Genomic DNA, 71802 nt, shown 5'->3' with positions numbered 1-71802 from the left:
ATGTCTCTTATAGCTTCTACATATTTAAAAATTTGAAAATTTAACTCAAAGTATAAATTGCACTCTTCTCTTTTTTTTACTAAACTCGTCAACAACCAACAAAGGATTGTCTCTTAACCTATTAGATAAATCTCTATTTATAGAGAGCAAGGCTAAATTTGTTAATCGATTTTCAGACATTGTTGTTCTTAAAAATGATTCGAGTCTATTAAGTGTACTAAAACTACGCTCTGAAATAGTATTAGCAACAGGTATGCATAATACAATTTGGAAATATTTTACGAGATCTGGGAATGCCTGCTCGTATGTCAATAAATATTTATAGCAATCGGAAACATTTTGAAAATTTTGAGGTTTAAGATATTCATTGGTTTCAAGCTGCGTTTGCAAACTTTCTGTGTTTATGTTTTCACCGCTTTTGGTACTAAATAACATTTTAGCAACGTTGACCTGATTTTTCAGAGACTCCATTTCAAAATTAAATCTTTTGTAGTTTTGACAATACGCAGTAATTTTTTCAACGTTCAAAAACTCGCTCGAATTTGGGTCTGATGCGCAAAGTTCTTCATAAATAGAACAATTTTCTAACAATCTTTTTTTCATTTCTAATACGAATCTATCTAAAATTTCAAAATAAGTTGCTTTAAGTTGGTCGCCAATAGTTTTGAACTCCGTTTCCCGACTTCCTATAGTACCCGTTATTATGGTACCTTTTAACCTTTAGTTTTGCATAATTTTTCTTTTCATGGGTACTTTGACGGAACTATTCTTTTCTGGTACTGGAATTGAGGCTGAGAGAGCTAATTGTTTCGCAACATCCCAAATTTGATCGAATCTTTCAGAATTTCGGTCTGTTTCTAACTTTTTTATTGTGGCACCGCAAATTGCTACGGCTTGAGTTATAACTACTTTTGGATTTTGCAAATATTCAGACAACACATTTGTTACGCCTAAAATCTCATCTAATGCTACGACCATTAATAAAATGCTGAAATTTTGAAGCTGGGAATGGTACCCTCTACATTCGGCTGCTTCCTCAGATTTGCCACTTTCAATTAAGTTTTCTAAAGCTAAAACTACAGCATTATATCTAGTTCTAAAAAAATGTATACATTTTTTTTACTGGACCATCTAGTGTCACAACTCTGGGGTAATTTTAATATTACATCGTATTCAAGCTCTTTTTGGGCCTTTTGAAAATACTCACTTCGAAGTGACGAATTACTTTGAAATGTATAAATTGCCCGTAACAAACCAAGTGTTTCACGAATTATTGGTACATTCTTACAGGTATCCACCAAAACTAAATTTAGGCGATGGGCGTAACAGTGCACATATGGACACATCCCACCCACAGCATCCTTAATCCTAATGTTCACTCCCGACTTACTTCCACTCATTACACTCGCTCCGTCATATGTTTGCGCTACACAGTTTGATATTTTTTACCCATTTGATAAAAGAATATTAATAATCGCGGAAGATAAAGATTCAGCGTCAAATTTATGTAAATCAACAAAAGACAAAAACCTTTCAAGAACCTCTCCCTTAGTGGTGGTAAATCGAACACAAACACTTAGTTGTTCTACACCGCCTTTGTCCCTAGTTTCTTCAGCAATTATTGCGTAAAAACCACCCGAATCATTAATATCCTGAATAATCATTCTTTGAACAAGTGCACCACTAGTGTTAATAAGCTCGTTTTGTATTGATCCGTGGGCATATTTTGCTACATTGGGCATGCTATCTACTTTTTTCTTTAAGTCAGGTGAAATGCGCTTTAACAATTCTAGGACTTCAATGAAATTTCCACGATTTTGCTGATCGTCGTTCTCTCGATGCCCTCTTAACGCGATATCCTGTTGAGCGCATGTTAAAACAATTTGCACATGGGCGGATAAAACTTCTCTGTTTCGAATAGTATCTAAACGGTGTGAAGTTATAGCTCCTCGTTTCTTAGACTGTAAAAAATGTATGTACTTCGTTTCCGCTAATTTATGGGTCGATTTCTCGGAAGTAAAATGTTCGTGAAATTTCTCATTAATATTTTTCCAATTTTTAAAACCAGTTGTGAAATATGTTTTTTACCACTGCTTGGAAAATGACGGCAGCAAAAACAGTATACCATGTCATTTTCTACAGAATATTCCAAAAAGGGATATTTTACATAATAAATACTATTGAAACTTCGTTTTTGACCCCTAATAATCGTTTGGGGAAATGATAAGAGCCTTGGTTGAGTGAGTGGAGAATCCATGTCGATACTAATGTCAGGAATAATTTGAGTTGCATTTAAATCAGATAGAGCAGGAGTTAAATGGTGCACGATACTGCTATTCTCATGGAGTTCTCGGGAATTCCTGGAAGCGACAAATGAAAGTGCAATGTCATTTGAATTGTTTGATTCACTTTCACTAGGAGCTCCTATTAAGATATTATCAATAACTGATTCTTCAATGCCTTCTACAACTTTATCGAAAACATTTTGACTCGTATGCAACATAGAATGTTTATTTATAACATAGTTCGATTTATTAGTTGAAAGATTACTTTCAACATGAACCCCGATAGCGTCCTTCAATGAGCTTATTTTATTGTCAGTACTATTTTGTTTTGGTTCGGATTCTAGCGATTTGTTTTCGTTGTGGGAAAGTTGATTTTTTAAAGATTCAGTAGTGGTTGGTAAGTCAAGTTTGTTCGCAATTGCATTTAATTGAGTTTGTTCTAAGACTGGAATTGAAGTTTTGAAGTACTTATTTAGAGCCCCTTTTTGAGAATTTAAAAATTCTTGACTGGCTTTTCGCTTTTTGCGACTTTGGCTTCCGGACGGAAATTTTCTCCCACTCATTTCTACAATTTTTTTTAATTTGTCAATACTTAAATTTACCGGATATAATTATCTAAAATGTATCTCTAAAATCCTTCTAATTCTCGAGGAATATTTATCTTAGTAAATAATAAGACTAAGTTTCTAAGATATTAGAAAAATAACTAATAATAGTAATTTGCCTTGACAAAGGCGGTTTGGAAAATATATATCTACTAATAGTTAGCTAGCCTTGAAAAAGGCTGTTTGGAATAATTAATTATTAATAGTTAATTAGCCTTTAAAAGGCTGTTGAAATAATTTGAAATAAAATCAAACTATCAACTAGTCATTTAGCTAAGTGTTTATATTTTAAACAAGCGCATTAGGGCTTCTTTAAACCTCGAGGAGGTAGAAGTCCGCTCTTGCTAAAATATTAGAACAGAAAAGACTAAACTACTTATAATTCGAGAAAGACTTTCAAAATATATATCTACTAATAGTTAGCTAGCCATGAAAAATGCTTTTTGGAAAAATTAACTATTAATAGTTAATTAGCCTTTAAAAGGCTGTTGAAATAATTTGAAATAAAATCAAACTATCAACATTGGGGTGGCGGAGTGGTTAGCACTTTCGCCTCGCAGCAAGAGGAGCCGGGTTCGATCCCAGCTTGTGGCACTGGGTGAAAACTCGAAACAACTCCTTCTGCGTTGAGTTTGCAAGTTCTCTCCCCACTGGTTTAAGGGGTTTTCCCCCGAGTTCTTCGGTTTCCCCTTCCTTAAAAACTTGTATAGGTTAACGGTAATAGTTAGTGTAGGGAGCTGTTGGCTCGATCTCGTGGCATGCAGGGCTTGCCACCACCCTCCTACGCATTGTAACCCGGCCACCTGAATTAAGGGCTTAAAAGTCGCATGATGACTTAGGCCTAGGGTGGTGCCTTGGGTATTAGCCTAGCTGATTATTATTTTTTATTATTATTACATGGGACCGAGCTGTCCACGAAGGTGACTTTCGACTATACGTTGAGGCGTTGAAAAATATTCAATGGCTTTTTCACTCTCTCGATCATTCAAATTATGCTAGGGTTGTGTCTCTTCACTTAAGAGACATGGTTTCGCTCCAAGATAAACACCCAAAAACGTTTGATGAGTTCTGCAAGGGAAAATTTACTTTCAATAAAACCACAAGACCGTTTTCAAGGATGCCGCTAGATGAAACGCACGAACAAAATAATGCTTTTATCAAAGGCGATGGAGGGGCCATAGGTCTTACTGAAAGACCTACGTCTCTCTTACGATGGATGGTAGCTGGACCAGAAATGTGTCGAATTGTTCATGAATTTCAAAATATAATTGACAAGCGAAGTTTTAAGAACCAGACATGTCACCACGAGGATACTCAAGCTTTCCAGAAGAAATTTTTGGAAGGAGTTCAATCACTCGTATCGATCTTGAATGATATGGGAAATCCTTTCGCCGATGTGGGTGAAGATTTACTGGTATTGGATACACGTCAAATTATGGACAATAAAACAGCAATTTCTTTAAAAAAAATTAAAACTGTTGGGGAACTCCAATCCAAAGAGCTATTTCTGAAGCGTCTTGTCCTTTGCAGCGTAGAAATTTCAGATGTTTTGAAGAAAAACAAATTTCCTCTTTTCGGCAGACCTCCGCTTAAAGAAAAATCAAATGATCAACTTCAAATATCAGCCGTGAAAAGTGACCGAAATTTATTTTCGAGGCTATATATTGCGTCTCAAGTACGGACTGGCGATCTTGACGTGTTTTTTCAGCACGAAAATCAAGCGTTTCCGCCGTCACTGTCCAACAACGGGAATATGAGATTCGGAAATAAAAGCGACTTAATTTATTGTTTAGAAGCATTGTTGTTGGACGAAGAGGAGATAAATTCATCTCACGAATCCGAAATGGTTGTTATTGATGGAGCGGCGATCGTAAACATGATAAAGCCAGGAACTGCCCAAACGTTTTTTGATTACGCAGTGGTTTTTTCTAAATACATAACAGCGCAGTTTACCAGTTCCGTTTGTCGTGTTGACGTAGTCTTTGACATATACATAGAGAATAGCCTTAAAGCGGGCACGAGAAAAAACCGTGGGAAAGGCATTAGAATTAGAGTCGACGGGCGCAAAGATTTGCCAAAAAACTGGCAAAACTTTCTAAGGGATAACGAAAACAAGAAAGAACTTTTTAATTTTTTGAGTAGTCACGCCGTCAAGTTTCAATATCCTGGAGTTTTGTATATTACGAACGGCGAAGATGTTCTTAGCTCCATCCAAGCTAATTTTGCCAGCCTTTCGCCTTGCTCCCACGAGGAAGCCGACACCAGGATGTTTCTACACGCGTTAGACGGAGCGCAACAAGGATGCAAATGCATTCTGAATAGGACGGTGGACACCGATGTCTTGGTTCTAGGTATTAGTCTTGGGAATAAAATTCCTTGCGAGCGTTTGATTATCGCGTTTGGCTCTGGAAAGGATTTCCGTTACATAGACGTCACAAGAATATCAAGAAAACTAGGCGCAGACAAATCTGAAGCCTTGCCGGCTTTCCACGCACTAACAGGATGCGACACCACTTCATGTTTTAATGGAAAAGGAAAGAAAACAGCTTGGACAACATGGAAGGCGTATCAAGAAGCTACTTCCGCATTTAAACAATTAGCGTTGTGTCCTCTTAGATCGGTTCTTAAGGACGTTTTACCTATACTACAGAGATTCGTAGTTTTAATGTACGATCGGTGTAGCTCTGATGAGACGGTAAACAAAGCTAGACAAAGTCTTTTCACCCAGAAAAACCGTGAAATAGAACTAATTCCGCCCAGTGAAGACGCGTTGTCACAACACTTATTACGTGTTGCTTACCAAGCTGGTCATGTCTGGGGACAAGCTCTAGTCAGGGAACCTATTTTACCGCAGCCATCAAGCTTTGGGTGGACCAAAGTCAACGTATCTAATGGCTGTACAGAATGGCAACCTCTGTGGATGACTCTAGCACCCGCCGGTGATGTCTGCAGAGAGATGATAAAATGCGGTTGCGTTAAAGGGTGCCGCGGTAATTGTAAATGCATGAAAGCTAATCTACCATGCACTGAACTATGTAAATGTGGAGGGTGTTAAAAATATTTTTTGTGCATTATATAACTGTTTAACTTGAAAAATATTATAAAACTAAATAAATAATTGTCAACCTTTTTAAATAAAAACAAACTAATTGAAAAAGAGCCACCATAATTACTGTTTACGAGTTCTTTTTTATTTAACTAAAATTTCCTAAAATAAAATACTTATAAGTAGTCTCAAATATATATAGAATTTTCATTGAAACGCGCATAATATAAAAATGTAATTTAAATATGCCGTTAAAATATTTTTTAAATATAATAATTCATATATAACCTCTATAAATATCGAAATCTTTACTGCGAATCTATACGTATAGCACCTTTATATGCAGACCCCCGTCTTTTTCACTAGCTCAAAAGGCGCGAAGGAGGCGTTTCGCAAGGGTTGTTCATAAAGTTACGATTGCAATATCCTAGTGACTTTGACAGCTTGTCAAAACTGTCACAACAGAGATAGCGAATGGCTCTAATCTTTTATTGATTTTATATACTACTAAGTATTTTTACACCAAATTTTATGCTTTAATCACAAAGTGCACGATTTCGAATAAATTCGCCCGTTATCCTCTAGACTACTCGGCGAACTGTCAATTATAGTGACGAGCGTGAAGTAAAGGAGGGCGTGAGATAAAAAATCCTTTTAGAAACGATTTCCAAATCTTGGTTAAAACTAGAATTTTCAAGTTCGGTGTTTAATCCTAATTTTACGTTATATACCAATTTTTACGTTACAACTGTTTTATTTATTTCATAAAGAGGTACATAATAGTAATTATAGGAAAAAGCTCAGCTACGCTGAGGAAACAGGAGATATATAGGTTCCCTGGGCATTTTACTGCACCTAAGAAGGGACAGGTATTAGAGAAGATAGTACAAATTGAAAACGCCCTAACTGGCATCGCACCTAATGACATCTAATAAAGTGGCATCGTACCAAGGGACATTGCCCTAAGTAGAATCGTACCTAGTGACATCGCACTAAATGCAGAGCCGTCTTAAGGCACGGGCATGAGCGGCACGTTCCCACGGCCTCAGACCCTAAGAGGGCCTCGCAGTGTTAATACTTTTTATAAAATTATACGACTTTAAAAACTCTTGCTAAAATCACGATTAAAATATTAAATTAGAAATAGATAAAAGGATAAATTGTAAATAAATGTATTTTGTTATAGTTATTTAATGCTCATTTCGTCAGAAGTCAATTACGTGCAGTCCAAGTTAGTTTAAGCCCACAGTTGCCCTTAGCATTCCAGAGGTGTTTCAGTCCGCCTCTACATTCCATAAGAAAGCTCTCCCACACTTCGAACTATATTCATCATTTGGTTCCGAAACCCGGGAACTGTGCCGTGCTAGTCAATACGATGTTCATTTGCAATTGCTGACGAGAAGATCTAGATAACAGTAACGGAGATGACCAAGAAACTTATCCGAAAACGTGGTGGTAACGAAGCTACTTAATTCCATAGATCATGAGTTGGAAAATCCTTCACCAGACGTTACCGTCCTGCAAGACCTTCTAAGCCGTTTAGCTCCTAGAGAAGAAGAGATTCTGAAACTAGACAATGAGATTGAAGCAAACCTGGACGATGACACGGAGTTCGAATAAGAGATCCAAGCCAACCAAATTTATTTAGACAGGATGCTCTCTGTCCAAGGTAAAGCCGAGCGTAAAATAATAGAGAAACAAGCAGTCCAATCCCACAGTCACGAGAGAAATCAAGGATTCGATAAAAATCAGAGAGAGACAAGTGACAGCGATTCTGTTTCATGCGACGATGGGAACGATGCAAAATCCACGACCAGTTCTAAATACAACAACAGTCACAGGCAAACTGTACGACTACCCATGCTTGAGATACGGAAGTTCAGAGGAGATCCTTCAGATTGGCCAAGATTCTATAGTCATTTTAAGACGCCGCCCTCGACAAAACATAAGTTGAATTATTTATTATCTTACCTGGAGGGAGACGCCGCTGCAGCCGTTGCTGGTATGCCCTTTAGCACAGAAACCTACGATACTGCGGTGGAACTATTAGAACAAAGATTTGGCGATAAGTCTTCAATTATCGATGCCCATATGATAACATTTTCCAAGCTAGTTCCCGTTAAAAGGTCCAGTGACGTTGTAGCCCTAAGAAAACTTTTCGATTCCTGCGAAGTACAAATACGTAGTCTTGGATCATTGGGGTTATCAAGTAGTCAAGATTCTGGTTTATTGGGACATATATAATATTAGGCCTAATACCTGAAGATTTAGCTCTGGCATATCACCGTCAAAATAAAGAAAATATCGTTCAAGTAGATAATCTTTTGAGTTTTCTACAAAAAGAAATATCTTGTAGAGAACGAACTTATGCCTCAAGATTCGACCAGGAATCCCATCATGCACGAGACGCTAACGCTATGCCCAAACGCCACGTACAATCAAAACTTTCAAGTACAGCAGCTCTGAATGCCAATGTCCAGAGCAAACCAGACAAGCCATGCCTTTTCTGTGATAAAAAAACCCACTGGTCAAGTTCCTGTAATAATCTTACCGTCAATGAGAGAAAGGATATTGTGACGAAAAAACGTTGCTGTTTCATTTGTCTGCAAAACAATCATCAGGCCAAGGACTGTAGAGCGAAGAGAAAATCGTGCAAAATTTGCTCGAAGCGTCATAACACTGCACTTTGCGACTCCAGTACACCGAAGGAAAACAAAGCCAAGCTCGAAGATGCACAGTACAGAAACGAAGTCGAGGATGTTACTATCGGAGTTGTCCGATCGTCAGATAATGGCATCCGAAGAAGGGGTGCCGTTCTGTAACAGACCACAGAAGCCATAGCGACCAATGACAAACAGGACAAAATTGCACGAGTACGATGTCTTCTCGATACGGGAAGTCAACAGTCTTTTATAAAACAAGATCTGTCCAGACGACTTCAGCTTCCAATTCTGCGAGAAGAGACCATCAACGTCCATCCATTCGGCAGTAAGAGACCAATTATGACAAAGCGAAACCGTGTACGTCTGGAGCTCCAGAACAGTCGAGATAGAGATCGCAAGGTCATAATTGAAGCCCTGGAAACGCCTGAAGTCTGTGGAGCCTTATTCATGGTCCCTGATAAAGAAATAATTCGTCAGATGGAAGATAAAGGTCTGGGCTTGGCTGATTTGCCCGTCGCATTCGAGAGACATTCTGCTTCAAAATTAGATGTTCGTATCGGTTCCGACTACTATACTGGGACCGTACTCAAGCAGGGCCGGATTTAAGGCGGGACAACCGGGGCAAAAGCCCGGGGCCTCCACAAGAAAGGGGCCCCCATGACTTGTAGGTAAATTTTCTAGGCAGTGGTTATTCAATTTTCTAACGAATACCAAATGATATACACAATTATATTTAAAACAAATTCTGACAACAAACATTTTGCCCATAATTAAAGAAGAACATACATAAATAATAAATCATAAATATAAATGCATCTGTATTAGTACATGTATAATCCAAGATTCCAAATACAAATTTTGCTTTCATGAGTCCGGCGGCTATTAACGTAGGAAAAACCGTAGATAGAAGTTCGTCTGACTCCGTCGAAGATTTAGCCGATCGTGTTTTTTTTGTAGACTAGATCATAGACGAAGAACGGGTAGGAACCTTGGTCTATGACAAGGTTGGTAAAATTTGGACTAGAAAAGGTTGCCTCGAAAAGGGGGCTTTGATTTACCCGTCGTCTGATTCTAGGTCTGTTACTCAGCCTTCTACTGTAGTACATGACGTCACTGGTTCGGAAAATGCTAGGCTTCTCAATGTTACAAGTGACGTCACCTGGTTCGGCCAATAGCATTTATTTTCGTACATGAGACCCCCTTGGGTCTATGACTAGATTAACCGTCATCTTAGAGCATGCACGATTTACGAACCTTGAACCGTCATTAACGGAAACCTTTTATACGGATAGTTTAATACTCTGTACTGTAGATCACTTCTTTAACGCTGACGTTTAAGTTTGAAAGTTCTTTTTTGTATTTTTTATTACTTAATTGATTTTACATGACATTGATAATAATTAAGCCTGATAATTGATAAATAATCCTGAATTGATGCTTTAAAATCGAAAGTGAAACTGAAACTTTATCGTTTCTCTCAAACGTTCTTCATTTTTTATGATGTAGTAGGGTGCACAACCACACAAGACGACAAAACATTTTGTTTAGGTAATACTAATATACCGTTATAAAGAATCCGTTTTAAATCTTACTGATTATACGTTTCTACCGTTCTACGTAAGCTATGATGGGAAAATAAAATTTTAAAACCTTTATAGTAGCGAAATCCTTAATTTATATTACTTCACATTTGGCCGTTAGCTTTCCAGAAGTTTGTACCGCGTACGTTTTATTCTGAACATTGACAGTGCGACCGCAACCGCTGAGATATATTTTTTAAATTAAAACAAAATGAAAATTATCTGAGAACCTCTACGTCAAAGGAGGGACTTACCAAATTACCAATTTTGAGAATAGAAAATTCCTTATTAGTCAAGGGGTTTCCTTTTTCAGTTGCATGTTTTCTTAACCTTTTTTTATAGTGCTAGTGGAATCATGCGTGATCGTCACAAAACTCCTCAAATATTTGCAAGTGGTTCCCAGAAGAGGAAACTTCAAGCGGAACGTGAAAAGAAAACCGAAGGAACTTTAGCTAAAACACACAAATTGACCAATTACTTTATTACGTCAACCAAACAAGACGTTCCGCAAGATCCTGCAAATGCAATAGGTGATCCAACAATAGATGCAGATTTGGTGGATATTATTTTAGATAATGATATTCCAGCTGATGCCTCAGGCGACACCCCAGTATCTTTCAAAACTTACAATCAGAATCAAGAGCAAGCAGAATTTTGTGGTTTCAAAAATGACATTGGTCTTTGGCCTGAGGGTATTACAAAAGAAATGATTAAATATTGGGCGCATAAAGGTTCTACAGAACTTCAAAATTGTGATGACATATCTTTGCAGAATTCAGTTCTACAAGATCATTCTAACTTTGTTCGTAATCGGAAATATTCAAAGAATATGTTCACACGCCGCAACCAAAATCAAGAGACCGTCAACCGATTTTGGCTTTGTTTCTCTCCAACTACGGGTAGAATATATTGTTACGCGTAAACTGATGTCCACTCAAAACATGAAATTAAGTGGAGAAGGGTTTTGTGACTGGAAGCATGCATCTGATCGTCTATCCGAGCACGGGATTTCAAAGACTCCCTTGGAATCGGTAATGAGTTTAGTGCAACGGAGTAAAGTCAAAGGACGCATCGATCAAGAGCTAGCGATACAAGAGGCACAACAATTACAATATTGGCGGAAAATACTCAGTATTATCGTGAGTACTATTAAATTCATTGCTGAACGCGGATTAGCCTTCCGAGGTGATAATGAAATTATAGGTTCACCGAGAAATGGAAATTTCCTCGGTATTCTGGAATTGCTAGCCGAGTATGGACCACTTCTAGCAACCCATTTAAAAGAGCATGCAAACAAAGGGAGAGGTCATGTCAATTACCTTTCATCTACGATTTGTGAAGAGCTGATCAGCTCTATGGGCGATAAAGTCCTCAATGAAATAATATCAAGAATTAAAAAATCCAAGTATTATTCGGTGTGTCAGTGGACTCCACGCCCGACGAATCTCATATCGATCAACTGATTATAGTTGTTCGAAATATTGAAGATTTGATACCAAAGGAAAGATTTCTGTCCTTTTTACCAAATTGCGGTCATACTGGTGAAGCCACAGCAAATGTTCTACTAAAATTTTTAAACGACCATCAAATTGACATTCTCGATTGTCGCAGCCAATCGTACGATAATGCTGCAAATATGAGTGGTAAATACCCTTTAAAGGGATGCAAGCTCTGATTTTGGATAAAAATTGTTTATCGGCGTTTGTACCATGTTGTGGTCATTCTCTTAATTTAGTTGGAAAGGCAGCTGCTAACTCTTGCGCATCGGCTGTTCAATTCTTTGATTTCGTTCAGAATTTATATACATTTTTCACAGCAAGTACAGAACGATACCGAATTTTAACTGAAAAATTATCAAAGAAAAAAAAACGGACATGTCTACGTATTGAAAAAACTTAGCGATACTCGCTGGTCTTGTCGAGCTGAAGCTACGAAAGCCATTGTCGACGGTTATTCCGAAATCAAAGAAGCTCTAACCAGCATATCTTCTGATAAGGAGCAGAAAGGCATCATGAGAAACGAAGCAACGCATCTTTTGGATAAGATGAGTGGTCTCGAAACCGCTCTATTTGCCATCTTTTGGAACGACATTTTGGAAAGATTTAATGCTACAAACAAGATGTTGCAGGACCCGAAAACGATACTTGAATCTGCAGTGCGTGCATTGGAATCATTAAAATTATTTGTTGATTCCAAAAGAGACGAGTTCGATAAATACGAATTAGCAGCTAAAGAAATATCAAATACTGACCAGTAAGTACAATCCCGCACCATAACAGTAATAGTGAGGTTGAATCCGCTCGATTATATGAAAGCGCAAGACGCTAACTTATCACCAATAGAAAAATTCAAAGTGTCAGGTTTTATACCAGTGATTGATCAGCTATGTGTTTCTCTTACTGAAAGATTGCATCCATACGATTCTGTACGTACGAGATTCGGATTTCTTAATCACTTAGAGGAGATGAACGCTGCAAATTTGCATGCTGCAGCGGAAAATTTGTAAAACAAAACCGCTATCAAAGTTATCTCTGATGTTAGCGTCAGAAATTCGGCGTCGTGGTCTAGTTCTCCTTAATTAAATTATTAGGCGTATTTAAAGTGATAACTGTTTATTACGGTTAAATAAGTAAGTATAAAGTACAAAAAGGTTTCATAGGTTAACGCGGCGGCCGGCGTGGCCGTTCGTTACGGGAGTCGGGCGAGAGAGAGGGAGAAAAGGGGGCGAGCCCTGGTGAAGGGGTCGAGATCCCAAAAAAAAGGGAAATTCATACCATGTCTACACATGCGCTATTGCCATCACGTGGTGAGGAAAGTTAAAGAGTAATATTTAAGGGGGTGCTAAACGTGGTTGCTTTCACTACTTAGCATTGAAAGTGATTTACTCCGAGAGCTGGATTTCACCGAAATCATCAATGATTTTTCGTCGAAAAAAGTTTGCAAGGTTCCATTTGTAATTTGTTAAAATTATAATTTGATTGGTTCTGCAATAAATTATTTAAACACTTAATTTTTTTTAACTTGGTTGAAAGATAATTAGGGGGCCTCCACTCCTATGTTTCCGAAGGGCCTCCACACCTTTAAATCCGGCCCAGTGGGACATTGTATCTGGAAAAATCAAAAGGCTTGAAGATTCTTTGGTCGCAATGGAGACAACGTTCGATTGGACAGTACAAGGACCCACTACCGTAGCATCAAATACCGCCGGAGTTAACAGCATTGCAGTCATGGCCGTTGGTAGCGGTATACGAGAAGACGACGATTTGTTATCAGAGCAGCTGCAACGTTTCTGGGAGCTGGATGCCATCGGCATATCTGACGTCGGATCGAGAAGCCTAGGAGAGAATGACGTTCGGAAGCAGTTTGAAGAAAGTATTAAATTCCGAAATAGTCGATATGAGACTTCGTTCCCTTGGAAACCTAACAAGCACGAGCTTCATGACAACTACCAAGTAGCACTTCGAAGGACTACAACTCTACTGAATCGCCTGAAGAGTAATTTGCCACTTCTCAAGGCGTATACAGAAATATTCAGAGACCAGTTTAACCAAGCTATCATCGAAAAGGTGGATCCAAAGCTCGAGAGACGAGGAGAAGCTCTTTATTATCTTCCACACCGAGCTGTTGTAAAGGAATCAGAATTGTCTACGACGCTTCGTCCCACGCTAACAACAAACCATCACTCAACGACTTTCTTGAAACTGGCCCAAATATCAAATCTGAGTTGATGGACTTATTACTGAGGTTCCGGGAAAGAAGGGTGGCGTTTACTGGTGATTTGGAAAAAGCATTTCTACAAATATCAATTTTTGAGGAAAACCGAGAGTCTCTACGATTCATTTGGGTGGACATTAATAACAACGATTCAATTAACACTGACAGTTTCTGTATTTATAGAATCACACGAGTGCCTTTCGGAGTCAAGTCGAGCACGTTTATATTGGCCGCCACATTAAGATACCACGTTCGAAAATACTAGGTACTATACCATTTAGGGCGATGTCACTAAGTACGATTCTACTTAGGGCAAAAATATAAAAATATATTCTTTAAAAATATTTTTTTTTTGCGAAAAGTGGTTATTTGATTCAAATATCCTTGTTACGAAAGAACATTTGTGGTATATAAAAATTTTATTCTTTGACAGATTTATCTATACGGATAATAATAGTTATCGGTTAACCGTATTAAATTGTTTATCCGAATAAAATAACTGAAACAAATAATGTGATAGACTTCGGATAATTATTCATCATTCAAATCGCCGAGCACTAGTGCTATCCGATGATAAAAATTTATCACTAATAAGTATTGTAGGTTTAGATATGGGAAACCTATTGTTATATAAAGATTATAAATTGAGAATGAATATTTGTTTAAATAATATTATAATTTAATCCTACTTATGGAATGAAACCTTTTCCGGCATTGTTTTACTTGTTGAAAATTGATTGCAATGCATAAAAGCACGAATATTATCAGATTTTCAGTAGAAAACCCTTTTACTACTACTTTTTTAATAAAAAAATCACAAAAACTTAGGTATTTAATTATAAAACATGTTAGCTAACATAACCGTACTACCCTTTTTTCAAATTATCCGCTGAAGTTTTGCATCTGATTGTAAACCCTATAAAAATTCTTAAGCGTTAGGTACTACGTGAATGACGTATTTTAAATGGACTTCACCCCACACCTCTCCCTTGAAAGTCCATTTAATAAAAACTTAAATCCAAAATTTTCTTTCAGTTCTTTCCATAAAAAGAGCAGCGATTAAATGGAAAGTTTCCATCCTTCGATACAATAAAATTTTTTATATTTGAGTTTTTGGGTTTCCATGTGTTAAACCAGTGTAATTTATCACTCAGCATTTTGATTATGGATTGATGTATCTGACACGGTTCTTTTGCGTAGCATTGTTTAAGGTCCTACTATGGACCGCGCCGTTTTAAATCCTTCAGTAGGCCTTCGGCAAAATCTCATTTTCCGTCTTTTTGGACCTTCATAGGCCTTTTATATGGAATCGTAGGCGCGAATTTATCCTAAAATTTTCGTAGGCCCCAGGCACTTTGAGTAATCTGTCTTATGGATAAGGCGGCCCTGACTATTGAAACAATCAAAAATATCATTCATGTGTAGTATTGACTCCACAGTGTAAGTACTACGCATGGTAAGATCCCCTAACACCAAAGAAAATGCTGCTTGCAAACAATTAGCAACGCTTTTGCTGAATACTTACGCTGCCAAACTAACTTTAATGTTGGAAAATGCTGGTAAAGCGATAGGCTTTCGATTCACTTTATGCGCAATTCGGAACTTTCCAATTTCTTGGTCTAAATTGAAAAAAATATCCAAGTCTTTCCATGAAAACACTGTGCCTTCCACCATAAATGGATATATTTTAAAATTATTTCGGACACTTTTCAATAGATGGGGAGGGTCAAAGTTTTGATTTGGCAGATTACAATAATTATTATCAGTCCGATTTCTTTGAGCAGGCAATGGTTCTGTTGTAAAATCAAATGTTCTTTTCCGATTTGAATTAATTACAACCACTGCAACTTAGCAATGATGAATTTTCACATTTGAATCACCATTTTCTGAAATTTCTAATGAAATGGTGCTTGAAACTATCATAATTAGTTAAACTGTAATTGTGCTCTATCAATATTTCTTACAACGTGGTTTCTTTTGCCTTGATATCTTCCAGCCCGATCTTACATGTTGCATCTCCATAAACTATATTTTTGGTTTATTATTATAAGAAATTTTAACTACCCCTGAAATCAATTTCTTTACCTTCGTTATCACTTTCTAGAGTTTGTTTGTCACGAGCATAAACAAATTGGCAAGCTTGCCAAAATATACCTCTGCTCGGAAGAATTTGCCCTTGGGCGTATTAACTACTGGACACGGCACTCAACAATATTTCGCCATATTCAAAGCATCCGCCTAAAACGTAGACGCGGTTCTATCCCAACCAGGATAATATTTTTTATTATAATTATAATAAATATTACCAATATTATTGCCTTAAACAAATTTCCAATGCCAATAGAACAAAAAACAAACTTTAGACTCAAAACGTTATAAAATTAACAAAGCAACAAAATGAGAAATAGAAAAATTATTAGAACGCTCACGAAACGTAAAATATACATGCGATAAACTATTATATACACAAAAAGCAACCCATTGTATTAAAGGTCTTAAACAATCAAATTTATATGGAAAACAAAAGTTAAAGCGAAAACCAAAACTACTCATACCCACAAAATTACTAAGCGCATATGCTCTATTGCTGGTCTTATTCGTCGCAACTTAAATTTTCGATCCCCACGTACCCCTTATTAAACAATTATATAACTCCCTGGCTTTACCACTTATCGATTACTGTTCCCCAATTTGGACTCCACACCTAGTGACTGATCTCTCTTCTTTGCAGAAAGCGCAAAATAAATTTTCAAAGTTAGTCACTTGTTTGAAAAAAAACCCTGCCCCTTCCAGGTTGAAAACCCTAAGATTTCAACCCATCTCCACTAGGCACAAATTCAATAATTTGTGCCTACTCCATAAGTTTTTCTATAACGGTCTCGATCTACATTTCTCTGACTTTTTCACCCTCAATTCTAAATCCACTACTCGAGGTCATACCCTAAAGCTGTCCAAACCTAGGGCCAGTGTAACAACCCGGCAAAACCATTTTTCCCACAGCGTCATTAATGACTGGAATAGCCTGCCGGATGATATGGTCACGCAAAAATCTTACCCGGTTTTTAAAAATTTGTTACGGACCTACCTAGCTGTCTCCCTATCTGTATTAGTGTATTTCGTAGTATTTTTATTTTTTCTTTGTATTCTAGTAATTTTAACGCTGTTCGCGTGCGATTTGTGGTATAACTTTAAAACTGGATTTAGTTATAAGGATGGGCATTGCGGATATTTTACCAGACTTAATTTTAATTTAACCAAGGCTTAGCTTGTTTTGGCCTAACTTTAACACTATTCGCGTGCGATTTGAGGTATAACTTTGAAACTGGATTTAGTTATAAGGATGGGCATTGCGGATATTTTACCAGACTTAATTTTAATTTAACCAAGGCTTAGCTTGCTTTGGTCTAATTTTAACGCTGTTCGCGTGCGATTTGAGGTATAACTTTGAAACTGGATTTAGTTATTAGGATGGGCATTGCGGATATTTTACCAAACTTAATTTTAATTTAACGAAGGCTTAGCATTTTTACGCAACCTTATCCTTTTGGATCCGATTGACTTAAATTCATTTTTAATCTATATTTCTGCTATACCTCTTCATTGTGTGCACGTTACAGCTCTGTCAGGTAAACAGGGGGCGCAACAGCCCCCCTTTTCCGATTTTGAGCGTTGATTTACGCAGAGTACGAAAGTTCCGAAAATATCCCGGGTAAAGCGTTATTAATAGATTAGTTCCTATTGGATTTGAGATACTGAACCCAAACTTAGAAAACAGATAAAGAAGCTTACGTCTGACGCTATGCTTAACTCTTTTGACAAACGCCAAGGCTTAGTGAAAAATGAATAATCTTCGTAGTTCCTATTGGATTTAAAATATGTTGCTTCAACTTCGAATATAGGTAAAGGTGGTTACGTTTGGCACTATCCCTAACCATATTAACACGCGCCAAGGCTTATAGATCCTATACCAATTTTCTTCGTAGTTTGGACTGGATTTGAGATACGGGGCTCAAACGTTTAATACAGTTAAGAAGCTGAAGTCTGACCCTATGTTTAACTCTTTTAACCGTGCCAAGGGTTAGTGAGCGTATGCGAATTTTCTTCGTAGTTCCTATTGGATTTGAGATACGGAGCTCAAACTTAGAATACAGATAAAGAAGCTTACGTCTGACGTTTTGCTTAAACCTTTTAACACGCGCCAAGGCTTAGAGAATAATTAATTAATTCATCCATGTGGAACTAATATTACGGCCTTGGCTGACTTGTTCTCTGTCGCACCTGTGCGATTTCGTGTTTCGTCTAGCCACGCGCGTAAATCCCCCTCAGCGGGACGAGAAGTGACGGCCGCGTAAGGCACCCGTTGCGTTTTTGTTTACGCCCTTACCCCCTGGTATTATAGTCACAAGTTTGAAATTTCAACAATTTCTCTATTAATTCGGCTATGGAAAATTTACCAATATGAAAAAGTAGGGCCCCCTTTTTTAATAAATTTGGGGGCCCCTCTAGTTTTCCACGTAGGCACGTGCCTACTCGTGCCTATTGCTGGCGGCGCCACTGGGTTTCCTTAAACCTTGGGGCATTTTGAAATGTTAACAAATGGCGGGCTTTCAAATTGATGATTTGGTAAAAGTGACTTCAGGAAGTTCAGTGAGCCTAGTGGAACAACAACTCAGTGTGATGTAGGTTGAGTCAATTCCTATAATAACACACTCAAAACTAGTAATAATTAACAGCTTTATTATGGCATTGTCTTGTACACACACAATTAGACTACTCCTATTTTGGATACAGTCGGACTCGTTAAGATATAGATGAGTATTAGACAAGAGAGGGTAGCAATCTCAATATACTACATTCACCTTTACTTTTAAAAAGTTTAACGGGTTTTACAGTATATTAAACGTGTAAAGTAAGGGTATATTACATTTCGTTAATCAATCTTTTGGGACGTAGTTCGTATCTTGAGAACGCTGGTGTATTTCTTGTCATGGGCATTGAACTCGTTGGAAGAACGACGTTTGGAGTGGTTTCATCGGATTTAGTTTTGGATGGCGAGCCATCTAATGGAGGAACGGTTTCCGGCGTCTTAGGTGGGATGAGCTTGAAGAATGAGGAATTGCGCGTGATATTCTTGCCATCTTGTTCCGCGGTAATAGTAGTACCTTTGATGTCTGTTACGGTGTAAGGGGTAGGGTCAAAGTATGGAGAAAGTTTGTGCGTTCGATTAGCTTTAACGAGAACGGTGTCTCCGATTTTTAGATTGCAGTCTTTCGCTCGATTGCGTTTGACACTGTATTGTTTCATCTTTGTTTTGGCGAATTCGTCTTGACGTTCTAGGTGTGTTGGTGATGCTTCTCGAGTTTCGTCGTTCGCTGGTATGGCTGGTAGCTTACTGCGTAAGGGTCGTCCGAACATTAGAGTTGAAGGAGCGACGTTGGTAGTGCAGTGTGGAGCGATACGATAATTTCTTAAGAAGGTTTGAAGGTCGTCTTTCCAGTCGTTATTGAAGATTTTGGCAGCTCTGATGATTTTACCGAGTGAAGCCATGAATCGCTCCGAATTCCCATTTGCTTGGGGCCATACAGGGGTCACTTTGTGATGTTTGATTCCAAGATTCTCTAGGTAGTTCGTGAACTTACTCGAGTTAAATGGAGGTCCGTTATCGGTTTTTACTTTGGGAAGCGGCGTCATGCGCAGAGGTGGTTTAACCGTATGCCGAGAGATAGACAAACATGGGATACATGACCTGATAGTTTGTTCAACTAGGTCATCCATCTTTGGGAACCACACTTTCGTGCGAAGTAGTTTCTTCGTCTTTACCATTCCTAAATGTCCTTCGTGTGCTATGGCGATTACTCGTGCTTGTAAGGTTTTCGGAACGTATAGGCGGTGACCCTTTAAAATAAATCCATCCACTACTGACAGTTTATGTTTAATTTTCTGGAAAGCTTTGATCACGTACCAATCAACTTTAGAGTTTGACAAATTCAGGTCCCATCGGTTGGTCATTAAATTTTTTATCGCCTGCTGAACTGTTGAATCAGTTCGTGATGAATCGACTATTCCTCTATATGAGATTGCCTTGGGAATGGCATGCTGGACGATTAGTGATACGTGGTGTTCTGTTGGTGGTGAAAGACACTTTAATTTCTTGGTGTTCAGTATCGGATGCCGGGAGAGGTAGTCCGCTGGATTTAGTTTGCCAGGTTGATATTCCAATGTCATGTCATATGGAGTGAGACGAAGATTCCAACGTTCTATTCGAGCTGACGTTTTAGCGCTTGGATTTCCGAGGAGAGTGAGTAAAGGTAAATGATCGGTTATGACTGTGAACGCAGAGCCATACACATAAAGATGGAAGTGTTCACACGCGTACACTACAGCTAGAGCTTCTCGCTCAGTTTGAGAGTAACGTGTCTCGACATCCGTGAGCGCTTTACTAGCGAAGGAAATTATGTAGAGCGTACCTTTATCGTCGGTTTGTGCTAGAATAGCGCCAAGTCCTGTTGCACTCGCATCTTCATATATGGTGGTTGTTTTGGCTTGGTCAAAATAAGATAAAATTGTTTATGTCGTTAGATGAAGTTGTAAGGTGTGGAGCAAGGTCTCTTGCTCTTCACTCCAAAACCACGGTGTACCTTTTTTGTAAGTAATCGAAGAGGTCTAGTTAGGTCGGAGAAGTGCGGTATAAACCGAGAGCAGTATGTAGCTAATCCAAGAATACTTCTAATTTCATCTGGCGTGGTCGGTTTCGTTATGGTTTTCAGGGCTTCGATTTTCGATGGGTTTACAGTCACGCCGGCGGAGCTGAAGACGTGACCATAGCACTCGAGCTTACTCTGTCTAAACTCGCACTTGTTTGAATTAAGAGTAATATTATTTTGTTCGAGGCATTTTAACACTTTATCTAGGGCGTTGTCGTGATTTTCATCGCTAGTAGTAAATATTAAAGGGTCGTCTGATGCGTTGATTGTTTGTGGTATATGTTGTATGAGGCAGCGGATGATATGATGAAATATTTCCGCTATGGAGTTAATGCCAAAGTTTGCACGTTTATATTGAAACAGTCCTCTATGTGTACTGAAAGTGGTGATGTATCTTCTAGTTTTAATTTATGATATCCTTTATTTAGATCCAACTTGGAGAAGATTGTTGCACCATTTAGTTTAGTTATGACATCCTCTATCGTTGGCATGACGTGACGTTCGCGAAGGATTGCCGTATTAGGACATCTCATGTCAACGCATAGTCGAACTTTGTTACCTTTCAGGATCAATATTACTGGTGATACCCATGGCGTTGGTCCGGTAACTGGTTCGATAATGTCATGGTGTAGTAGAATATCCAATTCGTTATCTAGTGCGGCTCGCAAATGAAATGGTATTCTACGATGTGGTTGAGCCACTGGTGATATTGTGAGATCAATATTGAGTTTGATTTTAACTAATTTCACATTACCAATGCCTTCAAACAGTTTAGGGTGTTTACGAATAATGTCGTTAGTCATTAAATGTTTATTTGGTGAGTTGTTGCTGGGGAGGATATTAACTCCAAGTCTTTTAGAGTGCTATATCCAATGATAGATGGCGAAGAAGCTCCTCTGACGTGGAAGATTGCCGTCGTAGATAGATTCTGGTAAGAAATCATTGACGAGAACTGACCTTTTAATTTCAAAGGTGTATCAGAACCGTATGGATAGATTTCGAGTGATGAAGGTTCTAGGAGAGGTTGATGACGCAGTGATCGGTAGGTCGAAGAGTTTAGGATATTAACACTTGCACCGGTGTCCATAATAGCTTGGATAGGTGTTGTTTCGATTTGGACGGTAACTGTCGGTAGGTAATTTTCATTTTGAGATTGGTCCCGAAGTGTAAACAAAAATTCATCATCGTCGAAATCGTGCGATAGTTTGGGTAGTTGCATAGTTTGTACTCTCGATTTGGTTATAGGTTTGAATCGTGATGACATGGTACTAGGTTCTTGTTTCTTTTCATAATGTTTTCTAGGTGAGCGACAAACTTTGCTAAAGTGGTTCAGTTTATCGCAATTATGGCACTTCTTACCTTTTGCTGGGCACGATCGATTTACGTGAGGATATGATCCTCCACATAAGCCACAACTCTTGTTGTTTGACTCGTGTTTAGTCTTGTTACTGGATTCATAGTTGGTAGTCTCTTGAATTCGTGCCTTGGTAAATTTACGAATTATATTCGCTTCGTGTCGTGTGTCCTCGTTGTGGTTGGTGGTCTTTTCGATTGACGATGCTTGTGTTTCTGATATCTCTAAGTCTTCCCAGTTGCAGAAGTTTTTCAAGGTTAAGCGACGGGTCTTGTAAGGCCTTACGCCTTAGCGTTTTAGATGTGCAGGTTTGTACGATATGTCTTTTCAACTCCGTGTCGGTGTCATCGAAATCACAAAAGGAAGAGAGGGTTCGTAGACGAATATGGTATTCGTCAACAGATTCACTTTAATTGCTTGGAACTCCTAAACTTGAATATTTCGTAGTCTACATCTTGTTTTGGTGCGAAGTGGTTATTTAAAAGATCGGTAGTTCCTTTCAAATCTGTTACTTCTTCGTTGCCAGGTAAGGCATAGAAAATATCTTGAACTTGGTCGCCTACACAATGTAATAGGAGAGCTTTCTGTCGTGCGGCGTCTTAAGGTTCTCGGGATCGGTGGTCAGGTCAAACGGTAGAACAGACGGTAATGCCAATGCCATGATGAGGGTCTGATTTCAGATATACGCACGCGGTATTATGCGTAAGTGAAAGTGAAAACCACGGGCTGCTAAGCCTCGGCTTCCAAAAATATAAAGCAAACGATAAAATTACTTGGTATAACGATTGAGTGTCTGCCGTGAGTTTCAAAGAAGGAAGAGAGCCATCTCCGTCGCCAAAATGTGATGTAGGTTGAGTCAATTCCTATAATAACACACTCAAAACTAGTAATAATTAACAGCTTTATTATAGCGTGGCATTAACTTGTACACACATGATTAGACTACTCCTATTTTGGATACAGTCGGACTCGTTAAGATATAGATAAGTATTAGACAAGAGAGTGTAGAAATCTCAATATACTACACTCAGGACTATAATTACTGCAATATCCGTTTTTTAAAAACACTATTTAACATTGTAAATATCGGTCTTCGTTGAGTACTACCTCTTATGTTGTTTAATGGAATGTTGAATTTAAGCAGAGTGCGAGACATTTATCTGGGCTAAGCTTCTAAGACAAAAAGCATATTATTAAATAGAAGGTAAAGTTTTGAAAAATAAGACAATTATCAGTAAGATTGTTGCTGTTTAATGAAATGACTGTCGTCAATTCGTCATAAGTGTCATTCGTTAGTGTAATGTATTTTTTCTGGGATATAATAAGGTTTTTGTTTATCCAAGTTTCTACAAACATAATAATAAATATAATATTACTTACTTTAAATGTGAAATAACCTTTAAATACAAAGGTTAATACTAAGGACCTTCAGTCACTGCTTCTTCCAAAACTGCCGTTGACATGGCCTGCTATTTTAAAAGTTAGGCCTATGTCAGGCCTAGGCTTAAATATTTTCAAAGCGAACCTAAACGAAATATTATTTATCTTCCTCACAATGGCATTTAAATATTCCTTATAATAAGTAAATATGAAAACAAAACTAAAAGTTCAAAAAATCTTAACACTTATTAAATAAAAATCCAAAAACGTTGAAGTGGTTCATGTGAAAAACTCCAGCAAAAACCTATGAGAATTCTGCGAGCTTGGATCGGATGGATCCTGTAAAAATCGTCTGAGCTTCTACTATTTTTAACCGCCATGTTATGGCGCTAGCGGCTTGCCGTAGTCAATGAATGGCCGCTGATTGGCTGAAGCTTAAGCAAAGACTATATAATCATTAGTCGTTGCTACAAAATGACTTGGCGTCAGGTTCTCCCGTAGACGGGAGCATTTTAGGGCTGCATTCAACAACTGTAAAAAAGCTCAGCGCTGAGCTCAACGGTCAGCGGTTTTTTTGCTGAACGGGTTTTTTTATTTCCGGTTTTGACGTCACGTTGATCATCGGAGACTCAGTGGAAACATCGGCTGAGCGAGATAGGTAGGAGTATAAAATTTCTATGATGTTTGAAAAACTTTTTTATTCAGAGCGAAAGTGGAAATGGATACATAGAAAAACAGACGCCAAAAAATTGCTGAAGTAGATAGATAGACTACAAAACCGAAATCAAGACTCAAAAATAGGCACAAAATAATAATCCTTCATCAGGAGTCAAATAATAGTCCCACTTGAAATATATTTCGGTGTGAAACAGTGTGATAAATAAGGCACTATCACAGGCCAATCGCCGGTTTAAAAATTAGCTGGGCCCACCTTGAGCTGGGCCAGTTTAAAAATTAAATGCTTGGGGTGTTAGTGGCCCTGGTGACCACTGAATTAATTCAAAGATTTTTCCATTCAAGATTTTAGTTCATTAAAAAAATTCTATATTAATCTCTAAAATTGTTTGGTCTTTGCTTCTATGCTGCGTGCTTCGCCTTGTGTCAATTGTGTGTGTATGGGTGGGTGACTGGGGCTACGTTCAGCAGCAGTCAACTGAAAAAAACCCGATGGATTTGAAATTTTCCACCGATGAGCTTTTTCGTCATAATTACGTCGTAAGTTGCTGAACGCTTTTATTCAGTCATCGGTGTTTTTTAAAATGCCGTAGCTTTTATAGTAGTTTTACGTCAGAAATGACGTCAGTCATCGGAAAAACCGACTCTTCCAGCCGATGACTTCGGTGAGTAACCGATGACTATCATGACGTCCGATGAGCTCTGCTGAACGTACCCAGAGTGTCGCGAGTATGTCTACTCTGCTGCCTCTGCACTCTACATAGTATAGAAGAAGCGAATTTAGCAGTTAGCAAAAAGAAATATTAACAGTCTCTCACTCAGTAGGCTTGTTCGTGAAGGGTCTATAGCGCATATTATAAAAAATAGATAATTTGACCATAAATTATGAAAGCCTGATTTTGAAGGTTAAAAATGGTAAGTGGCCAGTGGCCAGTTTTTTAATTAAACTACCTTGGCTCAGGTCCAGTTTAAGAAAAATCCTTATTTCTCACCCTGGTATGAAAGCCGAAATGGTTTTCTGTCGTCTGAATCTGCTTTTGTCTGTCATAACCTTATGTCTCCACTTGTGTACAGTTACTGTACTCTTCATTTTGACAACCAAAGGCCTAACGATCAAATTGGCTTCTTTTAGGGATAAACCTAATTGGGCTGATTTATAAATCGCGTACAAAAGATAATGGATGAATTTACGAGCATAAAAATATTTGAACATAAAAAAGAATTAAATTCAATTTTAAATGGTCTGTTTTGCCTTTGCCAATATCAATCTATCTCTGTAACTTTGATAAATGTTTTTGCAGAAACTAATTTCAAGGAGCGTTCCAAAATATTAGATTTCCATAAGACTTCTAAATCGAACGAACACAATGTACAAACATCTCTTCAAAACCACCAAAAAGGACTCCTTTTTTGGAAGAACGAATTAGACAAAGCTTTAGAAAAGTAATTATACACTTATTTTATCTAAAATCTGTAAAAACTACTTAAAAAACACATTTAAGTGTGGGACAGGAGAAAGCAAAAATTCACCATTGCTTATACGCAATTGAGTATAATCACAATCACATTAACTGCCTCCTTGAGTCTGTAAAGAAATGCAAAGATTTTCGACTCTTTGGTAACTTTAAAGGGGCAGGAAATCCTGCAGATGACACCGATAAAGCTTTATCAAATGTAAATAAAGCTAATGTATATAATGTGCAATTTCAATAAAATAATTTCCTGAAAATTCTTTTAGGAGTATCATCTGCTCCTTTCAAGCAGTCAAACTTTGGCACAACTTGGAAAAGAAGTTCATGAGATAAATCAGTTAATTTAAACATCATTTTCATTGTAAAAATAAAGTTTATAATATTAATTTTTATCAAGGGCTCTTTGCAACGTTGAGTTTGATTTAATTCAAGATCTTGAGAGAAAGGTGTCATCTCTCGCTACAACATTGCAATGCCAATCTATATCTAGTTTGCCCACCGAAAGATTTTCAGTCCAAAATTTGCCTTTAATTGCCAATGTTATAAAAGATGATAACTTTCAATTTCACTCCGAGAGCCAATCTACAATTAATATTCGGTAATTCATGGTTTGGTAGTAATAAAGATAATATCAATATCAAATGATTTATATTATCCAGAAATGAAAGTGTGGGAGGACCGTGGTACGAAGAAATCTCCAGGGGTTTGCAAAGGGCTTCTGATATAATTTCCGAATCTTCGAAATTTCGTAATAAAGTCAAAGACATCTGTGAAAAGAATTCTTCCAAAATTACATTTGCGTGGCAAGAAGCTAATGAAAAAATTCAATTAGATAGTAGAGCTTCTCAGGCTGAAAGAGAAAAAGCTATTACAGTTCTAACTCACGTAATTTATCATATTTTAAAATTGATCTTTAAGGTATACCAATTATTATAAATCCTGCAGGTATCCAATGATTTATCCACTACTAGAAAGCGAATTTCTAATCTCAGAGGTGAAATTGAGAAACATAACAGGCAATTAGAATTAGCCTTGAAAAGAGTGGGAAAATTCCATTTGAAACCGCCATCAGAGATATTAGACGATGAACCTCTAAACGAGTAATTTTTTAAAAAGTCGTCTTTTACGCAATATTTACATATATATACTATTAGGATGAAAACGCAGAGCCAGACTTTGGCGAGAATCCTCCTGTCTTTGGAAGTTTCTCTGGAACAATGCAAGGAACAAGAGAACAAATTAATCTCTGCGGAAAGAGAATTACGCAAATCTTTGGAAAGGAACAGCAGAATTATTCACACCCACCTAGATCAGGTCCAGGGAGAAAGGAAACGAGCTCCAACCCACCCTGAATCCAGAACCCTTACACAGGTTGGAAAATGAAAATTTTATTAATAACCTAAAATATGTTAATTAAGAGTTGTGATATTTTACCATTTTTTTTCATCTATACACATTGTATATATAAATTTTTAGTTATACCATATGTAACATAATTACTCATAAGTATGCCTCTGTATAACATTTACATTGAAAAAAAATCAATGAAACCTTGTTTCACGCGGAACATACATTAAGCGGACCCAAAAATGCAAAAATGCTTATAATCCTTGCGCTAATGAAAAGGTTACCATGGAAATAAAATCATGTGATCGCCAGGCACGAACTAAACTTGACATGGGCAAAGCCAGAAACGCGCGAGGAATTCTCACTAACTTCCGTTTCCCATCAGTAAAGTTGATGACGCGTATTTCGTCACGGAGTTGTAAGTGACGTAATTTACGTCATATCCCGTGAACAAGGTTTCATTAACGAAAATGCTTTTATGGCATACTTATGAGTGATTATGTTACATATGGTTATACATATAATTTGTCAAGGTAAAAATTTTATTATCTTATAGGAGAAAAGATTTGTATCGAGTAAAGATACTTGTGTTTATTAATATTTAATTGCGAGTTATATTTATTAAAATAAAATGTACATGTACAATAGTACACCAAGAAATTATTGTATATTCTGTATGTAGACTTTTTTACAACTTGAGTGTGATAAAAGTTATATTTGTAGCATTTTTGTTAAACCACTGGTTTATACACAATAAAAATGTTTTTTCTTTACAAGAATCAAGTATGTATTACATGTCAAAGGGTTAAACCGCCCAGGGAATACCCTATGTAAAGAATATATAAAAATAACGGTCAGTAAAATGATTTTCTAGTTACGCGATGTCTTTGGTGAGAGATTTATCCCTGAAGGTGATGATGGGCGCGGACCTGTAGCCAATTGGGACTGTCCTATCGCCGGCCCTAGCAACGTTGCAGTCCCCGACGAAACGAATGGGCGCTCCGTGCCAGAACCCTTGCGTAGCGTTGGAGCTACACCGCGGCCGGCGTGGATTCAGCTCCTTCAAAGCCCGTTTGTAGTCGTGAAACAAGTTAAAACAACTTCCAGAGTTAATGAGCACATTTTCCGAGTTCGCGACGGTGTTGTTGTTCGTAGTCGAGAGGAGATCTTGAAAGGTGGTCAGGCCGTTGTGATTATTGTTCAAATACAAAATGGATTTATCACCGATTAAGGGCGGTTTCAGCAAATTCTCCGGGTTAGGAGGAGTTTCCGACTCGTGTTCGAGATCGTCGGCTAGCAAATAACTATGGTCGCCTACATCTACGTCTCGGCTACTTCCATTCGGAGTATGTTTGGTAGCGCGTCCCAGCGTGATAGTCTGGCCGATTCCCGAAGAACGGCGGTAATTGTTATTGAAATTTTTCTGAAGCACATTGGCATTATATAAGTTAGCTTGGTGGTTCGATTCGTAAGCGTTCGACGGGTATCTAGATATATTTTCCGGTTGAATGGTTTGTTCGATACAATCCGTATCGACATTGGCAACGCGATGCGGGTCACTCGAAATTGAGCCGGTCTTTTCCACTCCAGTCGAATCGGCGGACGAATGAATGCGTCGACGATGAAAAATTGACTTTTCCGTTTTTCCTTCCAACCAATACGTCCTCATTTCTCCTTTGCCCTATTAAATAAAATTAGAGCCAAATTAAAGGACGAAACTTCAAAAATCTAAATATTTGACATGTACCTTGACGTGCGTCATTCCTCTCTCCACTAATTGGTATCCCCCTTCTAGTTTATCCAGGATCTCTTTACACTGCTCGCTGACGTGTATTTTTAGAGCTGCAAAAAATCGTCTCATTGTTTCATACACTTGGAAAGATTTCAAATCGACCTAAATCGGGCATTTACCTTCTCCACTGGACTCCATTCTCGAGGCCGTGTTTACAGTGTCTCCAAAAAGACAGTATCTTGGCATTTTTAGGCCAACGACGCCGGCTACAACTCCCCCTGAAGTGGGTCAAGTTAAAAACCGAGAAATTCAATAAGGCGAAAGCAAACAATTCAAGCCTACCCGAATGTATCCCGATTCTCAATTTGAGCGTTTCTCGGGGACGATGTTTGATTTCGAAGTTTCGAATTGCACCGAGCAAGACCAAAGCCATAGACGCGATTTCGCCAGCGTGAGCGTCGCCGTTGCGTATGGGCAGGCCACTGACCACCATGTAAGCGTCTCCGATAGTTTCCACTTTGTAGACGTCGTAATGACCCACGATCGAATCGAAGCAAGTGTAAAGGTCATTCAATAGTTCGACCACTTGAAAAGGGGTACTAAGAGCGGAAATCTCCGTGAAACCGACGATGTCGCTGAAGTAGATGGTAACGCAATCGAAACTCTCGGCTTCGACCGGTTGACCCTTTTTCAATTGCTCCGCAACCGGCCTTTAAAACAAAAGAATCGAGGTTAAAAAATAGAAGGTTTTCGGCTCTCTATTCTAAAATAAACCTTATATCAAATTAGGTCTAAATATTTTATATCGTCAATCATTCTTAATCCCATCCTTCTTATCTTTTAAAACTCGGTTAAGAATAATGATTGATGAGCTTTGGATAAGATAAAAAAAAAAACGAGAGAGGGGAGGGGGAGGCAGCCTTTACTTTGGCAACATCCTCAAAAGCAGATTTTCCGTCTTCTTTTTCTCTTCCATCAGCTGGTTAGTTCTTTCCTGAACTAATCCTTCTAGATTACTAGCGTATTTTTCCATTATCGTCATCATATTGTCAAATATGTTGGGCTTCCTATAGATACAAAGTTCGTAATGGACGAGAATAGGAGTATTGTAGGCTAAAATCCCGTTTCGGGCGGTCTTACAATCCGGCCTGCATTTCTCGAAGGCGAGAGTTTATGAAACGGAAATCGGGTCTTTTCTCTGGGTCTTCGTCCCAGCATTCTTCCATACAAGTAATGATATACTCAGAGCAATTAGCCAGCCTTTCCCTGGCGGGTGGTCGGTAGTATTGGTTTTTGTTCAAACGAGGCGATATGACTCGTTCCAAAATGCCTGATAAATAAATGAAAATGTCCATTTAGGTTTCCGAGATTTTCAAGAGATTGAGAAAAAAATACATTTAATGGTAGGAGCGTTGTTCCCCCACGGTCCTTGTCTTCCTATGATTTCGAACAAGATTATCCCGAAAGAATATACGTCCCCTTTTTGAGATCCACGAGGCAGAGGATGAAGAGCGCGTAGAAGTTCGGGAGCTCGCCATTGGAGTCCTTTAATATGAAGAAACGAAACTTTAGACGTTTGGTGGAACTATTTAACATTTGGCTCGTTTTAGGGGATCGAAACAATGGATACGTGTAAGGAATAGCATTGTCCGCCTAGCCTAGAAGGACACGAAAGCCATTTAAAAAATCTTTATCCCCCGTTCCCACCAGGTCGTTTAAAAAAGCACGGTTTTCGCGTCAATCTATCTCGGCGCTCCATTTAATCTCGTTTAGAACAAGACAGAAAGACCGTTTACCCCTACTTCATTCCCAGACAAAGAAAGGGAAATCTAGAAAGAGGTTCTACGGTGCGCTTTCATTCACAACTCTTTTATTTCAGCAGTAATCGAAATCGAACGTGGCTTCCGCCTAATTCGATTTATATTAAAACCCGGATAGCTTTTAGACCTATATTTATCGGAGGTTAGATAGAACGCTAGTAGATCTTCAAATTTGGTAAGCAGTTGGAAAAGGGGCGTGGGTGTCGTAAGAACACGGAGCAAATTACTGAACTTGGACCAACTCAGTTATCGAAGCCATTAGATTACTAAGTAGTCGCGTAATTGCCAATCTCGCGATCGATCCGTCCGATAACATCTGACTTCATAATTTAATACCTCCAGATCGAAACGCGGGTGGTTAAATTAACACTCGACGTACTATAATAGGTGATTCTGAAATATAATATTGACAAATACATATATAAATGAGTTAATTTTTTGGACGTGCGATCTTTTTCGGAATCACCTAACGACGAGTCCAGACGAAAATTGGAACTTTTGAGAAAGTGATTTTAGTTTACCTTTTAACCTTCGCAGTTCGGTTTCGGCGGGTGCCGGTTCCTGGCCGGCCTTGAACTCGTGAAGGCCGAAATCGGTGATCTGCAAGACCCAACGACTGTCCACTAAACAATTGGACGATTTGAGATTGCCATGCGAGATAATCACACTGTCGTGCAGATAGATCATTCCCTATTGAGAGAGAGAGGACGTAAATCAACCGAAGGCATTATAGGCGTATATCCCATCGCCTAAAATCAGTCGCGCCTTTTGTCTCTGGACTATCGGAGTTCGTCTCAATCCGCGTTCATTAGTAATTAGGTCATAGGAAACTATTCCGGGAAACGGAGACTGAAGGAAAATAGACCTAACGACGAAACGATACGGAGAAAGAAAAGCTACTTGCCTTTATCAGATCCGATACTAGCGACGCTATGAACATATTATCCAGATCCAACACTTCGTTCTTTAGCACGTCCTATAATGCGAACGGAAACATACGGGTGATCATAGTTTGGATCAGTACTACCAGGAAACTATATACGCCTACACTTGGATTGTCTAACATCCATTGCCTCCGCGCTTCAAATGCTTAGAAACGTCGGATGTAAGACGTTGCGTATTTTTTCAAATTCAATGGCTGTGGATGCCGTCGCTAAGGAGACGCGCAGCGGAAATAAAATTAACATAATAAACTCCACTATCTTATACAAAACGTCATGTTCTTCACGACACTGAGCTACCTCTGCACGTATTTAGGTTGTTTATTTAAGTTAATTCGAGACAAAGCTAAATATCGACTACGCGCCGGGTTTACCTTATAGCACGTCGCGAGTAAAATTTTCACTGTAAACCACCACCATAGTCTTCCAAAGACATTCCAAGTGTGTGTATACATATACGGATAACCGTTATTATAGATGAAAGCATAAGCCTATCATAAGGTCCCCATAAGTAAAGGTCTACCATAGAGGCCCATGGTAACGGCGTTGTCCTGGAGAGAAGAAAATTAACGTACGACGATAGGGCAGTAGCGACATCTTTTTAAAAATTTCTACATCTTAAATACCTATTATCTTACTTGGTAGAGCAGCCACGTTCGGGTTGATAAATGCTACACAAAACGCGTGTAAATCTCCAATTTGAAAAATAAATACCTTCAGAAACGCAACTCTTATTTCTACTAGCCAGTTTTAGGTTCTGATGAATCATTTTGCAAAGATAAGTGTTAATTTTAAGTTTTAAAGCGATAAAATTGCGAATAAGCCTTGGCTACGGTGCTAAGGGCTCGCGGCGAAGATTTCTTCCGCGTGATTCTAGGTTTAAAAACGTTCGCGCACGGCTTGTGCGCATTCATAATGCATTTCGTGAAATTTATTTCAGAAATGCATAGTTGGGGACGTAGCCACTAGGAGGTGCAGATTTTGAATACCTACCTCTTAATAACGGGTATGTGATCGTAAAATATTGGCCTAGACCTTTGCTTGTGGGGACCTTATGATAGGATTATGATGATAGTTACCTCTAAGCTGCCACGGGCGCAAAATACGCTAATGATACAAATATTGGGATGATCCACGCAAGCCCCGATGAAAGGGTTGATATTGTCGTGTCTCATTTCGCGAATCTGTTTATTTTTTGAATATATAAAAATATATTATATCATAAGTAACGAAATAATAGAAGTATGACACTTCCCATACTCCTAACGCTAATACTTTTATTGATAGTTTTGTTTCGCCAATGACCGCATAAATCATAACGTGGCTAAGGACTAACAACTTTCCACTAGTCGTTACTAGTCTCTGGAACTGTCATGCGCGAGAAATCGTCACTGTCACTCTTTTTAACGAAGCAATCAAGGCTTAGTCAAAATTTAAACTATTTTTAAAATAAATCTTTCTTTTGAAAAGTAATAATTAATTATTCCTATGGAAACTCAAAAAAATGTTGTTATTTACAACTAGGAGCAACAAACACAGGAGAACGCAAATCAACGAAAGTCGTGAATTTTATTGTGTACAGTTTTCATTGGTTAGAACTTAGACGCTTTAGCACCTGCTGCCATCGGAAGGGAAAATTCGGAAATTGTCTTCCCCCCGCCCGTAAAACGTTCAGCGTAAAGGGTCGTCCAATGAAAGTTGTACACAACACTGCCTTAGCGGGTTTAAAGGGTAGCTGCGTTCTCCTTGTGTGGGGCTGGTGTGTTTGTGAATGATTGTCGAATTTGATAATAAACGCGTTTTAGCTCGAATTTATCGCTACCAAATTACGCTGACAGTAATTTTAAAAAACCAAGGTAACAGGAAGTAACGAGTTTCATGTTTCGAAACGTTCAATTACGCAATCGCTCTGTGTCATACTTGTGTGAGTTATTTTATTTATTTATATTAGTATTTTAAATAAATACGCGTAAATTAACATCAATTGTCAAAAACGCTTGTAGAAGTGTTATAAGAGTTTCGCACCAAAGTGTTATGACTGAGTCACCCACCAGGGGCATGAGTTTAGTTCGTTAAATACGCGATAATATGGTATATCAAAAACTACCCAAATGAACTAGAATTATAGGCTAGAACTATTCGCAAAACCTCCCACTACGTTGCGTGGGAGGGTTGGCTTTGAAAGAAGGACGTGATTGTAAAAATAGGAAAGACGACATTTCCTTGCCTGGATCATCTCTTTCCGGAGACTGCGGGTGATATCGATGTTTTTCTTGTAGACGTGCTTGATGAAAACGACATTGCCCTTGTAGAAGCCGACGGTCGATGGCGTTCTACTTCCCCAGCGCCAGCGAGCCCCCAAGCTGCTTCCGGATTTGGTGACGCTTCTGTCCTGCAGAAAGCGGAAGCCGTCCACCGACGTTCGCTCGCTGTCCGTCGTCGTCGCCGTCTCTTGGTGCAACGATTCCGTCTCGGAGCCACAACTGACGGTATTTTTAAAGTTCTGGAGGCTGTACTCAGAGTCCGTGCACAGTACGACCACATCCTTCAGGTCTATTTTCCACAGAAGGCAAGCCAGCTTGTGCTCGTAGCGGTAATGCCTAAGGAGAAAAAGCTGTTTCCTTTCAAATTCGAATTTTTTCTTTGGAAAACCACTATATTTCCGGGACACTTATTTTCGGGAATAGCCACGCGCGGAAATCTAGGCGACCGGCAATGACGTCAACAATCTTCCCCAGCTGTTTGGCCCGAAAACGCGCGATTCGAAAATATAATGGATAAAGCGTAGGACCCGTACCTGAACACGAAGAATACGATGACGACCACCACGTAGGTGCAGACGAAACAGATAATCACCAAACGCCAATCTGAAAGACCAGTTTGTTCAAATTTTTTATGGGATAATTACAGTTCTAATCCGCAAAATAATGATACCTGGTTTCGATTGGCAATATTCTCCGTCGAATCCGCACTCTGGTTCGCTTTTCGGCGGTGAACCGGTGATCCAGTCAATTTCGTGGTCCAAGTGAAAAACCTACGAGGAAGATCCCAAAATTCAAACAACCTTCGATTTCTCGCGACCTAATTACAATAATGAAGATATTATATTTAATAATACTTTTGATTAAACCTTTAGTTAATTGATAATAGAGCGACTAAAGATGATAATGACTTCTTATTAAAGGAAAATATTGCTCGAGAAAATGAACTTTATTTTCTTCAATGGAATCCCAATTATTTTCCACCTAGACATTTTCTCAGTACTTCCTCATATTATCTTCATCCACCAAATTGGGGCTCCGTTTTTTTGTAGGACCAAAGTGACTTGATATCGACTACTTTCTCCTATTGGGATATTACGCCGCGTATTCCTCCGCCGTAGCGTAAGCGCGGACATGACTTCGGATCTAAGTAATTGTTCCGTCTTCTCTCTTCTTCTGGGAGAAAAACTCGGAAAATTCTTCGCGCTTATACGATAAAAGGTTTTTTTCATTTTCACCACTTAGTTCGCATTACGTTGCAACGACAATAAGCGTGCGAATCGCGCCAGCCGTTATAACAGGGCCCTTTAACGAGAAGAAAGGGGGCATTTGAACGGCGAGCCAAAAAGCACCATATAGTCATCACGCGATGTGTATTACGGATTCTCGGAAAAGATAATTTGAGAAATTTCCATTCCATCACCTGTGGGCTGCGAGGAAAGAAAACGCGTCTGAAACCAATTCGATTGTTTATATTCAAACCTAAGTACTTTTAACCCAAAGAGCCAAAACGTTAAGTGAAACGTGGTTAACGTTTGGATAATATTGATAAGATGTAAAATTATTCCAAACTGGGCTTAATTTTTTTTGTAAATAAAAAATCTCGAAACTAAACTAAGTCATTTACTTTCGTCAAAGCAATATTATTGTAAAGAAATAAGACTTGCAAATTATGTTTAAAAGAATATTGTTTTTCTTTCGAAATGCTTGTTTATTTTATGTCTTTTTTTCCATTGGCTATTATTATGATCAAAAGTAAATAAACGGATAAAGTCTCGGACCTGGATCGGCTAATTCGGTGAGCTCTTTGGGCGGCAAACTTAACTACCCGTACTTGTTAACGGAAATTTTATCAAAATGTGCATAACGCCGTGATAAAAAGTAGTTCACGTCTTTTTAAAAAAATAAATTTGACAGCTTTTACGCAGTTATGTTGTTAAAAATTCGATTTTCGTGTTATCAAACAGGCCTTATATTATCATAAAATGATGAGAGCTAGAATATGCCTCAGTCGAAGATTTTTATCTGCCTATTTACATTTGTTACGATTCCTTTCAACATTACCATCTCCATATAGACATACTGTTACCAAGAATGAATTCACGTTAGCGAAGAATATTTGGGCTCAAATATACCCCCCCCCCCCCCCGATTTCGAGATTTAAGGACGATACTCTCCGCATAGAGGGAGAGAGAGAGCGCCTGCCACTCCCAGACAAGAATAGAGTCGTCAGGTGTCGGAGTGGTTAGCGATTTCACCTCGCAGCAAGAGGAGCCGGGTTCGATCCCAACATGTGGGACTGGGTAAAAACTCGGAGCTACTCTTTCCGCGTTGAGTTTGCAAGTTCTCTCCCCACTGGTTTAAGGGGTTTCAACCGAGTTCTTCGGTTTCCTCTTTCCATAAAAACTTGTCTAGATTAACGGTAATTGTAAGTGTAGGGAGCTGTTGGCTCGCGTGGCATGAAGGGCTTGCCACCACACTCCAATACGAATTGTAACCCGGCCACCTGTTTAAAGGCATTATAAGTCGCTAGATGACTTGGGCCTAAGGTGGTGCCTTGGGTATTAGCCTGGCTGATTATTGTTATTATTATTATTTTTCTTCCGTAAAACACGAGGTGGTTATATACTCAGTAACGTTAATTCGTTCTTGCCGTTACTTACCGGCAATTTCTTATCGTTTTGGGTAAATCGTCCAACGGGCATCATAGCTTTACGATCAACCAAGGCCAAGACGGTGTAGTTTCCCTCTGCGTCGCCATTTTCGTCCATCAGAACGCTGAACCCAATGACACCTGTTAATAGGAGACGAGTGACGGAGTCGGCCGTTAACGAAAGAACCATCAACCGAAGACGAATGAGAGGATTAATCTTACTTTCGTAAGATCTGGAATGGATTAAATTAACAATGGCCTCGCCATCGTATACTGATCCGTTTCGTTTTAAGACTTCGGTCAGCGCTCTGGCGTAGATCAACACCGCGTCAAAAGCCTAACGCGGATAAGAATCGGAAAAGTTTAACACGAGAGTTGTCTAACTAAGTAGTAATTGAATAAGAAATTCCATACCAGTGCGGCGTAAATGGGCGTCTAAAGAACAACGGCACGCGATAATTATATTAATACGGCCACTAATTTGGATTGGTGGTTAATTACGCTCTTACCGGGAAGCGAACAACGGGGTGAAATGGGACGTTGAAAGGTGAAGCGGCGCAATACTTGATGACTTCGTCTTGAAAATGCTCGTAATTGGGATTGCTGGGACTACTCGGGGTCAAAAGCAGAACGGATCGGAATGGCATGACGTCGAATTCGTTGTTGTTCTTCACGGCTTCCGTTACTTTACAAAAAATAACATTTAGTACTTAAAATAAATACCATTATCTTGAAATTGTGGACGGTTATATACTTACTGGGGCGAATGTACTGGAAATCCTTGCCGGGAATATAATACTCTTCCTCTTCAACGGCGATTATGACGTAGTCTCCCGTTTTCAACAATCCGTAGCTGTCCATTAGCCGAGCAAAATCGGCCAAAACCAAAGTGTCGGCTAAGAGAACGTACACTGGAACGAGAAACCGGGATTCGATCACATTCGTCCAGGTCATAGTTACGGAACAACAAAATGGAACAAACCTCGGGTCTTCATGTAAGTCGTCTCAACCACGCGTTTAAGGGTTTTGTTATACTTGGAGACGTAATTGGAGGGCAAGTAAACCGTATCGGTGATGTTTATAGTATGATTTTGGGCTAATATCTTGAGTGATTCTTCCACTTGTTTGTCCGCCGAATTGGTAGATACCACCAAAGTTACTTTGGTCCAGTGATAATGAAGAAGCAAAGCCACGACTGATTTCGATATCTTGAAACTAGGAGGCAAGGTTCGGGCGAATGTTTTGTAAATGCCTTTATCCGATACTCTGCGATCCGAACATTTCTGGAGGAAAACGGAGGAAATAATGTAACTATTGCGCTTGTACGTAAACATAAACAATGAGTCAAATTTGCATGAAATCTTATTAAATGGAAAATCTTTTCCAAATGTTTATTATTTTGAATAATGTTTTATTAGCCGGCTTAAAATTTCTTAATGAGTGAAGTCTAGCGCTCAAAATAAGCGCGGACGACGCGACGGGAAGATGGGGAAACGGGAAAGTATTTGGAATGGGAACGGGCTAGGCAGCTGGGGAAAACGGGCGAGGGAAATGGTTAAAACACACTCGAAGACAGACGATAAGCATTTGGAAAGATGGAAGGAGTAAGGGTTCCGACCGACTTTTAATAGAGAGCGTAGACGTGGAAAGCAACGGCTCGGTTGGAGCATCTGGATAAGAAAACTGGACGAAATACAATGAGAAGAGACAAGGTCACCGCCGTTCTCATTGGCGACTAGACGCTAAGTTGTCGACCAGAGGGCCAAGCTAAAATTTTCAATATTATTAGATGTCATATCTCGTTAAGGATTATCGGCAAGGCTAAGGTTAAGATCTACGCGCGCCCTTGGATACCAGAAACAATCTACCGATGTCTATTTTGACGCAGCCAACCGTAAACAAACTGAAACGAGACCATAGCTAGAGTTATTTTTAGAAAGTAATATACTACGAAAGTAGGCTGACAAAACTTTTTCAATTGGCAAAGAACAAAAAAACGTTTCGTAACGTACAAAATTATACCGGTACAAAAAAAAAAGAAACTATGGCGGCTTCAAATTGTTTGTTAGTCTAGTGAGTAATAACTTTAGTCGTAATACGTCCCGATAATTTACGATACACGGAATGACTAAGTATATTTATAGAAAGTGACAATGAATATCTTTTAAAATACCAAAATATATTTCTTCGTTGCCATCCAATCTCGCTTCTACCAACCTACACCGCTCCTATACGCCAATACACCCACGTCCAACCTAAGTCGGACATTGAAGAAGCTACAAAATTTATAAAATAGTGCTACGCGATAAAGCATTTTTTTTGGGGGAATGATGGAAAATAGAGGAAGTTTGAGAGGCTGAAACTATTTATAAATTCGTCTCTGAGGTGGTGAGGTGGGGGAACTCGGGCCGCTGGAAGCCCTTTTACGAAGCGTTGACAGAAGTGAGTGAAGAGAGACCTCCTACGAGCGAAAAGCCCCGACTAATTCCTTACTTGTTAATACGGCGTACAGTCGCGGGCAAGCCGTATAGGACGCGGGCTTGATATAACGCAATGACCCATTCCAAAATAAACAAGCGCGCTCGAAAGTCAAGAAGAAACCTTCAAATTCGTTTACGAGAGAAACGACTCTTCCTTCCGTTGTCGTTCGCCGTAGCTTCTTAACGAATGATAGTTCTGGATATGAATTGGCTCGACGAACGCGTTGCGGAGTGTATACATCAGATTGTTGTATTTATATACCCCGTGCACCGCCAAAGCATTACAGGGGTTACTCATCATCTGTCCCGGCCGAGCCGTCGACCTGTATACAAAGATAGGAAATGCTTCCTAAATCACATACACACAACGGTATACACCCGTATACCTGCATCTCCTACTCACGACTCACTCGTGAGTTCGTCAAAATTCACAACGATATAACGCATTACGCGTTCAAGATCGCTGATCGTTTCGTTATCCAGATTGTGGAGACCATTCTCGCGGATTGGTCTCCTTAACAAATGGTTCGTTCTAGGACAATTACGAACATAGTGCTCTGAGTCTGCTTCCAGAGCACCGCATATGCATTTGGGCGATGCAATATGACCCAAGTTGAACAGGTAGAGTGGGAACTTACCATGTCCACTTAGGATTTGCGTCAAATAGTAATTCGTGTTGAAGCTACCATTGACCTTAGGAAAGTACCTCTTAGTTACCTTTCCCTTCTCACTCTCATCCCATGACTCCTGCCACCTTTGAGTCGTCACCTCATTGAGCCACCTTTTAATCATCAACTTAGTTGGCTTCATCTCCTTCTCCTCGGGAAGATCGGTTGCTGATTTTGCAAGAAAGTCAGCCCTTTCATTCCCTACACACCCAGTGTGCGACTTTATCCAAGTAAAGTTGACTTGAGTCTCCATCCGTTTTAACACCTTACGGATATCATGGCATAAACCATGATTGTTTTTATGATTGCTTAATGCGTTAATAGCAAAAAGACAATCTGTAAAAACCGTTGCACCATCACCAGGACGTTGACCATGCGTCCTTAACCAGCAAATACCCTCGTGTATTGCTAACAGCTCAAGAGAAAACGCATCCACCTTACCATTAATGCGAGTGACCTCATTGTACACTTCCACACCATCTCTGTACACAGCAAATGCCACTCCGGCACCCCGACCGGATAACGAACCGTCAGTAAACACCTCTATCCCATTGCCATTGGGTAGTTGCTCTGTGATGTTTATACTGCTACTGACCGCTGGGTGGTCCTCCCATGGGTCGCCTGGGTAGAGGTAGTTACCACCACGTAACTCCACCCCACAATGCTTACTGTCTTCCCTAAAAGAAAAGGACCTGAACACAGCAGCTTCCTGACTCACCACCAGGTCTAACGGTTGAATACCAGCAAGGATCCGCAGCGCATCGCTCGAGACAGTCCGGTAAGCACAAGTAATACGAAGGGCCGCAATTCTCTGAATTGAGCTCAACTTCCTCACCATCACACTATTTTGCGTGCTCTTCCACCAAGCACCGCAAGCGTAAGCCACTACTCTCACAATACACCCATTGTAGATAGTCCTTAACGCTTTATGGTCGAGGCCCCACTCAACCTTTGCAAAACAAGCAATGCTTTGCACCAGCTTCGTCACCCGGACACTTACTTCCTCGAGATGAGGAAGAAAGGTAAGCTTGCTGTCGATGGTGACACCGACAACTTTCAACTTGTCAACATTTGCAATGTTGACGGCTCCCATCTTATAGATTGGGAGCCTTTTCATTATGGATTTTGCGGCGAAGGTGATAGCCGCCGACTTTTTAATGGAAAAACTCAGCTTATAGACTTGGCTCCACTTAGTCAATTTATCCACGATCACCTTACCCGTGGTTTCGAGAGCACGCCTGGACGTGCCCCAAAATAATGACTGCAAGTCATCCGCGAAGGCTTGGATTAGAGAATCCTCTGGATACTCAATCCTCAGTGCGCTATCCATAACCACATTGAATAGCAGAGGTCCACTGCATGAACCCTGAGGGCAGCCGCGGGTCAGTACTCTCCGTACACAGGTACTACCTGCCCTCACCACTGCAACTCTATCCTTTAGATAGTTAACATATGTCTCATATATGTTCTTCGGACACTTAAAGTTCCTTAAACCGTGTAGGATTCCTGGAATCCACACATTGTCAAAAGCACCCTCGATATCTAGAGATATCAGACTGGTGTGACAATTATTTTCTTTGTTATCCCTGATTTGGTTCACCATATTGGTTAGACAGTGAGTCGTGGATCGACTATGTCTAAACCCAAATTGCTTATCGCTAAGCAATTTGTTGCTGTGGAGAAAGTAATACAACCTTCTTGACAACAGCTTATCAAGCACCTTCCCTACCACCGGAAGAAGCGAGATTGGCCTGTAGGCCTTAGCGTCCTGCCTGTCTCTGCCTTCTTTATAAAGAAAAACTAACTTAGCAACCTTCCAAAGTTTTGGGAAGTATCCCATACTGAGGCAAGTGTTGAAAAGCCTGACAAACAACGCTGGGCAAGCTAAGAAAAATATCTTGAAGAGCTCGATGGTGATACCATCCTCACCAGGAGCCTTGCCCTTCTTAAAAGAGTTGATAGTCTCCAAGACCTCATCACTCGTAAATGGCTCATCATTCTGACTCATGAAGTCTTCGTGCAATGACTCCCTTATTGTCGTATGAACCTCCTCATCATCATTTAAGGAGTCCTCTTTAAAAAGAGTATCCATCAGAGTAGACCACGTCTCCTCAATACCTGAGGTCAAAGAACCATTTGGTTTCTTGATGCAATTTAATGCATTCTTACATTTGACCTTCTTTGTGGCCAACTTATAGGGTAGGGAGAAAGGATCCTCCCTTGAAACCCTAGTGCAGAAATCCTGCCAGGACTTAAGCTTTGAGTCCGCTATAAGTGCTTTATAGCTTTTTGACTCACGACGGTACTCGACCTTTAGCGCCTCCCGGGCTGCATGGTCCCTGGTTCTTTGGAACCTCCTCCTGAGCGTTCGTAACTCCTTCCTCTTCTCACTGAGTTCGCTCGTCCACCAGGGAGTGGACTTGTACCCCTTATTCTTACGCAACCTTGAACATTCTTTCGAACGCTCAATAATGAGATTATTAATCTCCACCGCGCATGCCTCGACCTCAACCTCATTGTTGAGTGGAGACTCCATCAACCTCTCCAAGTCAGGCACGATAATATCTTGTAACCTTTCAAGATCGATATCCTTGACACGAATTGCATTCGAATCATTCTCCAGGACAAGATCACCAATTTCAAAGAAAATGTATTTGTGATCACTGCATGTTTCCTCGTTGCTGACACGCCATTCAATTACTCTACTCGCAATTGCCATACTGGATACCGTAAGATCCACCCAACTCTTACCATTAACGGTCCAGAACGTCGGGCCACTACCCGGATCGTTCTCGACATTCAAATCAAACGAGTTGAACAAGTCGATTAACAACCTACCCCTCTCATCGTGATGCTTTGATCCCCAAAGCGCGTGATGGGCGTTAAAGTCACCACACAAGATAACCTTTTTTCCACTCTGTACTTCCAATTGATTCGCAATCTTATCGATATGGAATTCAATGTCATCATTTGGTGGTATGTAAATAGAGAACAGGCATAAGCTTAGATTCCCCAAAAGCACGTCCACCACAACCATGTGAGAGTCTTCGTAGAGCACGATCACTTGTGCCTGAGGGTTGAAGACAGCTACAGCTGCCTTTGGATTGTCCTGGGAACATACGATCCTTGTTCCCATGGGTAAACCTATTACCCGACCGTTAATTGCATATGGTTCCTGTAGTAAGGCAATGTCTATAGAGCCTTCCTGGCAAGACTGCCTAAGCGCAGAGGTTGCAGTTTTGCCCTTGCCTAAGTTGACCTGCAGACAGCTTAGCTTCCTACTCACCTCCATAGTTGGTTCTACTCTTTAGAAACTCCAACTCCTTCTTATACACAGGACACTGGCCATCCAGGGCTGAATGCGCAGTGTTGTGTTTGGTATTCTTGTCCCTATTACTCAGGGCACAGTTTCTGCAAGTTTTAAGATCACTCTTACAATCCTTGTAGCTGTGATCCTCTGAGCATAGGGAACAATACCTTCTATTCTCAATGCACCCACCTTCTATGTGTCCAATCTTCATGCACTTAAAGCATCTTGGAAGATACACATAACTTTTGACTCCAACCACAGAGTAGCCCAAATTGAGCTTCTTTTTCGCCTTCCACGAATTAAGCAGGGCTGGAGGCCCCTCCAGCACCCAGTTAACACCACCCTTCCTGTTCCTCAGCGAGAACTTAGGGACAATATCCGTCTCCTTGCAGGAGAGCTTATTGTTGCTTATAAGCTTAGCAACAATTTCTTCCTTTACGATGTCCTCATCAACACCGTAAAGGATAACCCTAGGGTTATTGAGCTTTGGAGCTCTAACACTAACTTTGTCTGCCAAGGCAGCACAATCGCTGATTCCCCTCTTCAGCTTCTCCATATCCTCAGCGGTTTTGACCTGTACCACCAGACCCTCATTCCTACAGGACCGGACACTCTGAACACTTATTTGCAGTTTGGAGGGATCAACCTCCTTCTCTAATCTCTTCTTGAGAGAATTAGAAGTCTCACCTTGCTCTGTGGGATAGAGCAGTACCACATTTTTTCCCCTTGGCGGAACCTTCGGTCCCCCTTTCTTAACGGTGGACTTTTTCCTGCCCTTGGTAATTTCAGGAACCTTTGAACTTACATTACTGGCTGCAACAGTAGCGAAGCTCATTTTCTGCTTTCTGAGATCTTTCACAGTCTCATTAAGTTGTTCAAAAGCACCCTGCACCCTAGCAAGTTCCAGGTGACTGGTGTATACCATGGTCTCCACCGCTTTGAAGACCGTCCTGATCTTCTGTGCAACTGCCATTTGCACTTTATTGTCCTTGTTGCAAAGGACTCTATCTAGGGCGAGGAATTCCCTAGCGAGTGTAGCTTCGACACTCTCTTTAACCGCCTCTTCTACCTCTGGGAAGTCATTTCGAGGTCGCTTGGACCTCTGGAAGACAGTGTCTTCCGAATCGGAAATTTCTTGAAACTCGAGGAATCCAGTTTCAAGGTAGTTGTTTTCGGTAGCCATAAAGAAAAACAAAACATTTCATCTACCCCACTCACCGCCCACCACGGAGCCCAACATGGGTATCTTGCAAGCAAGATAAGTGATATGAGAGAGATATACCCAGGCACGGATAACTAGCAGTATCACGATGCCCAGTTAGTCCTCCCTACCGGGGACTACAATCCCCGTGTAGGAGCCGATTGATCTACGTCGGACTAGCGTAGACCTCCTGTCTAACCACACTCAAGGACCGAAGAGGCGTGTTGTCTGAAAACTAACCGCAGTATGTCAACAAACTCAACCTCCAGGACTCCCATCGCATGGCTTACAGGTCGCCGTCCACGGCAAACAGATGGGACTAGTTTTAAACAGGCCATAGTCAGGACCTGAAACCTCGACAGAGGGTGGTTACTATCGGTTAGGAATCTAAGCACGACCAATCTGGTATAGGAGACCTTAACCCAGCATAGCCCGCACGTCAAACAATTCCCTTAAGCCCCCCCACCATCAAGGTGTAACCGTTAGGGGGATCAGTCACTTCGGTCGGGGTCTCTCCGCCGGGACGAGCTGGTCACAGGATAAATCAACTGCGCCAACGGCCCTTTGTGTCAACAACCACCTTAAGCTCCCCACCATGCAAGGCGTGACCATTTGGGAAAACTGGGTCGCGTTTAGTCTGGGGTTGGGGAAACACATCCGGTTTCTGGCGTTCGAAGACCCACCAGTCCCCGTCAGCTTAGCCCCAACCCGCGCTAGCCCCCTTACCACGGCAAGGAACGACCCTCAAGTGTATACAGACGAGGAGGCGCATTCGTAACCGGCGTGTCCCGGGAAGCCAAGATCAACCTCGTCGCGTTTTCCCTTTTAATAAATGGGTCCTTGCCTTAGACTGATGGATGATTGAGCTCGTCTCTAGCGAAGCGCGCGGCGAGGTGCTCGACTTAAAACCTAAAATCCTTCTCTCAGCCTTCTGACAATCGGGCTGCGGGTTCGCCACTTTAATCCAAGCGATGGAATAAAGTATCCTAGAGAAACCCTCTCACCATTAACAAGGGTGCCAATAATTTAAATTCATTAAAAAGAGCTTAAAAATTCTATGGTTTCCCCGCCAAATGTTTCTGTCCGGGAAGGTGATAAGCCTGGATGGACAATTAGGACGCCACCGCTAAGTTACGTATCATCGTAATAGAGCCATACGCCGTTTTAAGAGGGACTCGACTCTATATACTAAGCTAAAAGATACAACTAACCCTTAATTAAAGAAGGCCTTGAAAATGTTTATCTTCGCGAAAACTGCCCGTAAGATTTTATTAATATCTTCGGACAACGGGCGACTGTCCGAACTCTGGGAAAATATATTCGTATAGCGTCGGAAGAAAACACTCAATTGTTGACCTAAAGATGCCAAACGATAACGCCAATATTCCGTCTTCGATCCTCCAATAAAGTGTCCATCAATGAGCCAAAGAAGCCTCGCAGGATATGGAGAATATAACAGGCGACAGAGTAAACCTTAATTGGGGCCTTCATTTCGCGGCGGAGAGCTCGCCCAAGGTGAAGTGCCGAATTTCACTCGTTGAATTTCGGAAGCTCGGAGAAATACGTGACGCCGTTGAACAAACAAAAGATCTTTTAATTACCGGGAACTCGTCACCCTCGAAACGGACTCTGGCCGGAGCTAACATTATCTGACAGACTCGAGGGCCTATTTACCCGAGCAAGCGGATTTTCAAACGAGCTTACCGAAGGAGACGGGCTAGACCCGCGCTAGGGGCGGGGGGAGTGTATGTTAAAGGACCGACCATACGTCAACGAGAAAAGGTTAAAAGTATAAGGACGTAGTACAACAACCACGGAAGGAGGTTCCGGGGGTAAACTTCCTTATTAGATACTACCACTCCATCCCTCTCACTCTCTCTCTCACGCGCAGACGTTTTCGTTCGAATGTGTATTTTTTCCACGTCCGACATATTGTCGAAACGTCGTAGCCATTAGGCAAAGACTAGCTTACAGGGCGATAATCCCTAAAAAGGGGTGAATGTACAGTCACGTTTTAAAGAGAGAGAGAGAGAGGCTGATATTTTTGTTTGGATTACCCTGGCGCTTTATGTTCACACTTTTGGAAAGGAGCGATGCCCGAACACGAGAAGCCATCCCCTTTCTCGCCCCCCCTTCATCCCTCTCGCTCCCCACCTTCACCCCTCTCGCCCCCCCTTCACCCCTCTCGCTCCCCATTCCGAAACTTTGTCATTTAGAAAGTTATAATGGACTTTATAGAAGGGGGCACTATATAGTTGGAAAGAATTCCAAAGTACGAAATAAACAACGAGTCAATTTAAGTTTCATTATGTAGTAAGTTTATGGTTGAACTTTTTACATCTTGTAGGGGCTACCGTTTCTCAAAAAAAAAAAAAAAAAATTTAACTCTCTTTCTAGGGTCAAACTCCAGCTGTTATGTCAGTGACTTCAACCGTTCTTTCCCCCTAACAGTACGGATGTAGAGGTCCCTGTTTGGGTTTTACTCGTTTCCCTGTTATCATAAAATTTTATTAGTCAAGTCCGCTCGCGCAAACATTGGAAAGAAGCTGAACCAAACATTTTTGAAACGCCATTGTTACGAAAGCGAAAACTCATAAAAGTGATTGACGTTTCGCGAGGCGACGCGAGAAGACTTACCACGAGGGCCCCAAATCTCCGTAAACTGGCTAGCATTTGTTATATCGTTTTAGGCATCGCCACGCCTCGAAGGATCGAGTTACATAAATTCTCCCCGTTTTATTTTTCGTTTTTTCGTCGTTCCTCGAACCTTCCGAGATAAAGGCTTTCGCGTGCCGTTATTTCATTTCTAACTAAATCCACGCGGGACTTTACCCTCGATTACCTAAATTGTTTTTATTGGGGCTTGGGGAGAACGAGATTTATAGGCATTCTATCTTCGGTTCGCTCTGTAGCAAAAATACAGTCGTCCATCGCAACTTTGTACCATGAAAGGAGATATAGCTGGAAAACGCGACGGTAGCTCATAAATGTAAGTCTGTAACTATAATTCTATAAGTATGTCTCTTTGGGAAATATTTTACTCGCTGGTATATCTCGTCCCAAGAAAAATATCGTCGTGAAACGCGACAACGAACAGACGCGAAACTGAGCCGAAGCCCACTATATAGTCTGTGTCGCGATTCGCGAATAGTTTTCGGTAAATATTTTGCACGTGAAAAATAAAAAGTGTTATGTTTAAAAAAACCAATATTATATTATTATACTTATTCGTTTACGTTACTTTACGAAAATGACTCGATCCAATGTCCAAATTTGGATCCACCTGGATTCAAAACACAGTTTGAATCCAATTCTGTTTGGATCAAATTGGAATACAGTTGTAATGTAATTGGATCACATTGGAACAAATTTCGGATTGAAATTTTCGATCAAAGTCGAATTGGATCTAGCGAATTTCAGATACAATTTTCGAATCAAATTTGGTCAACTATTTTCGAAATACTGTCAGCTTTGAAATCTTCAAAATATAAAGTTTATCGCTGTGTAAATAAATACTACAATGGAAGGAAGAAATCCTTTTACAACGCACCAGCTTTTCGGATTGGATTTTGTTTCTGGGCATATAATTAAATTTTAAGGCGGTCTGGCTCCGGGGAAAAAAGAGAGTGCTAGCACAAAGGAACGGGAGTTTGTTCTATATTTAGGGCATTTTTAGTGGCGCTTTTTTGGCACTAAAATGCAAATTTAGTCCCCCAGGAATGATTGAGACGGAAACTTAATATAAGAGTATAAACTTGACTAGAAAAGTGCTCTTTTAAGCGCTTCATTTTTCACGAATCTCTAGTTAAGACACTAAGTCGTTTTCTCTTATTGTTTTGTCAATTTGGCATTTTTTAAGAGACGGATGGGTTAAAAAGCTTCTATCAAAAGAATACATCCGTGTCTCGATAAGACTCGGCTCAACTTGAAAGGTGGTTTGTGGTTGTCGCGACTGCGGCGGCGAAGATGATTTAAATCTTACTCGGGAAAGCGGCTTCGCGATACGAGTACAATTCATTCCTCTCCAGTTTCGAGATCCGGCATTTATGATTGAGAAATGCTCGCGCGACACTCTAAAAAGTAAAATAAGAGCGACTGAGGCTTCCAGAATGAAGGATGGATGAGTCTTCAAAAAAGACGCCCTCTAGAGGCAGAATGATCAAACGAAAGAGAAAAAAATCCTTCCTTAAAGTCTCGGAAAATTATTCCACTTTCTGTTGGATGGTGCTGGAAAAGATCAAACGTTGTCGCGGACAAACAAAATACCTGTTTCGGGGGCTAGCGAATAAAAACGAAGGCAAGACCATAATGGCGTCATTTCTAAGCCCTTCGCGAGTGGAAGCGAAAAAAAATCAACCCATAATGGATCGAAAAATGTTGCGTTATGATGGTAAATCAAAAAGAAAACAAAATTTCAATAGCGGCTTCAAAACCACCCCCTTCCCATTTTGCGTCCTCATGAATTCATTGACGTATTGCCTTTTTCGGCGTGTTATTGGAAAAGCCGCGGGGACAGAAGGGCACGGATGCGCTTTCGTGTCCAGAGCGATAAAACTTTGTCTCGTCAGTTTGGCTGTCCAGTCTTTCAGCCTCTAAGCGTTAAGTTCCGTAATAAGCGAAACAAAGCGTTACTTCTAGTAGAAGCGAGCGAAAATTAATCAGCGGTTTTAAGCGTCTCCCGCGGCTCCACGCGGCTCCAATGGAGCGAGCGCCTAGAAACTCTTCAAACCAGCCTCCCAAGAGACTGTATGTTATTGCGCTTTATATCGATTAGCGGGGTATTTCTAAAGGGCCCTCGTAATATTTTTTGACACCCAAGTCACCGCACCCCGCAACCCGCTTTCATTATTCGCCCGTCTTAATTGAAGAAGCGACGCTAATTAAGAATGCCCAATGAGCTTTCGATGAAGTTATTATTAGAAAAAAAAACCGCCCCTTGGCCCTCTTTATTTATCAGCGAAGTTCTTAGGCGACTCTTCAATGCATTTTACTTTTCAACTAACGAACCGTCTCTTCTTTGATGTTTTTAGAAAAAAAAAGAAAACTTAATTTGTAACCGAGAACTCTGTCAAACAGCTCTTCGAAGCGCCTACAGCAATTCCGAAACGGGTCTTTAACTCTTCCGCGAGTCGTGGTACGAACGCGGTAAGACGCTGCGACGTTCGAAAAGTGTAGTTAGCAGCTGGAGGTCGTATAAATTTACACTCTAATTCCGTGATTTTTGAGAGTTTAGACCAACGTAGTGAAAGCGTGTTCGAGGCGGGGTCCTGGAAGTCTGTCAAACCGATGAAGCGCACGCGAGTTTCGTTGAAAGAAACTTTGTTCTAACAAATATATATCAACGAGTGGCCAGAGTGCTAGTGACAAGCGCCCTTTTTATTCAAAGTCCAATTGCTCGTAGCCCCTCCGACCTTATAGAGACAGTTGTCTTAAGCAGATACCGTTTATTCACTAATGTTAACGGTTTCGTTTCATTAGCCTAACGAGTGACGTAAATTAAATTTATACGCGAAATAAATAATATAAAATGATAATTGTCAGCTGCAGGCCTAATTGAAATTCAACGGCTTTATTATTCGCGATATTAAGGAACGGCTGTAGAATATAGAAAACGTAAAGGAATAGTTCTTTCTATAAATTTTTTACGCTTATCCAACTTGTTAAAAGTAGAAGTGTAACATGTTGCTCTTACGTAACAAGACTTGGCTTTGGTAGAATCATAGATATAGGAAACGTATATAAAGGTCTAGATAACGCGTAATTTCTGCAGGCTATCCTTATAAGGCGCTATCTATCGGTAAGAAAGCTCGTGCTATCGTCGCGAGAGCCATTGTGTCCCGCTTAAAAATTATACTAAAAGTCACCAACAGATGGTATCTAAAGACTACGGCCTGCGGAAAGGTCAAGCACTTAGTACTAAAATGCTAAGAGAGCTCGCGCGCTTGGTCACGTGCCTTCATCGGTGTCTGCTAGGTGTCAATTCCGTATTTTATGTTAGGCTTAGACGCCCCGAAATTTATCTAGACCTTTATATACATTTCTTATATCTATGGGTAGAATTATCTTAGCACGCGCGATTAGAAAATAGGAAGCTCCTCGTGATTCGAGCGCGCGCTGGTAGTGTTGGTAAATACACTGACGTAAGAGCTACATTAAAACAAGAAGGCCACGTTACTTTATAGAAAGAACTATTGAAACGTGACAAAATTAATTTTCCCCCGGAAGAGAGCTCCCCGAAAAGTCCCCGAGTTCAGGCCCGGACTGGCCCGGGCGGCTAACCGGCGATCGCCGGTCACATCGAGGCCAACTCAAATTGGGGGCCAAAGAGGAAATATTTTGCATTAATGGGAAATGGGGCCCATACGATTGCATAGCCGGTGGGGCCAACTACTAGCCAGTCCGGCCCTGCCCGAGTTAAACTGGTAAGTTAACAAGTGGGAGTCCTCCTCACGAAGATGAGAATGGCTTTTATTCATTTAGAACGCCATCGATACGAAACTAAAAGACAGTCCTTTGGATCGTAAAATTCGGTAGAGAGTTTGAAATTTCGTAATCCTGGCCAAACCCCAGAAGACAAATAATTGGACGCCAAACTAAAAGTATAACAAAGAGGGGGAAGGTGGATGATCTTGGAAAAGAAATTTAACGATTGCGACGACATTTTGACAAAGAATAAGTTTAAACTACCGCCGGAACCCAATTAATAAAGTTAAGAATAAAGATAAAAAGTAGCGGGTTACTGGAAATACGTCATTCGTTTGTTGAATCCTTTTTATTTTGGGTCCGTATTATCTATCGAAAAGGATTAAAAGTAGACCCGCGAAGGGCGGAGAATGGGGAGCGGAGGGAGAGTTGGCCCGAGGGATTTTGAAGAAAAAAAGAGTGCAAGGAAGAAAATGAAAAAAAAAAAGTGCAAGGATGATTCTCTTTCAAGGCAAAAACCGTTAAATCCTAAGCCGAGATCGTCTTCTTTATATATTTGATTCGAAATTTCAACCTCAGTGGACGCTAAAGGCGAAGCCGAGGTGGGGGTCATCTTGCTGCCCCTAGGGCTGCCCATGGATAATCCTTAAATATCGCGGACGTACTGGATCGTATTCTCAGTCTCAATTCCGAGAAGTGGGGCTTCCAGAAATTTCCTTCCAATGTTTTCTTTTTCGCGATACGAGACGAGGCAAGGTTAGTAATTGGAGTGGAAGATCTCCGAGTCACTTTTGCGCGGAATGAAAACAAAATGGACCAAAAATAAATGTCATACTCTTAACTAGAGTAAGGGTCTATATTCTAAAAGGGCTCACTCATTGCGGGGAAAACTTTGCATTTAGTAGCTATAACGGTTGCCGAGCGATTTAAAACGCGTGTCACGGTCAACGATGAATCAGTCTCCGGTAAACACGATTAACGGTGCTCTTATTTGGAACTTACGGTTGCCAGGACTTCGAATATATTTCTATAATCTTAGCGACTGTATTTCTTTAGATTTATTTATTTACGTAAATAAATAGGACATTTTGAAACTAAGCAGTTACACTAGCTTTTTTAATATTTAATTGAAACGCGAAAATATCAAATACCTGTCGTATACATTTAACAGATAAAAAGTTCCTACTATCGAATGTAAGCGGAATAATTTGATATATGTTTTTGGTAAGCACGGTATTCGCTTATCTCTAAAAAATTCGGCGAACGGTCTACTTTCCTCCGAAACTTGAGAATTCGGTTTCGTCAAAGAGAAATAGGTTCCGGTATATAGAAGATGGAAATATTGGCCAAACTTTTATATTCTACCCTATAATACAATTTTCCACGTTGGCCCCAAAAGGTTTCCGAAATTGGAGGGTGTATTCCCGTACATGTTGGAAATATGCAGTCCTTATCATTTTTTATAGCTAGCAATTGCATTAAGGAATTATTTCAAACCAAGATTTCGCGATTTAGAAAACACGAAATGTTTCCGGTGTTTATCATTCTTTAAACTCGCGGTTAAAGTTCTCGCGTTAATTGTTGGAAAATGGTCTAAAGTAGACGAACCACTTAACTTATTAACAACGCTAATGTATGGTAAAATTATATATTTAAAAATCTTAGATTGAACCGTGGACGTTTGGTCTCGATAAATACTTTAATGGAACCTCAACCACATATTACGTTATCTAGGAAAGAATTAGGGTACATCAATTCAAAGTGTAAGCGAGGAAAAATGCGCGTAGGTAAAGCACTTTGTAAACGACAATTAAGAGCGGATATTTTAACATTTTAACGAGTGTTGATAAGGTTAATATGGCGAGGCCTAGTGCCTTCCATATAGCGCAATTTTAGAGCCTTTCAACGCGGGACGTAAACACGGCCACTTTTAATCCAATCATGATTATACTACGACAATATACGGAAAGTTTAAAGGCACGCTTCAGCGCTATGGTCCCTCGAGCGATCTCGTCATCAAAGAGCCGCCAGCGCCCGCGTGCCTATGTACATATATTATTCGGCTTTTATCACCCTAGAATTTTATTACAGATGCCATTATGCGGGGCATTTAGTCTTCGCTCCATCAGGATGCGTCTATTTTTGTAAGCGAAGTTAATTTAAAATTTCTATCTAATCAAATTTACGGACGACAAAGTTGAAGGCTCGGTCAGCAACTCGGTCGTCGAAAGAAGGCTACCCGAGCTGGTCTATAAGGGAAAAGAACGGGACTTACGTAAGTGATCATGGGTAGACGCCACGCCGTGGCCACCATGGCCTCGTTAGCGCAAGCGTGGTCGGGTCCGATGAAGGCCACCACCCCGTCGTCCCTCATTTTGGTCATCAGCTGAATCGCCGTAGATGTGCCCGGTTTCCCAGACTCACCAGCCACGAAACGAAGGAGTCTTCCCGGCAGAAGGTCGCGGTCTTTGTTGACCTTCGCGACGGCCAGCGGTATGGCTCCGGCAATTAGTTTACCAACTTCTTCGTCCATCCCTCTTCGATTGAAGGAACTCAGGAAGCCGATGTTAACGATGCCGTCGGGCGCGTGTTCCAGCTCTTGGAGCGGAGCGTACTTCAAAACCAATTCTTTCGGATCGCCGTTTTCTTCTACCTCCTAATTGGAAGAAACGGGTTCACAACCGGGGAAGGGTATCGTCGGAAAAATGCTTCATGAATATTTAGCGAAGGCCTCCGGTACGTGCCTGGTAATATTACTTCGCCAAGTCTGGGGTTTCCGAAACTAATTTAACTGAGTGAACTCGAAAGGCCGCCGGAGCGATTAGCCGATTTCAAGAGCAAAGAATACGTAATATTATAAATAACTAGATTAAAAAAAAACTAGTTGGACGTCATTGAAAACGAAGAACTGAGAGATTAACCAAAGGGTTAGTGGGGATTTAGCCCACTCGGTATACCTGTCTTTTACCTAATGCTACGTAAGCCTTGATTCGTATCGTCGTAAGGAAACGCGTTTTCAAGGTGAGACTCGATGTTAAAACTTAATTTATAGCTATCTAAACAGATCTAGACTTTAAAACCGGTTGCTAGCCTATTCTAACGAAAACCAGACCTCTAGCCAATGATATACGACTAACCTAAGAGTTCGCTATTAAGACGATGATAGAGTTAAAACGTGCACTTGCCGATTTTTTGCAGGTTTCGTGAGGGCCAATCTTGTTGTAGTCCGATTCCTCGATGACGTATCCGAACATGCATTTCTGGCAAACCCAATCGTCGTGGTCCGATATTAATTCCGTGAGGTTGGCCGACGTCACGTTTTCGTACGTCACAATAGTATCGTCCGGCGAGATTTCCAAGGAGAAGCTCGGATGGAAAACCACGCAGATGACTAAAAAGAATCCAGGCGTCAGTCCCCAACGAATTCGGACCTTCATGGTTACCTAAAACTACGAAAGAAAAATAAAACTAGAATTTTCAATATATAACTGGGAATACAATTTAAGATTCCAAACGGGAAAAAGCATCGATCTCGAGGTGTAGCGATACACGCGTCAACACCTATCTTACGGACAATCATCAATCATACTGTTTAAGTCACAAAATGTACGCAATTGACACCTATAACAAAACTTTTTTTGGGAGGAAAGTAAGGAAAGAATGGTGTCTATTTTTGTTACCGTGGTCTTTTCCGGGAGGGAAGAGAACCTGTTGCTAGCGTCGGACTCTTTTGAGAACTCAGTCTCGATTGTTCGGAGGGGACCAATACGCTATCATATATTTCTATTAGAAAAGAGACGGGCTCCTTAGAAAAACACGCGTGATAATGGAACGAATCTATATCCTCTCCGGAGCCGTGAAAGAGTTTGACTGAGCGGGACCAACCTCGTGCTCCGCCAGAAAAATTTCAGAAGGATGAATAAGACGGATGCGGAGCGGAGAGCGAGAGAGAGGAGAGAGAGAGAATACGACGCCAGCTCCCTCTTCTCCTAACTCACTTACCGAGACTTTAATCGAGCGTTAGTCGACTATACGCGCGAAGGCTAACCCGTGGGTGAACGATAAAAGGCAACGTTTGATTCAATCAATTTCTAAAGGGCGACTTATACTATATCAGTACTCGTGATCTCGCTTTCTCGGAGAAGGGGATTTGAAAGTTTTCATTCGGGAATCTTTTCCTACGAAAGGGGGCGATGGCAGACAGGACACAGTAACCTTGTTTCAAACTATTTCAGTATCGTATTCGTACTCGCTTTTTGAGAAATGCACCAACAACACCGTATCCACTAAAAGCGCGGGGGAAAAGTGGTCATCAGTGTACGAAGAATTCCTATTTCGATTGTCTCTATTTTCAAGGTAAATCAGATAAACTTAGATCTTGTACCCATAATTTTATCGTTTGTAGTACGTTTCCAAGAAATCAATCCTGGATACTGATATATAAACGAGATTATCGTTCGTCGAAATCTAGAAAATACAAAATAAACGTGATATCGGGAGTTAAAACAACTCATTTTTCTTTAACGCGTTACTAGAGCGACGTCATACCAGACCTTAAAATCCAGTTTTGACAAATGAGTTTATAGGCCTGTTCACACGAGCCAACATTGTTGGTCAAGACGGGTCGCAAATCGAGTTGCTCCGTGAGAATGGTCACACACGTTGGACACGTTTTAAAGAACTGCCAATTTTTTATGTTATAATAGTAATTTTTCTTACCTTTATTAATAATAAATTGCCATATTTTGTGGCCGTGGCTTAAGCGTGGGTGTTGATCTTATTGATTGCATCAAAAAGGGCAGTATTAAAGGGAATATAACTTGCAAAGCAATCTTTAAGGAAGACCCCTTCAATTTTTCAAATTTCCCTGTACAGTAGCGCCAAACATTTTTAAAGCCAAAGGCAAGAGCGGCTAGATCTGCAAACGTTGGTGTTCCACACGAAATACCTGAGGTTATATTCCCTTTAACATCGATTCCGTATGAATTTCTATTTACAGGTATATGACCTAAGCAACTTTGTCTATAAGCAAAGTACCGGTATAGTGAATCGCGTTACTCGAATCATATCTCGTTCGCTCTGTTTACTCGTAGTCGTTAAATGTTTCAAGACGGAAGTCGAAAGGCTTAATCTTTATTGAAGACTGGAGATCGAGAAGGGAGGTCGAACTGAGAGACGGAACTTCGAAAAAAGTAGGACGTAAAAAACAGGAAGGGAGCTCCGAAACCGGACAGATCTAGGGGGGCTCCGAACCCAGACAGAGCGAGGGTGTTTGTAACAGCGACAAAATATTGACCCATCACGGGAGACAGAAAGGAGCTAGAGGCGGAAAAAAGAAGTATCGAAATAGTTACTGGACGTTTAGTTAGGGGTCTCGCGTGACACTCTTGCAGCGAACTATGTACAAACCAGAGCTCGTATTGGACACTCTTCAACCCCGCGAAAACGAAACGTCCAGTTTGCAAATGTATTCGAGCGAGTAAATACACACTCCAGAAATCCGAGTAAGGTCCTAAGTGCCCATTCCTTTATACTTCGTTTCTATCAACCAACGAACTAAAGAGACGAAGCGCTTCGCTCTCGGACTCTGGCCTAATAAAAGCGGACGGAACAAAACGATTCCGCGGTCTATTCTAGAATCGACTATCACGCGAAACTATGTAGAAGAACCAGCAGCGGGCACTCTCTTGTCCGAGTAATTGGAAATAACCTGATATACACACCCGACGTCTCGAGCCTTTAATATTCTTGTCTGTAGGCGCTGGAATTTTTCCGATTCTGCGGGGCTGGCCACGAGGGAGTCTTACTGCAGCGCCGAAACAAGGGTTTATTTGACAACGGAGATTGACCTCAATTCCCCTCACGTCGACGTAAACGGGCTTATAGAAATACCTCGAAGTCTAAAATGCTTGGCATATACTGACAAATATCAATATCGATTGTACGTTTGGTAATACTCTTGAATGTTTGATACGGATAATCAATTTAATAGTATCGTAATTAACGTAATTCTCGTAAGTTATTGTTTTATCATTAATTTTCTTACCGAACCTTTTTTTCGTCATTGACACTTTTGGCGGATACAGGAAAAACTTAAGGGTGGTGGCACTAAAAGACATCTTGAGCTATGGGTGTAATAAAAAATCATCAAGTCACATGAAATGCTTAAGCGTTAAGGGGGGACGCACCCCACGCCCCCCTTATGTATCCGCCACTGCGCCCACATCCGACTTGGACACACAACCGAACTCGAGTTGTATATTATCGTGGTTTATTTCAAATTGTCATACTTAATGGTATTATGTTACTTATGATGTGTTAAGTGTGAAATGTTTGGCTAGACTTTTCTATCGTCTATAGTGAAGTAAAATTTATAATATCCAAAAAGATAGTTGGACGTTGGTTATATATATAGTCTAACATTTTTTTAAGAGTAATAGTGGTTTTACGTAGTGTTTCACTTCCCACGATTCGCATTTCTCTTCGGATATTCTCAATTAAGGTGCGCGAATCTTTAGAGATTTTGTTCGAGGATTAAAGTTTATGGTCGAACGGTCATCCGCGAAAGTTTGAAGTGAGTATAAAGCGGAAGCGAGACAAGCTGTACAATCTAAGGCAAAAGTGGCGAGCCCCGTACTAAGTCCGCTTCGTTCCAGGGAACCTTTTCATTCGGCTTTTGTTTGAATTGTTCTCGAAAACTCACGAACACAGTTACCGATATTTGCTCGGGGTCTAACGAATATACGCGACACGTCGAAGGTTGTAAAAGTAGTTAGCCTTCCAGATACGCAACTTTCCAACGACGAAAGCCGCCCTAGCGTACGCCGCTGTGTTTAAGACTTCTTCGTAAATCTACCACGTGTCCCTAAAGGTACATAAAAGACTTTTTATAGCGAGTGGTCCGAGTAAAAGGACGTCAAACTGTCGTTAATCGACACTTCGTTCGATAGTGGCCTTATTTTATATACTCTTTCCAATTTTTACAGCCGCACCTTGTCGACAAGCGGTTTCCGAGTCACTTACCCTTCATTTGTCTTAAGCAAATTTGCCTACAAAGGATCATAAAGGAACCGTAATTTTATTTAAAATTAATGAAATTATGTCCTTTTTTTAGTTCGCTTACATTTTAAAACTTTACATCGAAGTTGCCTAGCAAATTAACTCTATTTTATAAAATGACCTACACTCCGTTGTTCGTAATATTTCCAGAAACTATAAGACAAAATGTTTGTTATAACTTCGTATTCCTTCGCGAGAAACTAGACCAACGTGAAATTCGACAAGCCTAACAATTCAGCCATATTTCAATGGTAGTAGAAAAAACACAACAAAAAAGCGTTTGTTAATGTTTGACTCCGGCTTATCTTAACCAAATGTTTTATCCATTACTAGGTCACTCAATATCCAGGTCACTGAACTATAATTTAAGCGACTAAAATCTCTTATCAGAAACTCCCTCGTTGTTTGTTCTTTGTCTCCAAAAAACACTCCTAATCTCAACTCAACCTACCGGCTTTTAAACGAAAATTGCAAAGAGCGGGCGAATTTCCCCCATCAACACGAGTTTGAATGAAATTAAAGATTTTCCTCTACCACAAGAACCCAAATACATTCCCGAAGTAATTTTTCCTTGCTAAACTGGAACGAAGAACGAATAGGAGTGTCGCCTCTCGGGAAAACAGCGCGGCTGGAATAAACGAAACCAAATAATCATCCGTAGGCCAAATCCGCGGACGAAAAACTTTGTTCATTTTAGGTATACATTGATCAATAGATGAGCCGTAGAGAAGATTAATGGTCCAGTTAAGAACGATATCGAGGGTATCCAAGACGGTAATGTCTCGAGATTCCCCGCGCATATCGCTAAACGAGCGCTCCGTAAGTAGAGTCTGGTCCATTGAAACGGTGTCGCGTGGATGGGAGCAAATCTCGGCTGCTTCTTTCTTAAGGAGCCAACCATAAATCCATTCGAACGACACGCGTTCGCTTCGGCGTCATTTTATTTTTGTCAGTAATATCGCTAAAAGTATCTTTGAATAATGGACTACGGCAGACGCGTTTTGGAAGCGAGCGGGAAAAAAGTGCCTCCGAAAAGAAATATCGCTTCGAGGAAGATCCTTCCTCGGTATAAACGGGCGAATGTCTTGTTGTTTTTGGGTACAAGCCTCCGTTACCATTGACCCTTTTTATAGATAGCAATTTTACTCATATTTCATCGCGATCCGTACCTCTAGATTAGACTTCTTACTGGCGCCTTTTCGGATCTAAGCCAATTTAAAATCGGCTCCCTTTTCGATATAAGTTAAGTTATTCGAGGTAATTACAGTTTCGCCAAGTTTAAGATTGAAATTCGGCCGTACGGTTTCCCCGTAGGAATATTGACTACTATAGCTATCTTTGATCGGTTTCGCCTTGCCTTCCGTTATCTCGTTCGACGACGCGTTTTATACCGTTACAGACTGGCCCGCCATCTATTTTCGAAGACGGGAAAAGACGTGACCACCGCCGCGAAAGTTCGCGAAACCGACACGCTATGCCGCTTTCAACCGAAACATCTTTTCCATACGAATCGGTCATCGAAAATGAAATCAAAGGAAAAAATCTATACGGCCGGGTTCCAATATTTATCCTTCATAAACGCTAAAAGGATAAAAAAAATCCTGGAATTTTTCTTTCATGGTCTTTGGATTTATATATATTTTTTTTAGTTTGGTTTTTTTAAAACGCCAGATAAGATTTTTTACGCGGTCTGAAGCGACGAAAGGAAATTCGTTTTCGTGTCATTTCGGTTTTGTTCCTCCGCTATAAACACTTTTTCCTCTTCCAACGGAATCCCGAGGATCGATCCAGGATGCGGACGCTTCCTCGCCTCCTAAGTCCAGTGAGAGAGAGGGGGGGGGGGTTATAAAGGGTCGCTTTTTTATCTCTGGAGCTCCAAACTAGAGCTTAAGGTAGAGAGAAGAAAGAGAAAGGCCTTTTCGGACCATCGGGAACCCCGGGTTTAGCCGGAACGCAATGCACCCTAAAAAATTAAATTGAGGATCTGGTTCGGTGGTATAGGAAAGCGGCTATAATAAACGTCGGGGCTAGACGCGGGGAAGGGAGACTGCCACGGGAGGAGTCGAGCGGGGAAGGGAGAGTCAATATGTCACGTACACAAGCGCCGGAGCAAGTATTCATCGATCCCGAGGGAGGGATTCGCCTCTGGCCTAACGCGAGTTTCCCATTCTCTTTACTGGCGGCGGAATTCGTCCTCTTTTCGGTAGCGAGAATACTGGCTGTCTTGGGCCGCGCTTCGAACTTGGCGACGATAAACTGGGAGAGGTGAAAAGGAAGAGCGCTAGAAAAAAAGGGAGAAAAGGGAAGAGTGAGAGCGCCCGTTAAGATCCGGAGAATAATTTTAACGTGAGCAGAGAGAGAGAGGAGTATCTTGGAACGGCGAACGGATGGGGATAATACGAGTGGAGCGCGGGCAGAAAGGAGATAAATAATTCAGAGTCGGTTTCGCCAGCGATGCTCACTCAGACTTTCGATGGGGATGGACGCGATTCCGGAGGAAATCTGACCCGTCGTCTGCTCGGTGTTCGGCCGGGCCAGCTTCTCCCCACGCGTAGAACGGAGGCAGCAGCGGCGGCGGCGGCGACGGTAGCAGAAGAGGCGAAGCTCCTCGTGCGTTAGGTAATAGCTTTCTCCGGTGAAGCAGCGACGGGAGTGTTTTTCGCAGTTCCGACGGGGATGAGCGTCGTGGTGCCGGGATCTGGAGGACAACGCTACGTAAAAATGTTCGGCCGGTCGACGTCGTGCCTCTTGGCACCGTCCGAGATCAGCTACAGGTAGGAAATTTTCCGATTGTACCACGAGAACGCGAGATTCGTTTCGAGAAAGGGACTCTATTACAGTTCAATCTTCCCTCGCTCGCAGCTACCCCATGAACGGGGAGCAGGACGACCTCCAGGGACTGACCACCGAGCAAGAAGACACCATAGCGGCTTCCCTCCTCCTTTACAGGCTGCCAAAGATGCAGGTGAGTGCGTGGTGTAGTCTAATCCATCATTCATCCAGCCACAGCACGAACCATCCGGAATTAACCGTACACGAGAAAGTCGCGTACGACCTTTATACTCTAGAACCACGCGACTCCGTAACCTTATACCGGCGTTAGTAGTTACGAAGTCGCGAAGCTCTAATTTCACCACGAAATTTCGCACTGCAGGTGACGGAAAAAGGGGGTCGTTGGTTCGCCCTAAACAACGCTTCCTTGAGACTCTTCCGGCGACTGGAGTTCGAAGGGAAATGCTCCAAGGTCTCGGCGGAAGTGGTTCCTCTGAGCAAAGTTCCTCCCAAGGTTCGAGAAGCCATGGCCAACGCGCCTCCGCCACCCGAAACCAACCGAGTTCCACCGTCTCCAGCCTTCAACTCTCGACTTCAAAGGAACCAAGTCTCGGGAGTCAAAAGCAAATTCCGCGACTCTCAAATAGGTAAGAGCGTGACCCTATCAGCGCGCTCCCTTTCAAAATAGCCGCGCTAATATTAACGATTAATTAAAGGGCCCGCCTTCCTCCACCAGTCGTCGCCTCGCTTCGGCAATCGTCTTATTATTTCAAGTTATTAAATTTACTTTCTCTCATTTTCGCAAACATCGTTAGAGAAAATAGTGTTGATACAACAGCTTAGCGAGTCAAATTTCCAAGCAAATCCTCTTAAAAGGTACAAGCGCGGCCGTCTTCCAAATACTCTCTCGTAACAAATATGTTACGAGGGAACGACGAAAGCGCTATTCTCGCCCCCCCCCCCCATTCACCTTCGCGAATGAACGTAGGAAGCCTTATAGTACTATAAACAACCCCGACTAAAGTTAAAGGCTTAACGAAACTCCGCGAAGGAATAATTTTTGCTCGCTCTCTACAATTTAAGCGTAAAGGAAAACATCGTAATACTTTTAAAAATAACATTAACGCTATCCACCTCCCGGTAAAAAGCTCGCGCTATGTAAATAAAGAGGCGAAATTTCCAATTGAGCGAATTGGCGGGTCCCGAAATGGCACGGAGATTATAGCACGCCGTTCGGCCAAATGGAAAACCGATGGCGATTACTTTCCGGCGCAATAAACACGATAATTCAACGTTTTATTTTCTTTTCTATTCTCATAATGAGTTCTCGTTACATATCGCCTAACCATTGAACGGATATTATTAAAGTTGGGCCCCGAAACAAATCAATCATTAGAACGTTTCGGGGGGAACCAACCTCTCGTAGCTTTCCACCTCGTATCGCAATTTCAAAGTTCGATACTTAGGCACTAGGCATTCAATCAGCCGAATCCGGCTTCTCTCGGTTAATGGTAAATCCAATACCTAGAAACGCGTATACCCGCTAAGACGGCGGTGGAATCTATTTAAGCCCTTTCGGGCCCAAATTACCATACAGATAATAATTCCGTAACTCAATTATTAACGATAAACGCGTCGCGAGATGATCTCGCTTCGGGTTCTAACCTTTCTAGCGTATCCTCGACAAGAGGTCTAACACCTTTTTCAAAAAGAACCGAAATTTAGCCATCGATAAACAGCTATCGATGCGGTTGAAAATTAGCCAAGTGGAAAAGACGAGAATGACTATGTACGAGAAAGTCGAGGGTCAATCGGCAGTTAGGTAAAATGTACGGACGGGGGTAAAGTCCGCGCTAGCTATTCGGCCTTTTCTGACAGTCCGCGAGGTTAAGTCGAAGTGACAGCGTCGAGGGAGCCGGCAGAAAGGAGGCGAGGGACGGTCCGCGCTGGTAAAGACTGTTTTAAGATGCAAATCTAGTTAGGGGCTCAGGGGCTTTCGGCTTTAGGCGTGCCAAAAGTCAACATTGAAGGAGCGACCGGGTCCTACCAACAAATTTCTAGAGTAAGAGGCCGTGCGTAAAAATCAATCGAGGAAATGGAGGACCCGGGGACACTCTAATGGGGGAATATGTCCCTGGAGAAATTTTAACTCTTTTAATCTAAGATTCTTAAAAACGCCGAGGGAATTCGCGTCCGTAAAAAGCTTTCTTTTCCAAATACCTCCGCGTAAAAATTATTCCAAGACGAAACGGAACAGTTCAAATTTAGAAACGGCAATAAACGTGAAAATTCTTAATCTAACTCTCGCCTCTCACCCCTTTCTAATTAAATTACACAATGAGCGTAAGCTAATTTGTACCCCGCCCCTCGAACCGCGAAATCACCTCAAACGTCCTCTTCTCGTATATTCCAGGCGCATCCAGAATTTAATTTAAAAGCTGAACTTTGAATTGGCGGGGCACTCGCCTTTTCTCTTTTATGAAGAAAAATGAAACCACGCGAGAAAGACGCTTTTCCTTTCTTCTTCGGAAGACTTAAATACGGAGAAGAATGGCGGAATATCTTATTTCCTTTCCACGAGAAAATCTCGCTTACTTTTCGGCTTTCTAACGACGGGAATTGAACAAACTCTTGGCGGAAATATATCAAACCGAAGGCGCGGTTTCGGATAGGAAATACTCGTAAAGAAAAGTTAACGAAAACTTTTTCCCCCTTCCGAAAATAAGAGAGGTAATACGAATCCGGCTTTCAAGACGCCAGCGTTCGACTTTTATTAAAGGAACGAGGGTTAGCGAGAAACATAGAAGTTCGTTCCCGTCACAACGGTCACAAATCGCCCGCTTATCAACGCTTGTTGCCCAACTTCAAATCTCGTATAAGAAGGAAATTTCGGATTACATTTTCTTTTTCTTCACGGTACTAGATTCCCTGACGAGTTTTTCGGAATATACCTGAACGTCTTTTACAACGGCTCTCGAGCGCCAGGAACCGAAATATCTCCCTCTAAAAATTGCTCTTTTAGCGGAAGCGGGAGGCGGGCTGAGACGAGGGGAAATAGAACGCCAGTTACAGCGACTACGTGTAGAAAGAAAATGATGACGTAGCTTTACAACAAATGTTTACCCAACTTTTTACATAATTTTTTCTTCGTGTCCGCTCTTTGAGCCTTCTCCGTTACCTTCTTTAAATCTTTTCATCGAGACTGCCGGCGGACTCTGGCTTCTTTCGGGAAAACAAATCTTGGAGAACCAGCCTACGCGAAAGTTCCGGGCTAAAGAATTTTGCCAACTCCCATTCATTTTGTTTTTTGCAGTTCTTTTTGCCCTTCGGATAAAATCGGACACTCTAAAAGTCGGCTACCTTTGTCAGATATTAGATTCATCCGTCTCCCCAAAGTAAATTGCTCGATTTTTTCCCCACCTTATACCGTCAACGGAAGCTGACAAATTACAGTGAAATGAAAAAACGTAAAAAGAGACGTCGAAACAAATGAGTAAACCTTCGTGATTCACCTTGTATTGTACGAGGTTTATATTTTCGTCACGACTAAGCTTCAAAGTGGTGCGCGATAAAGTTGGCTAACAATATCAAAAACGCTTCACTTTCTTCGTATATTTCGAGGACTTTGGAGGGTAAAGGTCGCGGCAAATTCCTTTCCTCATCCTCTACCGAGAAAGAAAGAAATAGTGGAAGGAAGGAGAATATAAGACCCTCCATTTTGGAAAGATTTGGAATCGAGGAAGAGAGCGAGAGAGATATATCGAAAATGCAATCAATTTTTATCCAGCTTTCTTTAAACCCCAGCTGACAAAAACTTACAAATCCATATGACGCGAAATGAAGATACGTATATATATAGAGGGCCCTTATCTCTCTCATTAATTTTAAAAAGGGGGGATAAAATATACCAAAAGCCTCTAGCGACGGGGGATGAGATCGGAAGAAAAAATTCTAAAGGACCGTTTTCGTCTGTCGGGGGTCCCTTCTTATAAGGGCGAAGATATTTTTATAGAAAGGGAAAACATCTTTATTTAAACGATTCCTCGCTTTTTTTCGCCCTAAGTCCCTTCTCTCTCTCTCTCTCTAACTCATTCTTCTCGTTCGCTCTCTCATCTCATCATCTCACTCAGCCTTCCCGTTTTCTCAATAACTCGGAGGAGCCCTTTCTCTCATCCCATTTTACGCGTCCTATTTATTTGGGCCGAGGCTTACCACGCGATTGAATAGAAAGCGGGGTAATGGTAAAGTTTGCGGGCGTGGACTCGTTTGCTCGAGTGATTCTTGGGCGGCGTTCCCATCCCGAATTTCGTCGGATCAGTTTCGGCATCGGTAGCTCTTCATCATCTCCATTCATGGACCTTCTAGTCCCGTTATCCAAGGGCATTGTCAACATTACAGGCCAACAGCCTCGGGCAAAGCTTTTCCCTCAAATGAAAATGGCGAGTAAAGGCTTTGGGATTGCCTTTTGGGCTATCGCGCGTGGAGGGGAGCCTTCCACCAAGTCGGTGCTCCCGACTAAAACGTCGCCTCTCGCTACCGTCAAAGTCAATATTTACCGCGCGGAAAAGGATTTAACGAGGACAAATGACTTTTTCGTTCCTGCTTAATGGGCCCTAAATAAAAAAATATTATCACTGGGACTTAAGTTTTCGAATGAGACAAAGAGATAAATGGATGCTGACCTGTTACGCGGTATAATTTAGTTTATTCTATTTATCATGGTTGTTCAAAACGCATTTTGAAAATGCAAAATGCAAAATTCAAAATACCATTTTGCATTTTGAATTAGAAAAAGTATTTTGAATTTTACATTTTTCATTTTGAGTTTCTAGGAAACAATTTTGCATTTTGTGGGTTTGGAAATGGTTTTTGAAATTTTTTTACTTTGGTATCATCATCATCGCGGCTCTTGTAGAGAAAGTTCGTCTGCTATTCACTTCCAAGTAATCATAGATGGCGATACTCAGTTACTCACTTACTCAGAAGCAGACGAAAATTCATACAGTGCCACCGCTTTATTTCCTCCGTTGGCTGTGAGGATGGTTTGGAAATCTCTACGTTATTATTATTAATTAATAATAGTAATAATTAAATCTAAACAGAGTGCATTATTAAAAACATTTTGCATTTGAAAAATCATTTTCCAAATGCATTTTGTATTTTTATTTTGAGTTGCAAAAACCATTTTACATTTTACATTTTGCATTTAGAAAAACCAGTTTTAAAAATGCATTTTGTATTTTGCATTTTTAGTTATGGAGAAAGTATTTTACATTTTTAATTATGGAGAAAGTATTTTACATTTTACATTTTGCATTTTAAGTTATGGAGAAAGTATTTAGCATTTTGAAAAAAAAAAAACATTTTGAACAACCCTGCTATTTATATCTTGAACTTTAACCTCCATAAAAAATAAACTGTATTTTCAATTAAAATACTGCTGAATTCCTTAGCCAAACTTCATAGATAATTCAATATCACCATTCGGCGCTTAATTTACTAGTCTATTAAATTTGATCTATTTTTGATCTACAAACGCCTGTAAAAGTGTTCTACGCGTCGCACACCGGTGGCCTGGAAGAAGATAGCTACCAGAAGCGAATAAAGAAGCTCTTTTTTTTCTAAGACCGGTTTCTTTAGGATCTAAATATGAAATTTAGAAAATATTATAATATTTCAGTTTTAATTAGCGATATGGTTTGGTATAATACTTTCTAGATTTCATATTTCGATCCAAAAGAAACCGGTCTTAGAAAAAAAAGAGCAGTCAAAACCAATTAAAATATTTGATTTAAATTATCTCTCCTTGTTGACCCAAATTACAGACGCTTGAATGAATAAATTAATATTTATTAATTTATACGTTCTGTAAGATTGAAATGGAGATAAATACGGTAAAATTTTTGCTTCGGGCCTTCGTAAGAGTTAAATTTAAGTCGTTCTAAATTTATATAGTACGAAATAACGCAATCATATCACGTGCTAGGCCATTGTTACTGTCCGTCGGGATTTTTTTAAAGCAAATGAGCGCTTTTGAAGTGTAAAACAGCGTTAACACGGTATATATACGTTTCTGATTTCCCGAGCGTGTCCGCGTAAGGAATAAGCTTGTTTATTACGTAAGATAGCGCGCGTAAACCCTCGTCACGTGTATAAAGATTTGAAAACCTTTGGCGGCGCTATAGATGTCACAATGGGGGCTTTCATTCTTAAAACGCGAAAGCATTTCCGAATCCTTCTTATCCTCAATTTCACCCGTCCACCGAGGTTTAGGACACTCGCCTTTACAAGGACGCCATAGCGGACGATGGCGGCAGAAGGAACACTAAACAAGAGCTCAGCGTTAAGCTCTCGGTAAGCCTTTGACCCGCCCTTATTTGGCCAAAAAATAAAATCTCTCTCACGCTTTTACAGGTGTTTGGTCCAAAGTTTGGCGGCGGTAAATATATACCAAAACCATAATTTAAGCCCCCTTTGTTCTCCGATAGCCGCGTTACGTTGAAACGGGATTACGTACGCCTCGCTCCCCAAAAAACACCCCTTTGCCAAACTTTACTGTTCTAGTCTGAGCTTGGAATGCTTTACCTCGGTTAAGGGCAAACCATCCCGCCTTCGACGAAAATGTCAGGTAACTATCATCAACGAGGACCTTTAATAAAGGAAAGCCTATTAACCTAACGGCTCGTTTTAATCTTGGCCGTTCTCGTCTTGTTATTTTCTCTCCCTCGGTGCGTATATCAACGACCAAATTAATATATCCTAGGACCCATACCCTCACCAGTTTAATACGCAAAAGTCTTCAGTGATTAATGTAATATGACCTCGAATTGTTGCTGAAGAAAATAACACCCTTGTCCGAGTTTCATATTATCAGGAGTATATAAGATAAATCACTGGAAATCACCGAGAAATTTTAATAAATCATTGGAAATCACCGAGAAATTTTAATAAATCATTGGAAATCACCGATAAATTTTAATAAATCACTGGAAATCACCGAGAAATTTTAATAAATCACTGGAAATCACCGATAAATTGTAATAAATCACTGGAAATCACCGATAAATTTTAATAAATCACTGGAAATCACCGATAAATTGTAATAAATCACTGGAAATCACCGATAAATTTTAATAAATCACTGGAAATCACAGATAAATTTTAAGAAATCACTGGAAATCACCGATAAATTTTAATAAATCACTGGAAATCACCGATAAATTTTAATAAATCACTGGAAATCACCGATAAATTTTAATAAATCACTGGAAATCACCGATAAATTTTAATAAATCACTGGAAATCACCGATAAATTTTAATAAATCACTGGAAATCACCGAGAAATTTTAATAAATCACTGGAAATCACCGATAAATTGTAATAAATCACTGGAAATCACCGATAAATTTTAATAAATCACTGGAAATCACAGATAAATTTTAAGAAATCACTGGAAATCACCGATAAATTTTAATAAATCACTGGAAATCACCGATAAATTTTAAGAAATCACTGGAAATCAACGATAAATTTTAATGAATCACTGGAAATCACCGATAAATTTTAAAAAATCACTGGAAATCACCGAGAAATTTTAATAAACTACTGGAAATCACCGAGAAATTGTAATAAATCACTGGAAATCACCGAAAAATCAGTGGAAATCAGTAATTAGGTGTACAAAGATTTCTTTCGTTTTTTTCTTTCGTAACATATTTGTAGAAAAATAAGCGAAGATACAAGTTTTGAGCGAATGGCATTAGCAGAAAACGGAGATGAGTACTTACCTAGTAAGAGATATATTATATACTTCTGATATTATTAACGCCCTTGTTTTTTGACCACCAGTCTGGGTTCCTTAATGGAAAGTGATAAAAATTCCAGAATTATCCACGAATATTGTGGGGTGATTGTTATTAAAAAAAGATTTTAATAGGACCCTTTTTAAAGTAGGGGGGGGGGGGGTAATTTGGGTAGATTTAATCGAAGTGGAGCGTACTTTATTTTCATCCTTATAAAATATTTAAAAATATTCGAGGTCGCTGAGTATTTGGGCAGCAATATAAAGAAACGTGTATATATGGGAATAGGGTCAGGGATATAAATAAGCTGGGACCCAATTTACATTTTATTGGCTCGCGACTCCACACGGTGGATTCTACAAAAGATAAAAAAAGGTTTACGGTCTATATTGGAAAGCGATACATTCCATGGGGTTAAAATGCGGATGTTATAGGAGGGATAATTTGGCTCGTTTCACGGTTTATAGTCCACAATCCGTGACGGGCTCGAAATGGATGGCAGCGGGCGAATTAATTAGGATCATCTCGTCGAAATAAAAATGATCGCCGAGTCACTCATCATTATTTTTGGGGCACCGCGCGCTGAAGTAATTAGAACTATTAGTGTTTAATCTTTATGACTTTCCCTCGACGGCCTCTGATAGACTCGCGTCCAGTCGATATAAGCGCGCCTAAAAGCCGAAAAGGCCCCCAAGAATTCGAGAGAGGTCTCCTCGACAGATAGCTTCGACCGAAGTTCAACTGCCGCTACGAACCGAGGCTATATTCGGGTACAGTCGGCGTCTTTCTAAGTTACTGTTCTCTTTACCCGCGTTTGTGGCCTGGGGTGAGCTGTCAGCTAACTGGGTCGGATGGCGTACAAAGGCCACCCTAAATAGGCTTCATCTTGAAGCGGGCTCCTTCGGGGGGAGGGCGGGGGGGATGGAAGAGCGAGCGGACACAAAGCGTTTGGCCCTGTTCCATTTCAATCGATCAGAAAAGAGAGGGCGCCACTGCTGTTTCGGTTTATCCGACTCGTATTTTATTATTAACGCCAGTCGCCAGAAGGTTCGTTCGACATATTGCGAGGCCGCCTCCGCCACCGCCGCCCGAGACAACAGCCCCGACGAAATTCCTGCCGGGGCTGTTTATATTCGCTAGTACATTGTTAACGTACGGAATGATTCCTTAATAAAACAAATAGAATGGTCCAATCGCGAACCCTTTAACGTATTCCACTCGGATCTATAGCTTCAACCCGAAGGCGAGAGAGGGCGCTGTTAGGCTCGAGCGAACAACTGGGTCGAAAGGGAAGGTTACCGCCGCCATTCGCGTTGCCAATAGACGGAAAGGCGCGGATGCGGTGGCCGCGCGAAACACACTCGATTTGTCGCCTCAACATACCATCGAGTTTCGGTCTGGACGGTTGAGTCCATAGCGAGGCCGTCTTATCTCTATAGGAGAATCGCTTACTCTATTTAAGGCCTCCGAGGCTTTCCCGATAAGGTTTAAGGGGCGAGATGGCCAATCCCTTCCGCTCGGCTCTGGTCCGGCCTATCTGCCGATAGAGTTTCGCCGGCAGAAAACCGCGAGGCCAACCGTGACGGATTAGTCCAATTAATCGCGAATTTCGGGTTTCGCGGTCAATACGAGTCCACCTAATAACGGCTATTTCGGCAAGTTCCGTCATATTTCTCCGAGCCAGCGCGACTTATATTCTCCGGGACACTCTTATTCCGGGTTGGACTATCCCACCTCTCCTTTTTCGCTTCGCGAGGGCAAAGTTAGTTTGGTAGACGCCGTGGAGATATTAATGAGCTTCCTTTTTGGAAGGGGCGACGTTCATTCCTCTTGTACTAGTCGAAATTCGGCCGATAATTCTCGCCAGTCATTAATTATTTCGCGCCCCCTCCCCCTCTTCTTCTCCTCCGGTTCCTTTTACTTCTTTCTCCGAAATCTTCGAGCCCTTTCTTTATTTCCATGGCAATGGGCGAGTCGACAACCGCGCCTGGTAACAAAAAAAGTAAGCGATGACTCACTTAGGCGCGGACCTGACGAAATAATAAAGTACGAGACTAAAAGGAATCTACTTTCGTCCACCTCGAGAGACTTATTTGGTGACTCTATTTCCGGTTCTTGTTGATTCGCCATTAGAGTCGCTTACAGTGGTGTAGTCCTAAAAAAGAACCGGGGCCATACCTGGGTACGGCCAACTTCGATTTTTAGCGTGATCGCAGCTGGCCGTACCTAGGTAACGATTTGAAATTATTATGGTATTTTCCTGCGGCATAATTTATAATAAATTCACACACCCTTTTATTCGAGAAAAACGATTTACGAAATACAAGCAACGCGCGCCCTGGTAAGTTCAAAAAGGTGGCAGGGCGCGCCCTGGCAAATTGGAAAAACCAAGGCGAGGTGGGGTGACGCCTTGGCCCGACTACACCACTGGTCGCTTATTTTGAAGACGGTGACCTTTAAATCTACCGATACATCTCGGTATATCTATAACGCCTCTGTAATTTGTAATCGGGGGATCGCATTCATTCGGTCATCTTAGAATGTGGGTGTAAAGTAGAGCTCGGGTAAACGGATAATTAATTTTACCGCCAAAATTTCAATCAATCATAAAACTGTTTAATATGTAACAAATAAGTTTTTATTCGGATAATTTTCGGATATGGATATAAAACAAATGAACGGAAAATTTTCTATCCGAACGCTGAGCCCTAGCATTAGCGAAGAAACCATCATTGATTCGAAACCCATTACAGCTTTATTAAAAATGAATTCAAACACAAAAAATTTTATATGATAAAATCTCATATTTACATACTTTATACTGTATAATTACAAAACGTAAACAAAGGTTGTTTTTTTTTCCGCATGTTCTGAAATTTCGGAAGAAAAGTAACCTTGTGACGTCATTTTATTTCGGTTCTCTGGTGGTGAATAGTTCGGGGTAAAAACGTTTTCTCTAAATTAATTCCTGAGGCCATTTTAGCGAAAATATTCTGGATAAGTGGATAATTTTATCAGTTGACTCTCTGTACTCCCGCTTTTGAGGAGTAGAAAGAGTAACCATAATACCGAGGGAACTGACATTCGTATAAACACCGTAAAAATCTGAGAATCAATTTGAAAATCGAAAAATCTGGGCGAAAATCAGACCCAAAGTAACTAAATCAGCTTAAACGATATGTCACAGACATTTGAGTGATGAGTACACACAATCCCTCCCATGTATTTAATGTTTTGAATATTAAATTTAAATTCAAAACAATATCAATCATCATGTACATTAACTTAATTAACCGAGAGGAATTTGGTAAAAAATTGGGTTTTTCCCTCAACCACCTGGTATATTAAAAACATGATCTCAATCACTCTGTCGTTTATATTAACATAACTAACCCATTAAGCATTAACAACCAAAGAGTAATTTGAACTCAAAGAAAAACCCATGACCACGCTTTATTGATAATTCTGTCCATTGATTATGAACAATATTTCAATAACTCTGTAAATTAAATGAATAAGAGCACTCAAAACCCATGATCACGCTTTATTTATCACCCTGTCCATTAATGATGTACAATATTTCAATCACCCTGTACATTAAATTAATAAGTGCACTATTACAACCTAAGTGTAAATTTCATCAAAATATCAACAGCCCTATCCTTTAACATTATGTACTTGATAAGCCCACTATAACAAACTAAAAATAAATTTTTAGAAAAATACTAACGACCCGGTACAGTAACATTATCAGGGAACTTTCAAAACCACCTAATGTATTAAAAAGAAACATAGCGAAAACCTGCGTCTGTATAACAAACGCGCGGTGACCTAAACGGTATGCCGAAAGTATC

The 71802-nt window shown here is 40.6% G+C and overlaps 4 protein-coding genes across 4 annotated transcripts in view; 3 read left to right on the top strand and 1 right to left on the bottom strand.

The window, feature by feature from the left end:
- The first annotated feature begins 7589 nt into the window (after window positions 1-7589).
- Window positions 7590-9205, top strand: LOC149932820 (uncharacterized). Its single transcript, XM_090157187.1, has 3 exons — window positions 7590-8145; window positions 8187-8695; window positions 8762-9205. The coding sequence occupies exons 1-3, from the start codon at window positions 7590-7592 to the stop codon at window positions 9203-9205; spliced, it is 1509 nt and encodes a 502-aa protein (XP_090013313.1).
- Window positions 9206-25099: 15894 nt separating this feature from the next.
- Window positions 25100-27513, top strand: LOC149932819 (uncharacterized). The gene is made up of 9 exons (XM_090157483.1): window positions 25100-25247; window positions 25308-25449; window positions 25509-25680; window positions 25745-25815; window positions 25876-26076; window positions 26138-26363; window positions 26424-26578; window positions 26633-26849; window positions 27382-27513. Exons 1-9 carry the CDS (start codon window positions 25184-25186, stop codon window positions 27421-27423), a joined length of 1290 nt encoding a protein of 429 aa, XP_090013609.1. The 5' UTR covers window positions 25100-25183; the 3' UTR covers window positions 27424-27513.
- Window positions 27476-56202, bottom strand: Gyc32E (Guanylyl cyclase at 32E). Its single transcript, XM_090157482.1, has 22 exons — window positions 56038-56202; window positions 53500-53763; window positions 52590-52970; window positions 37215-37515; window positions 36991-37143; window positions 36742-36917; window positions 36647-36667; window positions 36455-36569; window positions 36243-36373; window positions 34253-34352; window positions 34116-34185; window positions 33546-33918; window positions 32398-32502; window positions 31282-31353; window positions 30899-31067; window positions 29953-30102; window positions 29698-29887; window positions 29484-29624; window positions 28900-29267; window positions 28737-28835; window positions 28573-28667; window positions 27476-28506 (listed from the first exon to the last, which is right to left on the bottom strand). Exons 2-22 carry the CDS (start codon window positions 53749-53751, stop codon window positions 27700-27702), a joined length of 4269 nt encoding a protein of 1422 aa, XP_090013608.1. The 5' UTR covers window positions 53752-53763; window positions 56038-56202; the 3' UTR covers window positions 27476-27699.
- Window positions 56203-59019: 2817 nt separating this feature from the next.
- The window catches only part of LOC149932817 (uncharacterized), a 19741-nt gene continuing 6958 nt past the window's right edge, over window positions 59020-71802 (top strand). The window contains exons 1-3 of the mRNA XM_090156657.1: window positions 59020-60147; window positions 60236-60338; window positions 60528-60792. Coding sequence (XP_090012783.1) covers window positions 60050-60147; window positions 60236-60338; window positions 60528-60792 — 466 coding nt within the window. The 5' untranslated portion in view covers window positions 59020-60049. The remainder of the gene's footprint in view (window positions 60148-60235; window positions 60339-60527; window positions 60793-71802) is intronic.

Source organism: Leiobunum rupestre, chromosome 8 (genome assembly GCF_980474605.1).
Source record: "Leiobunum rupestre chromosome 8, qqLeiRupe1.1.hap1, whole genome shotgun sequence".
In the NCBI taxonomy this organism is placed as follows: Eukaryota; Metazoa; Arthropoda; class Arachnida; order Opiliones; family Sclerosomatidae; genus Leiobunum; species Leiobunum rupestre.
The sequence above is the reverse complement of the archived record's forward strand: the minus strand, read 5'-3'. Positions and strand labels throughout refer to the sequence as shown.

What these genes read in the sequence shown, in the direction of transcription:
- LOC149932820 (XM_090157187.1), top strand. Translation starts at nt 7,590, where the DNA reads ATGCTCTCTGTCCAAGGTAAAGCCGAGCGTAAAATAATAGAGAAACAA. An exon ending in TGGATCATTGGGGTTATCAA is followed by an intron (nt 8,146 to 8,186) that starts GTAGTCAAGATT and finishes ATATAATATTAG; the next exon opens with GCCTAATACCTGAAGATTTA. An exon ending in ACAGAAACGAAGTCGAGGAT is followed by an intron (nt 8,696 to 8,761) that starts GTTACTATCGGA and finishes GTTCTGTAACAG; the next exon opens with ACCACAGAAGCCATAGCGAC.
- LOC149932819 (XM_090157483.1), top strand. Translation starts at nt 25,184, where the DNA reads ATGGATGAATTTACGAGCATAAAAATATTTGAACATAAAAAAGAATTA. An exon ending in ATTAAATTCAATTTTAAATG is followed by an intron (nt 25,248 to 25,307) that starts GTCTGTTTTGCC and finishes ATGTTTTTGCAG; the next exon opens with AAACTAATTTCAAGGAGCGT. An exon ending in TTAGACAAAGCTTTAGAAAA is followed by an intron (nt 25,450 to 25,508) that starts GTAATTATACAC and finishes AACACATTTAAG; the next exon opens with TGTGGGACAGGAGAAAGCAA.
- Gyc32E (XM_090157482.1), bottom strand. Translation starts at nt 53,751, where the DNA reads ATGAAGGTCCGAATTCGTTGGGGACTGACGCCTGGATTCTTTTTAGTC. An exon ending in CGCCCATTTACGCCGCACTG is followed by an intron (nt 36,570 to 36,646) that starts GTATGGAATTTC and finishes TATCCGCGTTAG; the next exon opens with GCTTTTGACGCGGTGTTGAT. An exon ending in CGAGAAATGCAGGCCGGATT is followed by an intron (nt 29,625 to 29,697) that starts GTAAGACCGCCC and finishes TTGTATCTATAG; the next exon opens with GAAGCCCAACATATTTGACA.